This window comes from Dermacentor albipictus, chromosome 2 (assembly GCF_038994185.2).
Source record: "Dermacentor albipictus isolate Rhodes 1998 colony chromosome 2, USDA_Dalb.pri_finalv2, whole genome shotgun sequence".
Taxonomy (NCBI): domain Eukaryota; kingdom Metazoa; phylum Arthropoda; class Arachnida; order Ixodida; family Ixodidae; genus Dermacentor; species Dermacentor albipictus.
The window spans coordinates 78,866,840-78,938,928 of NC_091822.1; the positions used below are offsets into that span (position 1 = coordinate 78,866,840).

The 72,089-nt window shown below is 45.4% G+C and overlaps 1 protein-coding gene and 1 long non-coding RNA gene across 4 annotated transcripts; both read left to right on the forward strand.

Moving 5' to 3' along the window:
- Positions 1-19,075: 19,075 nt before the first annotated feature.
- On the forward strand, positions 19,076-43,377 carry LOC135918829 (uncharacterized). Its single transcript, XR_010569793.2, has 3 exons — positions 19,076-19,222; positions 29,273-29,322; positions 43,107-43,377. It is a non-coding gene; the product is annotated as an uncharacterized lncRNA (long non-coding RNA).
- Positions 43,378-45,476: 2,099 nt separating this feature from the next.
- LOC139055963 (uncharacterized) lies at positions 45,477-58,868 on the forward strand. Of its 3 annotated transcripts, none has more exons than XR_011512047.1 (5): positions 45,477-47,977; positions 48,888-48,993; positions 50,409-50,516; positions 52,900-53,012; positions 58,745-58,868. XR_011512047.1 is itself a non-coding variant. In XM_070533679.1 (5 exons), the coding sequence occupies exons 2-5, from the start codon at positions 48,890-48,892 to the stop codon at positions 58,803-58,805; spliced, it is 369 nt and encodes a 122-aa protein (XP_070389780.1). In that variant the 5' UTR covers positions 45,479-47,977; positions 48,888-48,889; the 3' UTR covers positions 58,806-58,868. The 3 variants fall into 3 exon arrangements, 1 of the variants encoding a protein (XP_070389780.1); XM_070533679.1 differs by having other exon boundaries at positions 45,479-47,977; positions 50,426-50,516; XR_011512048.1 differs by lacking the exon at positions 50,409-50,516 and having other exon boundaries at positions 45,478-47,977.
- The last annotated feature ends 13,221 nt before the right edge of the window (positions 58,869-72,089 follow it).

Here is a 72,089-nt window from a genome sequence, read left to right on the forward strand (position 1 = left end):
ATAAGTGGGACGACCGCGCCAAGCTCACCAATGTCATATTTTACTTGACTGACGTGGCCAACCTATGGTTCCGCAATCATGAAGCCGATTTTACCACCTGGTCGGCTTTCGCGGCGACTTTGGCTGAGGTCTTCGGCTGTCCCGCAGTTCGTCGGCTTCGTGCTGAGCAGCGCTTGCGTGGTCGAGCTCAACGCCAGGAAGAGACCTTCACCAGTTATATTGAAGACGTGCTCTCGCTCTGCATGCGCGTCAACTCATCCATGGATGAAGCAGACAAGATCAAGCACGTCATGAAAGGCATCGATGAGCATGCCTTTCAGATGCTCGTCGCGAAGAGTCCCCGCACTATTGCCGAGGTCATACAGCTTTGCCAGCAGTACGACGAGCTGCGCAAGCAGCGTGCATCAACACGCGCTGCTCAGCAGGACACTGCGGATCTCTCCCCGTTGGCCTTCGGTCGCGACGCTGCCGACATCTCTGACTTAATGCCGGAGATAAAGCAGTTCATCCGCCAGGAAGTCGCACGCCAACTCTCTGTGGCGAATGGCGCACCCGAGCCGTCGACAACCCTGGCTCCTGCGCTTCGTCACGTCATTCAGACGCAAGTTGCCGCGGCGCTGCCATCTGCCCCTCCTCCGCAGCCTGCAGCTGGACCGCCAACGTACGCTGACGTTGTCGCCCGGCCTTACACTCCTCCGGCTCCTGATTCATACCGGGCCACCGGCACCTACCATGTACCGCCGCCTCCTTCGCGTCCGCTATTCGTTCCTTACTCGGCTGCTGGACCCCTGTCGTCAACCCGTGGCGAACACCTGATAACCGGCCAATCTGTTATTCATGCCATTTTCCGGGCCACGTAGCACGATTCTGCCGCCGTCGCAGCACCCGTTTACCTGACAGTGGGGGTGCCTCAAGCTACAGGCCCGCTCGACTTCCGCGTCAGGACCACTCCAACCTTCCTCCGGACACCTCTTACAGTCGCGTCCCCTTCGATTCACGCCGGTCGCGTTCCCCACGTCGCCGATCCATTTCCCCGATGGTTCGCCGACCCAGCCCAGCCCGAGAGGAAAACTAGCAGTCGCAGTTCCAGAGGCAAGAACTACGTTTCCGTCTAACATTTCAAGGCCTCATTCTCCGCCGGCGAACGAAATTGAACTGTCCATAGACGGCGTCACCGTACACGCACTTATCGACACCGGAGCCGCCGTTTCTATTATTAGTGAGAAGCTCTGCCGCAATTTGAACAACGTGACCATTCCCCTTACCTCTCTTTCTCTGCGTACGGCAACCTCGCATCGCATTCAGCCTTCAGCGTCGTGCACAGCCCGGGTTGTCATTCAAAGCGTTCTGCATGTTATCGAATTTGTCGTCCTGCCTCGTTCCTCGCACGACGTTATTCTTGGTTGGAATTTCCTATCTGTGAATCAAGCTCTTATCGACTGCGCTCGTTGCGAACTTACGTTATCAGTGCCGTGTTTTGACCCTGACGACTATTCTTCTCCTAAAGTTGTTGCCGCCTCTGACATCGATATTGCACCTTTCTCCGCCGCTCTGATTCCTCTGTTCTGTAGCTCTGCTGCGAACTCATCTGTCCTTTTTACGCCGTCGACCACTTGCGCGCGCCGCCGGAACTTTCTGCTTCCGTTTGCTGTCATCACTTTTTGGGAAGGTTCTGCTGCCCTTTACGTGTGCAATCCATCCGCCTGCCCATCATCCCTACTCCGCGGCGAGTGCCTAGGTACAGCTGAAGCTTTCGATAGCATTCTCCCGGCCACCATGTTTGGTGATACGGCATCACTTCCGATTTGTGCCGTAACTCCTGCCGCCGCGACCGATGCCCCTGTGGACGTCTTCGCTCGTTCCGTCGACGCAGAACTCACACCTGCGCAGCACACCGAAATCATCAAGCTCCTCCAGCGTTTTCGTGACTCATTTGACATTGGCCAACCATCCTTGGGCCGGGCGTCCGCAGTCGTTCACCGTATCGACACCGGCCAACAAACACCACTGCGCCAGCGTCCGTATCGTGTGTCGGCCGCTGAACGCCGTGTCATCGACGAGCACGTTGACGACATGCTGGAGCGTGGCATCATCCAGCCCTCTAACAGTCCCTGGGCATCTCCGGTTGTCCTTGTTAAAAAGAAAGACGGCTCCATTCGGTTCTGCGTTGACTATCGCCGCCTTAACCGAATAACGCGCAAAGATGTATATCCTCTGCCACGCATCGACGATGCCTTGGACAGTCTGCAGGGAGCGGAATTATTTTCCTCGCTGGATCTACGCTCCGGGTATTCGCAAGTGCCCATGGCAGAGGCCGATCGCCAAAAGACAGCCTTTGTAACTCCTGATGCGCTATATGAATTCACCGTTGCGCTATATGAATTCAACGCGCCTGCCACTTTCGAGCGAATGATGGATAGCATTCTTCGAGGGCTGAAGTGGAAAACGTGCCTCTGTTATTTGGATGACATTGTGGTTTTTTCCACCGACTTTGCGACACACCTCAACCGCCTCGAGCAAGTCCTTGCGTGCCTTTCCACTGCAGGACTGCAACTAAATTTGAAGAAATGCCACTTCGGCGCTCGCACGCTTACTATTCTCGGTCATGTAGTTTCCAAAGACGGTATCCTCCCGGACCCCACGAAACTTAGCGCCGTAACCGAGTTCCCCAAACCAACCACCATGAAAGAGCTTCGCAGTGTCATCGGCTTGTGCTCATATTTCCGGCGCTTCATCCGTAACTTTGCCTCTATCATCGCCCCCTTGACGCAGCTTCTCACCGGCAGTTCTGACCTATCAGCCTGGTCCCCGGCATGCGACGACGCCTTCCAAGAACTGCGACGCGTTCTCACCTCTCCTCCAGTACTGCGACACTTCGATCCATCTGCACCAACTGAGATCCATACGGACGCTAGCGGTGTCGGGCTCGGCGCTGTTCTTGCACAACGCAAGGATGGCTTCGAAGAGTACGTCGTCGCGTATGCTAGCCGCACCCTTACCAAAGCCGAGGCGAACTACTCGGTTACTGAAAAGGAATGTCTGGCCATCGTTTGGGCAATCGGAAAATTTCGTCCTTATGTGTAGGGGCGTCCATTTGACATCGTGACCGACCATCATGCCCACTTCCAAGTGCCTTCAGTACAATCACCTAGAGCTAGTGCTGCTAGGCGAACACCACCCCCGTTGCAATATATATATATATATATATATATATATATATATATATATATATATATATATATATATATATATATATATATATATATATATATATATATATATATATAAACCACTGAATTCGCCACGAATTTTTCCGAAGAAACACCGGCCTCACCGGAACAGTACGCCAGCGTTTTTTTTTTTCTTGCGGAACATGAGGAACTGATCATATAAGAAACATCAAATACCACCGTAAATTTACCACAACATCGCGATTTTTCTTTTTCCTATTCTTACAGAACCAAATAATACTAAATTATCTTTTTCGATCCACTTCTACTTTGAACAGCTGTGTCGTATATTCTTTACAAATTTATTTATTTATTTGTTTGTTTGTTTATAAAATACCGTAAAACCTATTACATTTCAAGCTGGTGGCAACTATTAACTTTATGAGCCCAGTAACACAAAAAGGATATGCCGTCATTTCTGGGAATGGCCTGGTATTAACCGCACTGTATTTCAAATTATTCATAGCTTGCAAGCGCACTAATTGACAGCCTCCGGAAGCATGAAGCACAAAAGGTCACTCGGTGCGCCGATAATCAAGAGCTTGAGCCAGAATCTGAAGAAAGCTATGTGTTCTTGGCCTGTGCTCGTCTCGCCAGGCTTGCGCAGAGAATTCATTTTCCAGTGTGACGCAAGCAACCGTAGTCTAGGTGCAGTCCTTGTCCAACTTAGCGAACGCGGTAAAGAACATCCTGTGCTTTACCTCCGTCGAAAAGTGACACCGCGAGAAGAGGTTTAGCACCTCGGAAAAAGAGTGTTTCTGCACAGTATGGGCAAATCAAACGCTAGGATGCTATATTGAAGAAATGAAATTCACGGTCCAGCACGACCATGCCCTCTTGCATGGCTGAAGCAAATGTTGGGAAGAAAGGTGAGACTGCTGAGATGGAGCCTCATCTTGCAGGAATAAAACTTCGAGGTCAAGTATAGGACAGGGAGCCAGGATAAGAATGAAAGATGGTCTCAGCCTGGAATTTAGGCAACGAACTCAGGGTATTCTTTTAGGAACGTGTTTTATGCGTATCGCTATCGATGGTATTGAGATAGACACACTACAAGAATAGCGCGGGAAGGACGATCGACAAAGACTAAACAGGACAAGCGCTATAGCAAAGTGGAAAGTTGGGCTAGTTGGTGATCATCATACCTTGCTGGTGAAGAAGCGCACTGACACGGGCAAAGTGAAGACAAACAGGAAAAGACGGCACTATATATATATATATATATATATATATATATATATATATATATATATATATATATATATATATATATATATATATATATATATATATATATATATATATATATATATATATATAGTGCGAGTGCAGCGAGTGTCGTCTTTTCCTGTTTGTCTTCACTGTGTCCGTGTCAGTGCGCTGCTGCACCAGCAAGGTATGATAAGCGCTATAGCGCTTGTCCTCTCTAGTCTTCACCACTCGTCCTTGCCGCGCTATGCTTTCAGTGTAACTATGTATTACCAACCAGCCCAAGCCTACACTCTTCTGTTGAAATATAGACAACCTATTGCTGTCTTGCCGACAGCTTAGGACGACACAATATATATATATATATATATATATATATATATATATATATATATATATATATATATATATATATATATATATCAGATAGAAAGCAGTTCTGGGTCCGGGTAAATATTCACAGTGAAGTAGATGCGCGTATGAAGCGGTTTATTGACGTTTCGGCCGGGGGCTGGCCTGCACCAGAAGGCCGGATCCTGGCCGAAAGGTCAATAAACCGCTACATACGCGCTTCTACTTCACTCTCTCTCTCTCTCTCTCTCTCTATATATATATATATATATATATATATATATATATATATATATATACATATATACATATACAGAGAGAGAGAGAGAGAGGGGGTAGAACTTTGTAAAGCGATGCGGGTATCATAGCGGCCGGGAAGCCTGTCGATCGGGCACGCCGACCAGATTGTGTGTGTGCTTGGTATTCTCAGGGAAAGGGCCATAACGAAGTGACGGCTGGGACCTCCAGCTGCAGTGTGTCATCAGCCGTCACCTCTAGAACATTCCCTGAGGTCCAGACTGAACCTCGACACTTCGGGCAGCCTGACAGCTGGTCACCCTCAGGTCGAATCTATTGGTGGCGGAGGAGTCTGCTACACTTCAACGCGCCCAAGGGCATTAATTAGACGTTTACCACGAGGCGACCCCCCCCCCCCCCAGCCTTTTCACCATCTCCTATCCAGAAGTCAATGCAGCTTTGACGTTGACTGTTGACAGGTCAACAAAAGACCGCTCTACCGGAACCTGAGAACCTGAACTAATGATGAAAAGGGCCAACGTCGAATGCTACCCTGCTGCCTTGACCATGGATTCCCAGATTGCTAAATATGCGGCCGCACATTTAGCAACATGGGAGGCAGTGTTCTGCGGAACGGTGCGATATCATGGGCGGGATATTGCAACCGATTCGACAATTCTGATTGGCCGCTATGCAATCATCAGATTTCCTAGTCTAGTCGCCTATGGAAGACTACTTTATTAAAAGCGGATACCTTTTATGCAGTTAGTGGGGCTGACGTGTTCTGATGTGAACTCGGACGCTTGATATGCTCCTACATGGAGTGCGCTAACTTTACCGGGAGCAAGTGTGAATAATGTAAAATGAACCTTTTTTTCTTCATACCCACTGCAGCATGTGCTCGTCTGTGGGCTTGGTGGATTTCTGGTCCAAACGCTACCTCCATCCACAACAACCCTGAACGGACCCAAGCAGTGTAGGCAAGAAAAAAGGGCGCAACTACGCAGCAGGATAGGCAATACAAAGAACACATATTTCAAGCCAGGTTACTCAATGTGAATATTGGGCACATTTTTTATTCTGTGCCACTCGATTATTGTTCTACGAAAAAACTGAGTTCTTAAACCTATCGGTTCTTGCGAAGTAAAGTGTTAGGGAATGCGACTTGACATGTGTTAGTCTAGTTGCTAGTGGTGACAGGTACTCGTTAGGGTCAACAGCAAGCTTTTTAGACTGTAGGAGGGATCTGAGTTGAACTCGGTGACATTTTCTGCGTAAACAGAGGGGTTCTATAACGCTATTTTTCATTAGTGGGGAAGGGGAATCATACCGAGGGTACTTTGAATAAGTGAATCTGAAAGCTTTTCTGTGTATTTGTTCAATTTTGTTAATAGTGTCCTCGCTATAGGCCTCCCAAACAACAAATGCGTATTCAAGTGTAGGTCTGTTCACAATAATGTAACTCATCAGTTTTTGCCCCTTATCCCATCCCTCACTGCAGAGTAGCCAAGCGGACACTTAATCTGGTTAACCTCTCTGCCTTTCAACTCTTGATTTCCTGCCTTCCTTCCTTCGTTAATGTGGGGCGTTGTGTAGGTTGTGTCTTAGTAAGCATAGTTTTCGAAAGGCCGATGTGCATATGTTTTATCAATGGGCATGCTCCAAAATAGAGTACTAGTGACAGTAGCTGGTAGGTACTTGTGTCTGAAAAATTCTTGTGAGAGAGAAGAACCAAGAGTTTAAGTTTTAAGACGTGGTAGTTTTTGACGGATGGCACAAAAGACAGCTTCTTCCGCGTTAATAACTATTCCTGATATGTTGCGCGAACCGAGTATGTTGTTAAGGCAAGTGTTAAGCTCAACTTGGTCGGCGCTAGTACAGATATCTCGATGCCAAACACAGTCGTAAGCAAATAAACGTATGCTAGTACAGCAGTCTACGGTTGTTACAATATCGTTAATAAATAACAAGAACTGGGTGACTAGGAACATTCCCTCGAGATACTCCAGACGTCACTGGAAGACAGTTGGGTTGATGCCTATCCATTTCCACAAACTATTTTCTGTTACGTCTTCAGTGATTCTCGATATTAGTATTTCTGAGACGCCCAAATTTCTTACTTTAAATATTAAGTGGTCATGAGGTACAAGGTCGAGTGCTTTGCTAAAACCTAAAAAGATCATATATATCTAGCCACTGTTATCAAGAGAAGATGCTAGTGCTTGAACAATTGTCATTAACTTTTCTGAACACATGCTAGAATTTTTTCGGGGAGGAATGCTCCCCCAAGAATTCATTATTTTGCTTAGATACTACATGCTCCAATAGTTTACAACATAATGATAACATTGAAATTGAGCGGTTATTACTAAGAATTTGTCGATCCCTTTCTTTTGAAAACAGGAACTACTCGGACTGTCCTCCAGTCACCGGGACGTTTGCCAGTCGACAGAGACACATGAAAATTATAACAAGGTATTTAGCAATTGGCTCAGCGTAACACCACAGGAACACGTTTGGGAAATTGTCGGCGACGCAAGTCTTTTTGCTAAGTTGAGTAGAAGGATAAGCAGCCCAGCATAATATATAAAATAAAGTGGTGGCAAGAGGCATGAATCTTCAAATTGGCGCACATGTACTGGGGCTTTAAAACACGCTATGAAAATAATTATTAAAATGTAGAGGAATTTTTCTCGTATTTGTTATCATAATGCTGTGGACTACGACCTGCGAAACTTGTTTCTTTTTGCCTTTAATGTGTTTCTAGAATTTAGCCGGATCATGTTTATGCAGCTAGGCAGCATATATTGCAAACCATTCAAGCTCCGACATGACAAGCTAACTATTGGAAACAAAGCTTACACGTTTGACCGCAACGCCCAAAAGGTTGTCCCTCGTGCTTTAAATGCCTAGGCCCCAGCAATGCTAACTCCAAGAAAAATTGTTTTTCGTTTGTTTTTGCTAACATTAGAAGCATTTTTCCGAAGCTCGATGCCCTCAGTAATCTTGCCGACACAACAGAGTCTGACCTAATTGTTATTACTGAAACTTGGCTTAATTCTACAATAGAAGACTCTGAAATATTGCCATTTTTCCCTAATTTCAACATCTTCAGGCATGATCGAACTAGCAAACGTGGTGGCAGCGTATTCAGGACCTTCAATGTACTGAAATTAAGAAATCGCCCTGCCTAGAAATTCTCTTCGTCCTGTGTAATGCCTCTTACCCACGCACAATAATCGCCGTCTGATATCGCCCTCCCTGGTAATGATCCTGTGTTGCAGAATTCCACGAAACATTGCGTTCGGTAACTGAATTGCATCACCACTCTCCGATGTTACTGTTCGGTGATCTTAACTTCCCCGCCATAAACTGGACTAACCTAACATAAGCAACTTCACAACACAGTACCGAAAGCGATTTTGTTAACTCCTGCCTAACCTTTGGATTAACGCAACTTGTCACTGAACCTACACGTCAAAGTTTTATTTCATCTAACATACTCGACCTCATTCTTGCTTCTGATCCTGACAAAGTTTATGCAATGACGCATTTGCCTGGTCTTAGTGATCATTCTATTATCCATGCATCGTACGCATGTATGCGTGTAGGTATGCATGTAGGTTGTGTCAGCTTACACAGCCTACAAAGATAACCAAAGTGATCAAACTCTATGACAAAGGGAATTACTCGGCAATTAACTCGGAACTCGCACATTTTGCTGATTCATTCTACACCAGTTTTTTGATGCGTTCTGTCGAAACTAACTGGCTGCTTTTTAAAAACAAAATGCTCGATGTGTTCGCGAGATACGTACCCGTTATCACCCTAACCGAGAAACAGTCATCCCCATGGTTTAATATCACACTAAAGCGTCTTAACAATAAAAAGAAAAGGCTTTTTCGCTCGGCAACGATTTAACAACGCAGGCGCATGGAATAAGTATTACCTTGCAGAAAAAGAATTCGAAGCTCTAGCAAATAAAGAAAAACGCACTTTTTTTTCGCAAACGCTGCCGTCTATGTTAAGAAATCCAATAACCCCCCAAAATTCTGGAAGGTTATTAAACCTAATATCTCCCAGCCATTAGCTTGTTTGATGATCAAAACCATCGTATTCCCGATTGCGAAATTGCTGAACAATTTAACCGTACTTTTTCTTCCGTCTTCACAACTGAACCTGTTAACATATTACCTCGCTTCCCTCTTTCGGATCATGCAGTCATGCCTGATATTACCTTTTGTCCTTACGGCGTTGAGAAACTAATCGATTCAATAAAACTTACATCATCGTCAGGCGTAGATGAAATAAATGGTAAAATGCTGAAAAACACCAAAACAAATGTGAGCGCGATGTTATGTGCTATTTTTCAGCAATCATTATCATCAGGAGTGGTGCCGGAAGACTGGAGAGTAGGCAAGATTGTTCTAGTCCCCCCAAAAGGTCTTCCATCGTTGTGCTCTAGTTATCGCCCCATTTTACTCACCAGTGTTTGTTGCAAACTAATGGAGCATGTTATTTACTCTCGGATCGTGAACTTTTTGGTATCCAATAACCTCTTTCATCCAGCTTAACATGGCTTCCGTAAAAGTCTTTCATGTGACACCCAACTAGCTTTGTTTTTTCATTATCTAAGCTCTAACCTCGACTTGAACGTGCCTGTAAATGCTATTTTCTTAGACTTTGAAAAGGCATTTGACGAAATTCCACACCAACGGCTACTCCTAAAACTTCCCCGTCTCAAGATTAATCCATTTGTACTAGACTGGATACGTAGCTTCCTCACTAACCGACAACAGTTTGTATTTGCTAACACGCAGTCATCTAAAAGATATTTTGTCCTTTCGGGCGTACCACAAGACACAGTTCTCGGACCACTACTCTTTCTAAATTGCATTAATGATCTTCCTACTGAGATCTCTTCAAACATACGATTGTTCGCAGACGATTGTGTAGTTTATCGACGCATAACTAACACTTCAGACATTCATTTGTTTCAAGATGACCTAAAACGCATTGAATTATGGTGTAACAAATGGTTGATGTCTTTATACACTAAAAAAACCTCGCTAGTTTCTTTTTATCGCAGACAACATCACCAATCAGGGAAATACACCATATACGGCGCCAAAATCTCATCCGTAGACTCGTATACCTCGGCATAACCTTTTCAACTACCCTAAATTGGTCACATCATGTCATTAACTTAGCTAATGCCGCGAATCGAACCCTCGGTTTTCTCCGCCGGAATCTAAGACTTGCTCCCCCATCAGTAAAATTGTTAGCTTATGTTACATATGTCCGCCCTAAGTTAGAATATGCATGCTCTATCTGGGATCCTCATCAACATAACCTATCTAATACACTGGAATCAATTCAAAACCTGCAGCCCGGTTTATCTACTCTCAATATTGTTATCATGCAAGCGTGTCTGAACTAAAATCCCGTGCCGGTCTTACTAATCTAGAATGGCGACATCTTATTTCTAGACTGTGTCTTTTTCACAAATTCTATCATTCACCACTCCACATTTCAGCTATAATACCAGCTCATCGTCAGACCAGCCGCATTAACCACAGCAAAGCCATGTATCCTCCCCCGGCGCAGACTACCTCTCATCTACGATCATTTTTTGTGAAAACCGCCTGGGACTGGAACGGTCTGTCTGCCGACATCACGCACCACTCCGACACTCATCACTTCAAGGCTGCTCTCGAAGCACTGTTTTGTTAAAGCCCATCCCTCATGTAATACCCCATCTCCGGGGCCTTTGAGGTATCATAAATAAAAAAATAAAACAAAAAGTAGTAGTTCTTTGAGTCGCGCAGCACACGTGCGAGCCACTCCTGTACTTAGCTAGTAGAAGTCGAATGCACATGATTCTTCATTCATCGCTTGATTTTGCGTTTGTGTTGTATAATGCAGCGGGACAGCCACGGCGTTTGTTCGTGAATACTTTTCCGCTTATCCGAGACGAAATTACTAATGCAGTGTTGTCATATTTCCTTGAACCTGTTCCCAAGAAGGCAGACGTCAATTTCATTAAAATCATTTAGGCAGCTTTCCGAGTGCTTTATCATACACTCATCGACGAGGCGCGAGTAATCATTTGAGGAACGCAATGGGGGATCTTGGGGTGGCTGATAGCGGTAGTACTGGAAAGGATACATTGACAAGATTGGGGTTGGATAACCCTTGTTCTATAGATATATTATGGCAGGAAAATTTTCGGGAAGAAATACTACGTCCAGAATGGAGCAGCAGGTTCTTTGTCAGCGTGCTTATTCCGGTACAACTTGAATTAGGTTATAGGCAAGCATACTATCCAAAATAATACTAACACAACTGCTGTAGTTCGGCCAAGCCTCCAGGAGATCTTACGGGGCACTTGGGATGTTAAAGGTGCCAACAATTACAAAGTCACACCGTTGATAAGCAGTCACGTGGGCTGCAAATTCGTTCAAGAAGACAGGTAACGCGTCGGGAGGTCTGTACAAGAATGCAAAATGAATGTATGACCACAACAGGAGAGCTTCATGCATCGGAATTCAAGCTCTGTAATACCGCGCAGCAAAATGGCGTCATTTTTTTTTATTTTACTTGCGAAGGCGGCTACACCATCTCCACTAGTCGATCTCTCATTTTGAAACGCTTTGTACGAGGGAGGAAAAACAACATCATCACTTATTTTTTCGTTTAGCCAAGTCTCAGTTACAAGAGCGATGTGGGGGTCATGCTGCACCACGGAAATTTCTAACACTTTCGCCTTATTAAGAACGCTGCGAAAGTTAATGCTGGATATGCGTCGACATTTTTCATTGTATGATTTCTCATTCAGTACCACGGCTGTCGAGAGCACTGTGTATCAATCCTAAAACGTTCTCCCGCGTTCTCATCCAAATAAGAAAAGGTCCTTAGCTACTTTCATTGCATCATAAACCAACGTATTTTTTTTCTTGTTCCTTTTCATTCTACGCGCTTTGCCAGAGAAGCCTGTGTGTTTGTAGCGTAGATTGTGAGTGATAGTTTTGAATATAAGTGAAGGAGCCTTTGTTTCTTTGTTGAAGGAGCCAATGTTTCACATTGTTTAATATTGCGTTTTTCTCGTTGTGGTCTTGCGGGTAGACTATCATTGGTCACCTTTACCAACTCTATGAATCTGCCCTATAGAGTTACAAGTAATATTTAATTATTGGACTGATTCAGTTTCATCTGAAATTTCCGGAATGCCTTGAATGATTAAGTTCGATCGCCTATCTCTATCTTTAAGGTCTACCAACTTTCATCTTTAAAACTGCCCAACATAGCCCGTTCAATAGACCCGACGGACAAGTGAACCTGTCGTGCGCCGTATTGCCGAGATGGGAAGAACATTTCTAAAATAGTATCCTGAAGATCACGCTTTAATTTCTCGTTATTTGCTGCCTGTATTTTTAAAGCGGCAATTTCTAGCAGAATGGCGGATAGATTTTCCAGAATCGGCTCTAATATTTCCTTTTATATCGGCCCTGGATTGTGCTCTATATATCTACATCAAAGCAACTTGCACACATGGGGACATTTTTAAACAAGATCAAGAATATTTTGGGGGCATAGCAGAAGCACAAGAAAGCAGCTATCGGTACGACACGCCATGAAGTTGTATCTGGACTAAGCAGCGCAATGAAGAGCAGTGGCACGGCGGGATAGCCGAAAGTGAACGTGGAGGAGCCCGAACGGCGAGACTAGAAATGAAATAGACTTCATACTCTGCGCTAACCCTGGCATCATACAAGATGTGGACGTGCTCGGCAAGGTGCGCTGCAGTGACCACAGGATGGTAAGAACTCGAATTAGCCTGGACGTGAGGAGTGAACGAAAGAAACTGGTACATAAGAAGCCGATTAATGAGCTAGCGGTAAGAGGGAAAGTAGAGGAATTCCAGATCAAGCTACAGAACAGGTATTCGGCTTTAACTCAGGAAGAGGACCTTAGTGTTGAAGCAATGAACGACAATCTTATGGGCATCATTAAGGAGTGTGCAATGGAAGTCGGTGGTAACTCCGTTAGGCAGGATACCAGCAAACTATCGCAGGAGACGAAAGATCTGATCAAGAAACGCCAATGTATGAAAGCATCTAACCCTACAGCTAGAATAGAACTGGCAGAACTTTCGAAGTTAATCAACAAGCGTAAGACAGCTGACATAAGGAAGTGTAATATGGATAGAATTGAACATGCTCTCAGGAACGGAGGAAGCCTAAAAACAGTGAAGAAGAAACTAGGAATTGGCAAGAATCAGATGTATGCGTTAAGAGACAAAGCCGGCAATATAATTACTAATATGGATGAGATAGTTCAAGTGGCTCAGGAGTTCTATACAGATTTATGCAGTACCAGTGACACCCACGACGATAATGGAAGAGAAAATATTCTAGACGAATTCGAATTCCCAAAGGTAACACCGGAAGAAGTAAAGAAAGCCTTGGGAGATATGCAAAAGGGGAAGGCAGCTGCGGAGGATCAGGTAACAGCAGATTTGTTGAAGGATGGTGGTTGAAGTTGTTCTAGAGAAACTGGCCACCCTGTATACACAATGCCTCATGACCTTGAGCGTACCGGAATCTTGGAAGAAAGCTAACATAATCCTAATCCATAAAAAAGGGGAAGCCAAAGACTTGAAAAATTAGAGACCGATCAGCTTACTGTCCGTTGCCTACAAACTATTTACTAAGGTACTCGCAAATAGCATCAGGAGCACCTTAGACTTCTGTCAAGCAAAGGACCAGGCAGGATTCCGTAAAGGCTACTCAACAATAGATCATGTTCACACTATCAATCAGGTGATAGAGAAAGGTGCGGAATATAACCAACCCTTATATATAGCTTTCATTGATTACGAGAAAGCGTTTGATTCTGTCAAGCCTCAGCAGTCATGGAGGCATTACGGAATCAGGGTGTAGACGAGCCGTATGTAAAAATACTGAAAGATATCTATAGCGGCTCCACAGCCACCGTAGTCCTCCATAAAGCATGCAACAAAATCCCAATAAAGAAAGGCGTCAGGCAGGGAGATACGATACCTCCAATGCTATTCCCAGCGTGTTTACAGGAGGTATTCAGAGACCTGGATTGGGAAGAATTGGGGATAAAAGTTAATGGAGAATACCTTAGTAACTTGCGATTCGCTGATGATATTGCCTTGCTTAGTAACTCAGGGGACCAATTACAATGCATGCTCACTGACCTGGAGAGGCAAAGCAGAAGAGTGGGTCTAAAGATTAATCTGCAGAAAACTAAAGAAATGCTTAACAGTCTCGGAAGAGAACTGCAATTTACAATAGGCAGCGAGGCACTGGAAGTCGTAAGGGAATACATCTACTTAGGGCAGGTAGTGACGGCGGATCCGGATCATGAGACGGAAATAATCAGAAGAATAACAATGGGCTGGGGTGCATTTGGTAGGCATTCCCAAATCATGAACAGCAGGTTGCCATTATCCCTCAAGAGAAAAGTATATAATAGCTGTGTCTTACCAGTACTCACCTACGGGGCAGAAACCTGGAGGCTTACAAAAAGGGTTCTACTCAAATTGAGGACGACGCAACGAGCTATGGAAAGAAGAATGATAGGTGTAACGTTAAGGGATAAGAAAAGAGCAGATTGGGTGAGGGAACAAACGCGAGGTAATGACATCTTAGTTGAAATCAAGAAAAAGAAATGGGCATGGGCAGGACATGTAATGAGGAGGGAAGATAACCGATGGTCTTTAAGGGTTACGGAGTGGATCCCAAGGGAAGGGAAGCGTAGCAAGGGGTGGCAGAAAGTTAGGTGGGTGGATGAGATTAAGAAGTTTGCAGGCACGGCATGGCCACAATTAGTACATGACCGGGGTCGTTGGAGAAGTATGGGAGAGGCCTTTGCCCTGCAGTGGGCGTAACCAGGCTGATGTCGATGATGATGTACACCTTCGTCCACAAATACGTACGCTCCTGCATTGCCTACCAGCGACGCAAATGTGTCCCGCATCTATCCACCGTACCTCTCCAACCACTTCCTTGCCCATCTCAGCCATTCGACCGTGTCGGCATTGATATATACGGGCCTCTTCCATCTACTGGCTCTGGCAACCGATGGATTGCTGTCGCCGTAGATCATTTGACATGGTTTGCTCAAACCACCGCCTTGCCTGCCGCATAAGCAAATGACATCGCCTCGTTCATTCTAAACAACTTCCTTATTCGCCATGGCGCCCCTCGTGAACTGTTGAGCGATCGAGGCCACGGATTCCTCTCGGGCGTCCCGCAGTCACTCCTATCTGAATGCCACATTATTCACCGCACAACTACTGCTTATCATCTACAGACCAATGGCTTAACAGAACGATTCAACAGAACTCTTGGTGACATGCTATCAATGTATGTTGCATCTGACCACTTCAACTGGGATCTTGTACTTCCGTTCGTCACTTACGCATATAACACTGCCTCTCAAGCCACTACCGGATTCTCCCCATTCTTTCCGCTTTAGGGCCGCCATCCCTCCAGCACCTTTGCTGTTCTGTTCTCCCGTACCGGCCGGACCCTGCTGAACGCTCACCTGTTTATGTGATTGATCAGCACACCGATAAATGCCGACAACTGGCCCGTTCTTTGACGTTTGCTCAACAGTGCCGCCAAAAAGAGCGCCATGACCTCAATCCTCCCCCTCACCCTTTCCCCGTCGACTGACTCGTGTGGCTTTGGGTCCGGCCTGTTGCTGCTCCTGGCCTTTCTTTCAAGCTCCTCCCGGAGTACCACGGGCCCTACCGAGTGCTTGCACAAACATCGCCAGTGAACTACGTGGTCGAACCTGTATCGCCATCCTCCGATCTGCGTCGTCGGGGGGCGAGAGACTGTGCACAATGAGCGGCTGAAGCAGTATTACGATCCGCCTACCTCTTCCTAGGTCGCCAGGATGGCTACTCTTCAATTCCGGGGGTGATTGTGACGAAGAAGATCGGCAGGCTGAAAAGCCCCATTGCCATCGCGTGGCTCGTGCCCAGTTCAGTCACTGGCTGCGCCCTACCTGCTGTTGCCGCGTTGGTCGCTGCTGCTCTACGACCCGAATAAACCCCCTTTACTATATATATATATATATATATATATATATATATATATATATATATATATATATATATATATATATATATATATATATATATATATACACCACGTGACCGGCTTGCCACGCTTCCCACACCTAGTTTTTTTGACCTTGACACCCCTGATGAAAAGGCATTAAGGCAACGTTTCAGTGAGTGAGTACGACTTTATTGGAAAACAACGTATTGACGGGTGAGAGAGAGTGAGTGAAGCGTATTGTGGTTAGGCAGCCACAAGCCCCTGGGCCCGGGCGGCTTCTTCGGCTTTCTTGATTAACTTGCCCTGCACGCCAGGGTCGGAGCTGAGCAACGCGGCCTCCCACTTGCTTCGTTATTCGTGTGCTTCATTATTCGTGTGTTCTGCCTCTGTCACTATTTTGAAGCCTTTAGAAAATAGTGACAGACGCAGAACTTCGCACATTCACTGCTACTACCTGAAGTTGTTCTGATCGAGGAAATGTATATTTTTCTGCAACAAATATTTATTGTTTATGTAGTTGAAAATAATACTGTGGCTGTATATTTTTCGGGGTATATAGACCATGTAAAGTCAGGCATGTGTTCAACGCGTAAAGTGGTACCTCTATTGTAATGCTAAAGAACAAGACGAGTTCTACAGTTTCGTGACATAGGTAACTGGAATAATGTGCTTTTCACACCACGAAGAGGAGAGTTCTTTCGTACAGCAACAGCGCATGTTCACGAGCAACATGAAGCTGCTTCTTTTGTCCCATGTGCACAAAAGACATCACAGAAAGCTGTTCGGCATGGTGGGTTGAATGGCTCTTCACAGCTGCTGCCCTTCCTCCACCTCGGCAGAACCAGCCGATGCTCGACAAGAATCTAGGTGGAAATGTGCTCCGGGCGGCAGCCATACATCTCTCCTTCTGCACTGTGGATGTGTCTGCACTGCATTTGGTCAGTGTGCAGAGGGTCAGACAGACGGCATTTTACATTTAAGGGACAGGCTATTTCCCACATTCCGTCTAACGAATACATCTTTGGGGTCGTACGTACAACTCATTCAAACTAACTGAATGTGCTTCTTTAGAAAATGATAATAAGACGACCTCGTGTGCGCGTTTTCTGGATTACTGGTGAATTGTAAGCATAGTGCTTTTTTCTCGAGCAGGTGCAATTAATAATTTTAGTTGGCTCTAACTAAACCAAGAAATTTCAAACGTTGCTTGGAAATGACGTTTTCGAGCATTTGTTTAGAATACTTTTGGCAATACCGTACCTCAACCAAACATCCGAAAAGTCGCACACTCAAAGTCATAATGTCTTCGTGGCTTTCCAATATTTCTACGACATAAAAACAAGCTGACGTGTCGAGTTGAAAGAGGACACATGGGGAATATTGTGTAAAGCATGAAATTAGTAAGAAAACGAAGGTTCAGTGCATGGTATAGGTGCTAAATATGAGCGAAGAGTTCAAGTTTTATCACTAATTACAAATAATATGCCCTCCACTCTCAGAAAATATCAACACAGCGTGACATAGTCTTCTCTCTGAACATAGAAACATAGCTGATAACTTCTGTTTAAGGCTTTCTAGTGCTTGCTGTATAAATTAAAAACAAGGCGATGATAATTCACACGACATCCATTTTACGGCCACCATACGTAAGTCTCCTTATTTTCCCAGGATGTAATTTTGGTGGCAGGTATAGTTCGTCATTGACATCAGGCCAAATTATTCACCTCTCGTAAAACGCACTTATAATATTCTGACGCACTTGCATTCGTTTTTACAGTAAAAGTTATAATCAACGTACGCACATACAGTTGGGCATGCAAATTGCTCATGGGAGGCCTTCTCTTTCTGCTCAATATGAACAAGCTCGGCGACTCATTTCGCGGAGGACACAGCCGATGCCACGTATAAGGTATGAAAAAAGGGTGAAAACAATAGTTGAGAAATTATTAACAAAGCTCATAAACTATCCATAGACCTTCCCTAACATCACCTTTAGCACCTTTAGCCCCTATTTCGACCAAATCCGAACTCGATGACCCGTACTGTTCTGTTGGGTCACTGAAAAATAGCGGTTAACAGCCATATGATTAAGGAAATCAAGCCGCCCTGTGAAGGATAAATTACTAGTAAAAATATTCTACTCTTCTTCGTCCATCGGTCCCGATCATACAGTACTCGGGTATTCCATTTTTCAAACAACAAGGGGGCCTCAAGACATTTATTTTCAGCACATGTTTATACAGGAATGGCCTTCCACAGATTGTTCTCGCTATTAATTACATCACTGTTTTTAAAAGAGCTGCTACGAACCTGGTTTGCAGCTAACTACAGAACTGCTGCATCACTTTTGTTCTGGCATTTCTCTGTCATGAGAAATTGCTGCCCGCCTTCGCCTTGCTATAGTTTCTGATGTGGCATGAATAACTGTTTTAATGTTTGCACAAGTGCTTGTGTAACACCTTTTGAAAATCCTCCTGCATTGGTCTTAACTTGGGCCTGCAGTATTTTGTAAATAAGAAAATAACGTATAGCTGCTTGCCGGTGAGCCGTAAACAGTTTCTTTGTTTATGCGATACTATGAACTGTATGTTGAGCATTGCAAATTTTATTCGCATAGAAAGGTGACTGAAATTTCGCGCAAACCAAAAAAGTACTTTTTCTACGTATTCATGGGCTCTTTGCACTGTTTCGCAGCAACGAGTAAATCATATTGCAATTTCCTTTTATGTTTTTCTTACGAATAATGAATCTACTGCTATACTACGCGACAGAACCTAGGAATTGAAGCTTGGGGAATGCTTAGGGAGCACCAAAAAGCTTCCACAAAATGTCATGGAAAGTACGTTTGACCAACACGACTGTTGAGCACAATGCTGGCGCGATAGCTATATGCAATCTATTGTTTGGAGCGAGTCTATTGTACTCCTCCTGAGACGTAGACGGTAGTCCGCTTGCGTCAATTCAGGGCTCGTTTTTATTGCCACGAAGACTGGTTGCCACAGAATGTGCACTCACTTTTCTTCTCGACGCATGTGGCTGACTGCTGCGTGATGCAAGCATTGTTGCTTTTGGAATGCGTCACTTTGGTTTTCCGTGAGTATTCGGTTGTCACTTTTTTGTTGTGGGTAGACGCCTACAACCTTGTTAGTGATTAAACAAACTATTCAGACGAGCATACTTTTTCTCCGCACGATGCATGTCCGATGATGTTAATGCATTGCGTCGCGTTAAGAGAGAGCGCAGAAAGTGTGGTCCAGTTTATTTATTTTATTTATTCAAATACCCTAAAGGCCCAGCAGGCATTACATAGGGGGGGGAACAACAGTTAGTACAAAGCAACGCAGTACTACGATGTGTACAGAAGTCGCTTACCATTAACAGCATGCTAAATACAAAAACAAAATATAAAGATACATATCAACAATAATCAACAAACATTCAATTGTTACAGAGAGTAGCGTTATATATACATCCACATGTGTGAAGTGAGGAGAAGGGAAGAATGAAAGTTACAGCTCAAGGTGACATTTCAGGCTGGTTACAAACGCTTCGTAATCAATGACAGATGCAATGGTGCCAGGCAGAAGATTCCATTGACGGATGGCTAGGACGAGCGGCGAATGAAAGAAGAGGTTAGTGCCAGCAAAGATGGGTTCGACTTTGAGTTTGTGGTCAATGCGTGGGAATATGCGATGCGCTGGCGTGAGATGGGATATAGCAAAGGAAGAGTGGCTGTGATATAATTTGTGGAAAAAGGACAGTATGAAAAGCGTTCTACGTCTTTCGAGAGGAAGTAACTTGAGAGCTTTCTTTATTTCAGTGACGCTTGCCGTACGCGAGTAGTTCTTCGATACGAATCGAGAGGCTTTATTTTGAAGAGACTCTAATTTTGTTATTAAGTATGCTTGGTATGGGTTCCAGTTCAAAGAGGCGTAATCCAACTGCGAGCGCACTAATGTGGTGTATGCTAAATACTTAGTGTCTGCATTAGCTGAACGCAGATTTCGTCTGAGAAATCCCATTGTTTTAGAAGCCTTGTTAATGACCGCATCTATGTGAATGTTCCATGAAAGGTCGGATGCTAAATGGATCCCTAAATATTTTATGACCGGTACCGATTCTACGGTCATGCCGTTTAGAAAGTAATGGCAAAGTTCTGGGTCAGTTTTTGTGGAAAATGTCACGACTTTTGTTTTCGAGGTATTAATTTCCATTTGCCATTGTGTGCACCAATTGTTAATCTTGTCTAAGTCCGATTGTAGTGGAAGTGAATCAGAAGGTTCAATTATTTGCCTGTATATCACGCAATCATCTGCGAACAATCTGACCGTACAACTCAGGTTATTGCTTATGTCATTATTATAAACTAAGAATAAGATAGGTCCAAGTACAGACCCTTGTGGTACTCCAGATTTAACGTGGGAGAGGGTTGATGAATGACCATTAACAAAGACTGATTGGTAGCGATTGGCCAAAAAATTGTTAATCCAAAAAATAACCTTCGAATTAATGTTCAGATTGTCATGTTTTTTAATTAGACGTTTGTGTGAAACTTTGTCGAACGCTTTGGGGAAATCTACAAATACGGCGTCTATTTTAGAGTGAGCATGAACAGCGCGATGAAGGTCAGTAATTAATTCGAACAGTTCTGTTTCGCAAGATCGACCGTGGAGAAAGCCGTGCTGATTCGCAAAAAAGAAGTTATGCTTCGCCAGATAGCTTATGATGGCCGATGAGATTATGTGTTCTAGTAATTTGCAGCTGATGTTGGTTAGCGAAATTGGTCTGTAATTTGACGGGTTAGAGGCATCACCAGATTTGAAAACGGGTATGACACGCGCAATTTTCCAGTCGTTTGGGACACAGCGCGTATCTATAGATTGCTGAAAAATTGCGGCCAACATTGGGCATATTACAGGCTTTGCTATTTTTAGCAATTTAGGACATATTCCATCGGGGCCGGGTGCCGAGTTCATAGGGAGACGGTCTATGGCTGAATATACGCCTTCTGTCGTGACAGTTATGTCAGGCATAGTTTGGCACAGCGTTGGGAATTGTAGGTCAGTAGGTAAGGGGCCCTCATGAGTGAATACTGAGCAGAAACATTGGTTATATTCCTCTGCTAATTCAAGGGAAGTAAGAAGATTACCTTCTTTATTTATGGATACTGAGGAGTTTGAACTGTAATTTGGATTAACAACCCGCCAAAATTTTTTAGGATTGTTTTTTAACATGTGTGAAAGGTCACTGTTATAAAACTTGTCCTTCGCTGATTCAATTTCACTTTTGCACAGTTGCTCATGTGTGCGGTAGTTGTTCCAATCGTGTTCAGATGCTGTCAGTTTAGCTTTTGCGTACAACCGTTTCTTTTTGTTTATGCATCGTTTCACATGTCTTGTGAACCATGTGCTTTCTGTAGATGTGTTGATGGTGACCTTAGGCACGTGTTTATCTTTCAGCAGAGTTAGTTTATCTCGAATTAGGAACCAGTTCTCATTTGCATCCCGCATATTGAAAGAGTGGAAAACATCTGTACAGAATAATGATAGTTCATTAAGAAGAGCGTCAACATTTGCTCTGGTATAATCAAATATAATTTTTTCTGTTTTTCTGGTTTATTCCTGACTACAGTATAATCACACTGCAGTATCATGTGGTCACTGATGCCATCTAAAACATGTACAGATATCTTCTCCGGTTCCGTTGTCAGTGCAAGATCTAAAAGCGAATGACCACGCGTAGGTGTGGAAACAATTTGGTGCAGATTGAAAAGTGTTAACACATCCAGAAAATTATGGCATTCACGCTTTCTTGTGCCGTGGAGGGGCCTGCATGTTTTCCAATCAATATTCGGATAATTGAAGTCGCCAGCCAGGAATACTGGTGCGCGTGGAAATTTGTTCTGAATGAGAGTTAAAGATTCATTCAGGTGTTCAGGGAATTCCTCAGGTGAATCAGGTGGGCGATAACACACCCCAACGGCACAAGTTACAGACGGTGACAGACGTAATGCAATCCATAAAATTTCCAGGCACGATTCCGTATCAATAACAAACGCTTCCAAGCTTTTCCTTACAGCAATTATTACCCCACCACCGCGTGAAGTTACGCGGTCTTTCCTAAATAATAAAAACTGGCTGGACAAGGATAGTTCGGAATTATTAACATCGGGAGATAACCAAGTCTCTGATCCTAACACCAGGTCAGCTGAGCATGCTTCGACATAAGAACAGAAATGATCTTGCTTTGGAAGGAGGCTACGGAAATTTGTCACCAATATCGACAACGTTGAATTCATCCCTTTATTTTTTAGTCAGTTGTCCTGAGCGGTCGCAGAATATTTCAGAATAGCGAAAAAATATACGTTGGTAATCTGAAGGACGCATTCACTCATGGCATAAGCTTGTAACTTAAGTTGCCGAAGAAAAAAGCATTTATTTTCACGAATAGGAGACAGTGCACTGATAAGCTCGTGGAGGCAACTTCCGGTCACGCCATTACGTGTACTCGAAACTTTCATATACGAAATTCATATTGCGAAGCAATCTTACTTTTCACAGGACATCCTTTACATGGGGCCCTGTTACACCAGGCAAGCAGGCTATTGTAATAATAATCGTTTACCAGAGCCCGCGTGCTCACTTCAGGGATCAGTTGCAAGCCATTTGGCAGATCATTGCTAAGAATGCGGTTAGATTGCTGGGTGATTGCTGGGTTTTAATGGCGCAAGGGCATCTTTGGCCAAAGAGCGCCAATTCAAGAATGTGGTTAGAATAGAATATGTTTTTATTCAACATCAAAGTGTACATCATAGATACATTCGATCCGCGTAAGCCATGTGGCTTGTGTGCGTAACTAGGCAGCATCAAGAGAGGAGTACACTGATCCAGCGATATAAAACAGCGCTTGTATGCCTATACGCTGAATCCACTTATACAATGAATAAAAAATAAACGCATATAAAATGAAGAATACGTACAAAGAAGTGTAGCTGAACGCTGACAACAATAGCAAGAATCGGCTCGGCTGACAATAAAAGTTTGTGTCTAGATATCTGCAGATTGCACCGAAGTTCTCAAAAACGTTTCCCTGTTACACGGTGGTACATGGGCAGGTATAGTACGTAGCTTAATAAAATAAGAGGGAAAATAAAGAGAGCGAGTTCTGCCATAGCTTGTGAAAATCCGGGAAAGAACAAAACGTAATATTTTGATGAACATTATGATTTTTAAACGCAATATAAGTGTAGTGTCTTTTTAATAACATCGAGAATATATTGCTCGTCAACATCAGGCATGCTGAAAGAGCTCATAGTCACGTAATTTTCACCGTGACTTTGTTTGTCGTAAGATATATGTGCTGCAATTTTATGAAAGATAGGGTTCAAGGTTTTTAATTCGTAGGGAGAATTTATAAGCTGTTCACCCATATCGCATAACCAATTCACCGACACCTTTGTAAACCATGCATCTTACATACACTTATCATCTACAGATCGCAATGCATATATTTAGGCACAGACAGGCCTTAGACGCTTCGATATGTAGTCAACGTGTGCAACCCCAAGAAAAGTATCATCCAGATACCAATCGAGGTATTTTACACTTGAGGATGGCCTTAGCGTTGGCACGAACAAACATGGCAAGCACTATCGGGCAGAAAAAGAGTTCCAGATGCCATAATTGTCTGATATGGTTTGTGAAAGCGTGAAAAGTTTGCTGTAGATTTATTCATATATATTCCGTTCCTGACAAAGCAATCTAAAAGGCAATCAGTGTCTTGTTGTAGAAGGCGGATCCCTTAATTAAAGCTTCTACGCGGTAATGCAAATGCGGTATCATCAGCATAAAGAATACATTCTATATGAAAGGGAGCCTGGCTATATGTGTACAGGTTACATAATAATGGCGCCAATATTAACCTATTTCCCTTTGGCGCATTCCGTAAATAATATGTATTCATTCGCTGTACTCATTGCTGATTCTTACACAATTTACACTGTTAGGAAAATATTTGTCAGAAATGTTATGTAAAGGCATCTAACTACCGCTAAGTGACGCAGCGCACTGTCACTGAAGGACCAGCGCTATATGCTCGACCTCGCCGCTTAGCACGAGACCATCTGAAAATTGCAAAGCAAGAGTTTGAACACACGCTCGAGTTAGGCTTCGTTCGTCCTTTTGCTTGCCCTTGGCTATCTGCTATACACATGGTGCCCAAGCAAACGGGTGATCAGTGGCCGTGTGGCGATTACCGCGCCCTAAACAAAGCGACGATTCTTGATAGGTATCCTATACCGCACATCTACGATTTCACCACATCGCTTCATGGTCGCTGCATATTTAGCAAGCTGGATCTAGTAAAACCTGCAACCAGATTATTGTCGGGGCTTGCGATATTCCTAAAACCATAATTATTATCACTTTTGGCATGTTTTAATACGTGCGCATGCCATTCCGCCTACGTAATGCAACTCAAACATTTCAGCGATTCGTCGATCAAGTACTCCGTGGCCTGACTTGTTGCTTCGTCCATTTACTGCTAATAATCAATGAGACATATGGGAACGGAATATAGCTCTATACTGATGTTTCGATCTCATCTACCAGCTCTTCAGATGCTGTTGTCATTCTGGCTACAAAAATTACAATGAAATTCAAACTGTCACACATGACATCCGCTGCGGCAGAGCTTGCAGCCCGGCGTGCTGCCGTCAAATACCTCCTGCAAGAGACACCTCGGAAATGATTCATCTTTTGCGACTCTAATGCAGCACTTCAGAGTGTGCATTTTTCCCTATATCACAGGAATCGTGAGCCGCTGACATATAAAATAAGAGAAGACCACCATCAAGCTAACGCTAAAGGGCAGGCAATTGTATTTCGGTGGATATCTGGTCATATCGGCATTGCTGGTAGAACTCTCCAACGAAATCTCCCGGGGCGTCTATCTGGAAGCTCGACCACTTCCACTTCCCTCACCAATAACTGGCGCTGCAAGGAAGATTGATATCGAGGCTAAAGCTATCACACACAATTACTGACCTGCTCCCAACCTCCCGAAATGTCACCTTCGTAGACTTGATCCATGCCTAATGCGACAAGTGCCATCAATAGTTTCGCACTCTGAGGCGACAGTATTGCGCCGCGGGTGGCTCGGGGTGGCATTTACGAAGGCGCACTAGTTCCGCACTGAAATGGAGGATACACCCATATGCGACGCCTCTGAAACTATAGGAACCATTAACAGAACCTATGTCTCTGTCTCCACGGCGACGTCAAGCATGAAGCTCTCCAGACATCGTTGAACCAGATGGATTCTAGACCACTTTCGGAAATGAAGATCCATGGACCCTGGCCGTACGCGTCTATGGTACAGCAAGCCATGATTGCGTTATTGTACTACTTCAAGTCGACACTTCCTGGCGATTGCGTGTGGACTCGGTGGGGAACTTCAAAAGTGCGTGATTTCTTTTTCTTATGCTATCTTCGGCTGGTCGTTTCTGAGCGCTCTAGAGCGCTCTCGCGAGCGGCGCAGTCTTCGGCTGGTTGAAAGAGGGTGCGCGCCCTGCGTTCGGCTGGTTCTTCTCGATTGCTCTCCTCCACCTTGGAGCGCTCTGAGGCGCTCCGAGCCCTATCGTCGGAGCAGTCATCGAGACTGAAACGTCATCGCAGCGCCGCGACACTACTGTTGGCGACGGCCCACCGTAACCTTGGCAACCTAGGCCACTGCATGCTGACGTCTCGACGAACGCTCGTCCCGCCGGCACGTCCACCGGTTTTTCCAGCAGCGCCGGGAGCTTTGGATAGGCGAATCATCGGACGTAGGCAGTAGTCACGTGGTTTCGCATCGGCAATTTCCTCCTCCGAGAGTGAGTCGCACGTTCGGCTTGCGCGCTTGTCCTTTACCCTTGAGCTCGGGAAACGCGCGATCTACCCGACTCTGCTTCGGGGCATACAGGCGACCAGTCCAAGATACCATTAGTAGCCGTGCGCTGCCCCGCTCCTAAAGGAACCGAAAATAGCTGCGTGCCGATCGCTCTTGCACTGGCAACTCGAAGCTGCTGGCGAGCAAGCATTTATTTGCGTATAATAATAAAACTTCCGTGGCATTGTAACCTTATCGCGCCCTTTCGGCACATACACGACATTGCTGAGCCAACTGTTCTTTGCTCACGGTCGGTTTAAGCGTCAATTTTAGTCTTTCGTTCCATGTCGCCACAATTTTTGATCAGCTACCGCGAGCTAAGTAAGGGGAAGCGGACCAATCACCGACGGGGGCATCACCCTCCTCATCCGGTTATCAACTTCGATTGTGCTGGCTCGGCCCCACCGAAACCCTCTCCGCTTGAACATGCATCTCGCCTCGTGTCAGCCAGCTATATAAAAACTGCTCAATGTAGGCAATGGTATTCTCTTTGAAAGCACAAAAAAAAACGACCTCGTATAAACGAGAAGCAGGTTGGATTGGCTTTTTAAAAAACGCTGTGGGTTACCGCCCGATGCTTGCGTCGGTGGTTACCTAAATTTGGCGGGAAGTGATTGTAACATATACAAATTGAAATAACGTCACTCATCTGGCCCCGGCACTATCTGCAGCTACTCCAAAATTTAGAAGCGTGGCAAATGAAAGCCTCCTGTTTGAACTTCTAAATCTAGGAGAGACATTATTACAATTTGACTATAGAAAACCTAGCTATATTTGTTTCTTACATTAGAATTAGAACATAATAGGCTTCAAGCTATTGTCGACACGGAGCATTAAAACGAGTTGAGTTGCAGAAACTAAATAATAACCAAGGAAATTACGCTAAAGATATTCTCACGTTGTAGTCACGGTGAAGAAAGGAGAAAAACTTTGAATCACGAAGCGTCCGTTTTATTGCGCGAGCCTATGCCTGGAAAAAGCAGGCTACACTCATAACACAATGATAGCGGTTAACACAGTCGGTGATCGTCGAAATCTGATCTGTGGGGCAAGTGCGTCGCCTTTTATACATGAGTCATCTAAGGTTAAAGAAAAAATTGGAGGACGCTTAAGCTTCGCCTTCAAGAGTGGGACGCGACAGCGTTCCCGTCGACCCGCCAAGGGGTATAAGACAATGCGCTACGGCACAGCAATCACTTACGATGCGCCCCGCATCGGACTTAGCGCCCACCTATCACGCGGTGAACGTCGAGCAACGCAGCGTTCGGCGCGACAACGAAACGTGCGCCTGAGCGAACGAAACGAACCAAAGAACTCGGTGTCTCGGAGGGGAAACGATCTACGCCAGCCAAACGTCGTGATCGGCACGGGCAGAGAGATAGATAGTAATCTAAACCGGAAGCACGGCGAAGCGTCGTCAGGGGAGAGGGAGTCCCGCGACGCGCCTGGCAGCGGTCCCAATGCGCGCGCGGCGCGCCTCCTGTCGGGGCAGCGCCGTACATTGAGAGGAGGGGGTCTTCTGTGTTTGCCGCAAGATGGCTCTGCGTGTGCGGAAAGCGCAAAAGAAATGCGGCGGAAACGCACTTCGCAACTCGTGTAATTGTGACTTCTGTACGTTACATGTTCATAATTACCGATATACACCGCAGTATAACTTTCCACGGCTGGTTTCGAAGGCAACACCGCATTCACTAGAGGCGCGTTTGCACCGCTTGGAAGCATCGAACTCGTGGCTGAGTGGTAGCGTCTCTGTCTCACACTCCGGAGACCCGGGTTCGATTCCCACCGGGCCAATCTTGGAAGTTGCTTTTTATTTATGAAGCGCCTGCCGTGATTTATCGCTCACGGTCAACGCCGCCGACGCCGACACCCGACGCCGACGACACCGGCTTTTCTGCGACACGAGCTCCTTAACGCTATCGCGTTAATAACTGTTGGTGCCTGCGTGTCTCCAAGAAATGCTGCACCATTCGTGTATCGAATACTATCAGATTACACAAGGTTCGGTGACGACTGACAGCGGATAAAACCATCGATACCATTCGAGTAACTTCCGATACATGCAGGCGCGTTCTGTGCTGAGCGAACGTACAATCTTTGTTAGTCAGTGAAAAATCGGTCACCCGAGAAAAATAAACAAGTCCAGGTGTCCATAACGAGCTAAAATAAGAAACAATTAGTGCTGCCCTCATAAACATAAGATTTTGCATTAAGCTTAGCACAGCGGTAAGTCAACTACAAATCATTGTTTTTTAAAGATATTCGACCATTCTTTAACATACCTACAGTAAAAAAAACTACAGCAAGGGTTACTATCGGCTGCTGTTTCCAATCATATCGGTGGTTCGTCTGATAAAGAAACGGTAGGACACACAACGAGGTGTTTCAATGAACTGTCGGCCATGAAAGCATCTAAAAAAAAAGACTTCTGTCATTTACAGTGTCATATCCACAACGCCCATTTCATTCATCATCATCATAATCATATCATAAGCCTATATTCATGTCCAGTGAACAGCAACAGGACGCAAAGCTCTATCTTCCTTCTCACTTTTTTTCTTATTTTAACAGACTGGTAGCTTCCTTACAGCGGCAATCTGACGGATTAGACAGCGCATTGTTCCTACAGAAGACGCCCATCATGTTTACTTCATATTGCAGTGAGAAATGTACAGCACCAAATATGCAAATTACTACCTTGAATTATTGGAAAAGCTTGGAGCGCTATATACGCACATGACGGAGAAAAGAAACAGGCCACACGCGCATACCATACAGGCTGTTTCGAATTTATTGAACTGAATACCCAAACTTATATGCAATATGAATCTGAATTTTTTAACTTAGCGGTATATACAGTTCATTTTTAGCAAGAAATTTTGACAGCCTTGCTTTCTTACCTACTGAACACACAAGCAGCTTGAGTTTCTCAGCATTGTTTGCACCTGCAATGTTTGACTACCTGCTACAGAAGCACAGCTTATTGTGAAAAGGTCTCGCAAGCACAGAATGCGAAAGAGTGGGTCAACTTTATCATGAGTATTGAGACTACGGGTTAATTTTTCCAAACATTTTCACCGTAACTTAGCACAGGGCATATCGTCACTATCACAGCCGATATCAACACCTCCGTAAAAGTGGCCATGTATGCTTTGCATGTTTTTGATGCGTACGATGCAAAAGTTGTTACATTCTTTGTATTGGTTCATTTTTCAGTTTTCTTGACAAGCAAAAATGCGTTTCCAGCTGGCAGCCTGGCTTCTCCGGTATGTTCTGAAATATTGCGTTGTAGGATTTGTCAAACAAAAAACAATTACTAGGTACAACACCGCAAGGACGTCGTCTTGCTTAGATTTGCTACCATGTATGCATTGTTTTCTCTCTCCTTCAGCTCCACTATGTAGCTGAAGTCCAAAGACGTTTAAGAAGTCTAAAAACGTAATGTAGACGTAATCATAACATTAGGGCAAACAAGTATTGGTAAAGCACTAACCAAGCTCTAAAAGCCAGCTTGAAATTGTGGGTACCTAGTGAAGACTGGAAAATATGATTTCTTGTGCATAATGAAGAAAGCTTGTGAGCAAACTTTTAGAAACGATGGCATCAGCAAAAATTGATAATATTTTGTGGTACAAGCTTATACCCACGAATATTACATTCAGAAACCACTAAAAAACAAAGGTGTCAAAAAGTTCTAAACGCTGCTCTATGGGCGGAGTAGTTGCATGTCAAATAAACATAGCTTTTACGAGAGTACACGTAATCTACCAGGGGTAGCATAGATGTAATACTCCATTGTAGAGTACTGGCCACAAATAGTTTAGCTCTACTGTGCACGAGGAGCGTAGCTGTAGTAAAGCCTATTTCACTTTATTGCACCTAGAGGAACTGCTGTGGAGTTTTTGAAGCAGCTTAGAGGAACTACAGTGGTGCCCATTTTACTTTACTACGACTTTTTGAAGCAGCTTGTCCCATGGTTGTATAATGAAAGAAGAACTGCAAATCTGCTTCAGAAATTTCAAGAGGAGGAAGATGAAATTTTGAAGAATTGTAGTAATTTACGTAGGTAGATATGCTTATTCCATGTCCATCGCTAAAGGGCACGTGCACGTCCGAAGCCTAAAAGACCCTTATCCCCTGAGTAAAACGTTCACTTATATGGTGGTGCTTTTCACGCTTTTCACAAGCGGACATATATGCAATGACCGTGTATGAGAAGCACTGCCTCATAAGTACACCTATTTACCGTCATTTGTGACTCTAGATCCCTGCACTTGCTATACGAGATTTCGGGGCCAAAGTTTTACAAGTACGATGCTCTACAAAGATCATGAACCGGCAAACAGCATAGAGAAACAAGAAAACTCATAATTATTAGCCGTATCACCCAAAATGTAACAAGACATGAATAAAGGCTGGGACACAGACATAATGAAACACTTGCCCTTATTATTTGATGTGGGCTAAATTCTAAATTGAATTCAAAAAGCGTGCACGTACTGAACAACAAACGCCAAGAAATCTAGCGACGAACCACTGAAAATACTTGCAGGTAGCAAAAAATTGGCTTGAATCTTTTTGGGCTTCTCACAAGACAGCGGTTGGTTAAGTACACTACTAGCCAGGAACCTGCAAAAATTCAAACCGACAAATTATGCAGGGCAGAATGTTTATTTAGAATTGTTCAACCTAGAATTTGCTCTTGCTAAAATGTTCACTCCTAAATGTTCATGCTAGAATTTAGAGCGAACAATTAGGAGAACACATCTTAGCAAACCTTTATTTCGTGAAAAAAAAAAACGAGACATTCGGCGAATTGATACCTGAAATACTAACAGCCCTCTTCTCCTTCTTCTTCATCCCACCTTCCTGTTTATTGGCCATAAATATATCTACGTGCCGAATAAATTCATGGTGTACGCAGGTCAGCTCTCGTCCTGTGTCGTCTTTCTTGTACTGGCATTATTTTACTATTTTATTATTTCTTTAGCTATGTATTACTAGCAACTAGTTCGAGTTAAGAACCTTTTATTAAATAAAATCGAATTTTCTGGAATAAGAACAAGCGACCATAGTTAATGTATTAAATAAAGCGCCGAGAGTGCATGAAGCAATCCAACCCCCCCCCCCTTCTAAAAAAAATAATCGATTGCAGATTGCCTACGCCAAAGTACCAGCCTTAGCTTAGTCGAGACTTCGCTAAGATGGTATTAAATAATTCTGTGAATAGAAATCTTCAGTAAGTCCATTTGAGGGCCGCCAAAATAATGCTAAATGAGTTATACAGTTAGCTCATTAAGACTGTGTATCCACGCTAGCGGCAAACAGATTGTGGCGCCGCAGTGACCCCCGGAGACGCAAAGGGTCGACCGCGTGCGAGGTTTCAAAGCTCTTATGCTATACACCAAAGTAGATCACAGTTCTACTGGCGTGCCACATGACCGACCCACAAATTGCCGTCCTAAAGCTGCGAGATATCAGCAAGAGCGTTTCGCATGACCGGTCAGCTGCAGTGCATCGCAGGCACTGGGGATACAAATATCAGCTGCAGTATTTTTTACTCGAAAAGGGCTGGGTCTATCCTACATTTGTGAACACCATTGCCTAATGTGAAACGTTTAGCGCGAACGGCAGCAGCGATACAAGTTCAGCTGCAGTGCACGGCTCCTGAGGGTAAGTGGGATAGGTCATGCCCGGCTGCATCGCAACGGATGGCGCCGCAAACATTGGCATACAAATTTCTACTGCACCTGAAGTTGTTGCTAGTACACGCTAAAGCGGTCACAACGGAAACAATACCTGGCAGCTTGTGAGTGTCGGCGGATTTTTCCGCAGTGCTGCCAGCTGCGGCTCCGAAGCAAAAGCAGAAAAAACACCTAGCGGGAAATCATCGATCAGCCGATAACCTTATCCACGGACCAAGCGAAACCATCCAATAGCAGTCGGAGTTGCCGTCTCCTAGCGTGCTCGGACGTCAAGTCAGTGTCCCGCCTCACACCAGCATGATGAATTCCGTTGGAACTTACGACACGGGATAAATGGAAGGCATTGCTGAGAGTGACCGAAAACAACCGCATGCTCGAGCGTGAATCGTCGTCGCAAGAGAAATCGCCCAATCGTGTGGAGAGAAAGCGCAGGCCATGCTGACAAACTTCAGTCAAGAATTTAGGCACCTGAACAAGCGCACGAATATCGCATGCACGGTAGAAGTTACAGGAGTCAGCGATACGTTGGTCTTCTCAGATTCGGCTGAACCTAAAACGAATGCCGTGTCCTTGAACCAGCCTTCGATATTATACCAAGCCTTCGAAGGTATAAGCAACCAGGACCGCCTCTCGGCAACCAGGACCGTCAATACCAGGACCGCCTCTCGTCGTCATCATGAATTCGACTAATATCAATATCTAAGCATCAATTCGTAAGCGAAATATGCGCTCGACATCTCCACCAGAGACCTCACCGAGTTTCGTCATGAAAACGCCAAATATAAGGCCAAACGTCGACAAAATGCTGCTCAGCGACATCATTGAGCCGTCGAAAAGCCCGCCGGCGCCTCCTGTATTCTTGCTGAACAAGAAGGATGGAACCCTTACTTTTTGCGTTGATTACCGTCGCGCAAACGAAATCACGAAAACGGGCTGATATCCCCTCCCACCGATAGACGACGCGTGGACCGGCTGCACAATGCAAGGTATTTTTCGTCGATGGACAGCAACACGGACTACTTGCAAATCAAAACTGACGAGAGGGACAGAGACAAGGCTGTTTTCACCATATCAGATGGCTTCGCTGAATTCAAGGCCAAGTCATTTGGTCCTTGCTCGACAACCGCTGGTTTCCAGCGAGTATTCGGCACGGTATTGGCTCACTTGAAATGGCCGACCTGTTTATTCTGCCTTGATGAGGACGCAGTCTTTGCCTCATACTTCGAGGAACACCTTAAGCGCCCCGCCACAGTACTTGAGGCCACCAAGTTATCTGGGCTGACCCTGATGCCGAAGAAATGTCACTTCGCTTCCGAAGACCTTCTGTTCCTGGGCCACGTAATCATCATGTCATGAGTTTTTTTTTTTCTTATCAACAAAACACAGCTGCCATTGGCAACTCTCCGCAGCCCATCGACAAGAAGGTAGTGCGCATGTTTCTTGGTCTTTGTGGCTACTATAGGCAATTTGTTTAGATCTCTTGAACCACCGCGCTTCTTACTCTTCTCAAAAGCGGTCCATTGGAAGCAAATCGGTTGTCCGCAAGTCATATAAAGTACGGGTTCCGGGCGGCGAGAACATCGGTGGTGTCCTTCGCGATTGAAGGCCTTGGCGACAATCGCGATATGGCCTGCGGAACCACAGTTGTAGTACATGTGATGGCCGTGGTTCACAGCATCTTCGTCGGAACTGATGCTAGGCTGCTGGGGGCGGCGAGAGAGTTCGTTGTCATGTGGATTACGTGTCTCTGCTGCTCGCTGAAATCGCTTATATAAGTCATTAGTCACGTCGAGGTAGTAGGATCGGTGCGCTTTTTGTCGCGGCCTGACAGAAGTCACAGGGCCTCGGGGGTAAAAACGCGGCTGTTCTCGTTGTGAACGAGCATCATAAGTAGGACTTCTGTCTTAGAGACGTGGCTGCTGTCGGGGCGCGAGTTCATAATAGTCAGTGCCCGTCGCTGCAGGATACGGGGAAAGGATAGCACGTTCGGCTCGAAATCTGTTGGTAGGCGGAAGCTATGAGTGCCTGGGTGTGCCACTTGTGCGTGCAGGCTCAGCGATTCCAGAACTATTTTTCGAATCGTCGAAGCAAGATCCAGGGGCTAGTTGCTATCTACGCTTGCAACTGTCGTCACATTGGCTACCCTGCCAAACTTCGGCGTCGTGCGCCTCGTCTTCAGTTGCTCGAAAGTGCTACAGTGCCGGATAATGTCGGCGACGGAAGCCAGGGTGTCTTTTGTGATGAGGAAACCGTAAACATGTTCGGCAATTCCTTTTCGGATGTGGCCGTCTTCGTCTTCCTCATACACTCCAGAGTCCATCATCCTACACAGTTTTATTACTGCTTCAATGCAGGTCGTGCAGCTTTTGTCTGGCACTTGCGCTCGCTGCAGTAGCGTCTATTCTGCCCTTTTCCTTTTCGTCGAGGAGGAGCCGAATCACTCTCCGATTTTCGAAACAAATCTGCCCCGTGTTGTGAACGTTTCCTCGTGAATGTCGAGCCCCACCAACGCAGTGTCCATTAGGAAAAACACGACGTTCGAAAGCTGAGAAGAACTGTTTCACTTGTTAACGGCACCCACCCAGTAATAATGGATCAGCCATTCCTCAACTTCTTCGTCTGATCTTCAGGCGAAGGGATGCGCATCTCCCAGTTCTTGAACGGAACCGGTTGGCGCAGCGGTTGGAATGGGCCGTTGTTCTCCCAACCAAAATGCCATGGCGGTCATCGCAGTCGCGGGTTCCCAGTACCGGCTCGCCGCAGCCGCATCAATATTTACCACGCACCCCGAAGTAGGAGAAGAAACGGCCATCGCTTTGGCCTACGCGGCTACCAATGCACACTGCATCATCAGCGATTCAAAAACGGCCATTCTTAAATACACAAGAGAACTGATAGCACCGCAATCGCAGAAGATTCTCTCTGGCACTCCTCCCTCAAGGCAACGCCGCACGCCGATCGTCTGGGCCCCTGGTCACTCGGGTCTGGTTGGAAACGAAGCCGCCCACGATGCCGCCCGAGCTCTCGCACACCGGGCGCATCATCCTTCTCCTGCGTTTTCCGATCCCGACCAGCCCTCTGTTCTGCATCGCGGTCATGCGCGGGACCGAATGGTCACGTTCAGAGAAATTTTCCTGCACTAGCGCAGAGAGCGGTTACGCTACCCCCAGCACACAAAATGCTGAATAAGTCGCAATCCACCACTTGGCGACTCCTTCAGACACGAACTTTTCCGAACCCCGCGCTTTACAACCGCATGTGCCCCGATGCATACTCCCAACTCTGCAAAGCGTGTGAGGCCCGCGCTGACCTCGATGATATTATCTGGCAATGCCCCAAAGCTTCACCCACCAATACCTCCCACAGTAACACACGCCTCATAACTACGGCCGAGCAGTGGGAGACATTGCTACTTAGCTTGGACCCAGAGGAGCAGCTCTGGGCCATCCGGATGGCCGAAGACGCCGCCAGAACGCAAGCACTGGCTGCCGTCTGTGGAAGGGAGGGATTGAGGGTTAGTCTCCCGACCCCCGCCACCCCTGAACCCCATCAAGGATATAATAAAGTTTTATCTCTCTCTGCATCGTGAGACATATTCAACTCCGCTGAATTCGGTGGGAGTCCAGCAACGTGACGGCTCCGTCGAAGCACTTGTATTTCAGCCCCCATTTTGGGGTGTCCCTTACCCCGCACCTTCCACCACAACTGCTACGAAGAGCTGTGATGTAATGGTTTTATTTACAGGGGATAGACGATTATTGTAGCGTTATCGTAGTGCAGCCCTGCCTCCCAAACTCTTCGTTCTCCTCTTCTACTCTTCTTTCTTTTGTAGTTGACTTTCGGATCCGTTACAATATTGATACGGAACAGCCGCCACAGTGTGGCTGCACTGAGAAGGAAGAAGACGACGTTTGTGACCGTTTGATATAGCGTCGCCATTTTTGCCTCCCTTAGCTCCCCTGTAAATAAATTGTAAATAGCATTGGGCATCAGTTACACGTAACATTAATTTGGCGGAGCTGCGGGGTATCGATCCCAGTACCCGTCATAGAGCTTCGCAGCGGTCGCAACGGCGACAGTGCAACTTCGGCTCCAGCTGGCGGCACTTCATCTACGCAAGCGTCTCCATCTGCACCTCCGACCTACATTGCTGCTTCCCCCCCTCGGGATCCTGTTTTTTTCACTGGAGTTGGCAGTCCTGTTTGACTGGCTTCGCTTATACGAACGTGTCAGCACCAGTAACAGCACCAGTAATAAGCTCCACTGGTATGGTTGCAGACTCGCGAAAAGGAGATATCGAGCTGGGATCTCTTCGAGGAGAAGCTTCACGACCTTTTTGGCAATCCGTTCGGTCACCAAGTCAATACGAAGAAAGCCCTTGCCACATGTGTACAGACGTCGACCGAGTCCTACGTGTCGTAAATTCTCGACGTCTTCACACTTTGTGCCAAGGCTGATCCGAACATGTTTGAGGACGATAAAGTTAATCACGTTCTCAAAGGCATTGTTGACGATACCTTCAGTTTACTGCTGTTTACGAACGTCACCAGCATCGATACGATCCTCAAGGAGTGCCGCCGTCTCGAACTTGCTAAACGCCGCCAGGTATCCCAGCACATCATGCTACTTCCCAAAACAGCCGCTACCTCATCCTGTGACGTCTTCTTCCACCAGCCGTCGCGATGGGACAACTTGACACACATCATTCGTCGTGAGGTCAAAGCAGCACAACCGGTGGCCCCTCCATTCCCGTTACCGGATAATTCTCCGGTGACAATCTACTTGATCCAGGCCATCGTTCGTCAAGAGTTCTCCAACATCGGCCTGCAATACATTTGTTCCGTAGGCTCGGAACCTCCTTCTCCACGGACGTCTCCACCCCTCTCTTCTTATTCCTCTTATGGACAGCGAAACCCCTCCTATAGGCGAACCGTGGACGACAAGACGACGTGTTTTAACTGCTGACACATTAGACATGTCGCTCGCCACTGTCGCAACCGCTGGACGTCTCCGGCGCGCTATTTTCCTGATTACCACCCTCGTCCCTCTAGCGCGTCCTTTTTCTTCGCTCCTTCTATGCTCACCCCATCGTCTGACCCTGTGACACCTTTGACACAACCCCCTAGTCCTGCTCGCCTTCTGCCTCTCGCTGCCAATCACGTTCGTCCCCGTCACGCCGTGCTCCTTCTCCGACCTACTCGCAGCGCCCCTGATCGGAAAAGTAGACAGTGCAGCATCTGGAGGTGAAGCTGCAATGACGACATTGGCACGAAATCCTCGCTTCACCTTACCCACGAACAAAAATATTTTGGACGTTCTCGTCGACAATGTTCCTGTGTGCGCTTTGATTGACACCGGGGCGCATGTGTCCATTATGAATGCTGCTCTTCGCCCTAGGCTCAAGAAAGTTCTGACGCCTGCCCCGAACCGAGTTGTACAAGTCGCCGATGGAGAGACTCGCTATTTTTGGCATGTGCTCTGCCCCACTCACCATTGCTGAGAGACACACCGTCGTTCTCTTCACCGTCATCGAGCATCGCCCTCACAAACTCATTCTCTTTGGATTTTCTTGCCAGTCATTCTGCCCTCATTGACTGTTCGGCCGGCTCACTTCGCATTGACTGCCTCTTCTTGCCCACCCTGTGGACAAGCCGGCAAGCCATTTCACCTGCATGGATTTTATTCGCCTACCGCCTCATTCTGTGACACACACCGTCCTGTCCTCACCAGCTGTACCTGAGGACAATTTCTTGGTCGCACCAATTCCGGCCGTTATAATTACACATGATGTTACCATGCCATACACTGCGCTGAGGATTACTGGCAACCTCACCTGCCTTCTCCTTGTCCATTTCGCGCTAAACGCGCAAGTTCTGCCTCAGGGGATCTCATTGGCTATAATTAGCGCTTTAAAGATTGATGAGGTCCAACCATTCACAGTAGAAGATCGCTACAGCTCAGCCCATACCATGACTTCATTGCACCGTACTGATGTTGATATTGAGAAGATGGTTTCCTCTGACCTTACACCTGCTCAATCTGAAGCTCTTTGCCGCGTTCTTGAAAGCTATCGCAAAATGTTTGATTTTGACAATCTACCCTTAAGTCAAACGTCCGTCGTAACCCATCGCATAAATACTGGTGATGCGAACCCTGTTCACCGATGTCCATATCGGGTGTCTGCGTCGGAACGAGCTGTTATCCAACAGGAAGTAAAAAAGATGCTTTAAAAGGACATTATCGAGCCTTGCTGTAGTCCCTAGGCTTCTCCAGTCGTACGTGTCAAAAGAAGAATGGACCGTGGCACTTTTGTGTAGATTATCACCACCTGAAGAAAATCACAAAAAAGGACGTGTAACCTTTGCATGTCCTTTTTGACGCTCTAGACTGCTGTACGGTGCCACCTACTTTTCTTCTATGGAATTACGGTCCGGCTACTGCATGATATTCATCGACGACATGGACCGAGAGAACACTGCATTTGTAAAATATCACCACCTGAAGAAAATCACAAAAAAGGACGTGTACCCTTTGCATGTCCTTTTTGACGCTCTAGACTGCCTGTACGCTGCCACCTACTTTTCTTCTATCGAATTACGGTCCGGCTACTGCATGATATCCGTCGACGACAAAGACCGAGAGAAGACTGCATTTGTTACCCCTGATGGTATTTTTCAGTTCAAGGTGATGACTTTCGGTCTCTGAAACGCGCCCGCCACCTTCTAACGAATGATGGAGTCCCTTGCTTCAGGGGTTCAAGTGGTCCATCTGTTTGTGCTATCTGGACGGCGTCATCATTTATTCGACCACATTCCACACACCTCGAGACCATCTTACAGCTATTCTTGACGTGTTCCGCCACGCCGTCCTCCAGTTAAACTCGTCAAAATGTGACTTCACTCGCCGCCAAATCACCGTCCTTGGACACCTCCTGGATTCTAGAGGTGTGAGACCTGATCCGGACAATATTCGCGCCATTACTATACGAAACTTCTGGCTCCAAAGTCTACCAAGGACGTTCGCAGTTTTGTAGTGCTGTGCTCCTATTTCCCGCACTTTGTGAAGGATTTTGCGACCATTGCATGTTCCCTTACCGACTTCTTGAAGAAAGACGCCCCATTTTCTTGGCGTCCTGACCATGCCGCATCGTTTTCGCAGCTCACTACTCTCCTCACCACGCCTCCAATTCTGGCCCACTTTGACCCGTCTGCCTCAACGGAAGTTCGAACTGATCGCAGTGGTCACGGCATAGGAACAGTGTTAGTAGAAAGCCAGCGTGGACATGATGGCCTTATAGCCTATGCCAGCCGACTCCTATCAGCGGCCGAGCGCAATTTTTCAATCACAGAGCGCCAGTGCCTCGGTCTTGTGTGGGCTGTTGTGAAGTTTCGTCCATACTTGTACGGACGCTCATTCTGTGTCATCGCTGATCACCACGCTCTCTGCTGGCTATCCTCGCTCAAAGACCCCATGGGATGACTCGCTCGCTGGGCGTTATGCCTTCAAGAATGTACCTTCTCCCTGCTATATAAGACGGGACGCTTGCACCACGATGCCGATTGTTTGTCCCGCTACCCCATCGACGAACCGGCTGATACGGATGCCATCGCTTGCATTTTCTCTGTGTCGCAGTTGCTTTGAGTTCGCAACGCGCAACGCTGCGATCCTTCATTACAAACCCTCATCGACCGTCTGGAATCAACGACTGGCGACGCCTCTGTCCCGATGTTTCTCCTCAAGGAGGGGACATTATACCACCGCAATTTCAATACACATGGCCCTGACCTCCAGCTCGTCATTCCATCACACCTACGTTCGACTGTCCTCCACCAACTTCACCATACCCCCTTGGCTGAACAATTCGGCGTCTCGCGCACATACGACCGTGTACATACGACCGTCGATTCTTTTGACCTGGTCTCGCCCGCTCCATGCGGCGCTAAGTTACCGCTTGTGAACGCTGTCAGCGCCGGAAGAAGCCCTCCACATTTCCAGCTAGATGCCTCCAGCCGATCGACATCCCACCCGAACCCTTTTTCCGTGTTGGTCTAGACCTTCCTGGACCATTTCCTCTGTGGGGCTCCGGAAATAAATGGGTCGCCGTCGCTGCTGATTATACCAGAGCCCTTCTGACAAGTTGTGCTGCTGACTTTGTTGACTTTCTTCTCTATAATATCATTTTAGTGCATGGTGCTCCGCGCCAATTACTCACTGACTATGGCCGCAGCTTTCTCTCGGCAGTCGTTGAGGACATCCTCCGCTCATGCTCGACAAAGCACAAGTTCAGCACGTCCTACCAACCACAGACCAACTGCCTCACAGAGCGCCTCAACCGCACCATCACCGACATGCTTTCAAAGTACATTGCGACGGACCACCACGACTGGGATCTTCATTTATATGTGACGTTTGCGGATAATTCATCGCGTCACGAGACCGCTAGCTATTCACCAATTCCATCTCCTATATGACCGAGAAACCGCGTTGCCCTTGGAGACTGCTGCCCTCGCCCGCACGTTCAGCCACTGAATACGCCAGCGACGCGATCGCACACGCCGACCACGCGCGCCAGGTCGCCCGCATCCATCGCGAGGCCTCATTGGAGCATCTATGTTCGCCACCATCGTGACGTGCACTTTTCTCCGGGTTCTCTGGTGCTTCTATGGCCACCCATTCGACGTGTGGGCCTTTCCGAAAAGTTGCTGCCATGCTACACTGGTCCATACCATGTGGTGCGACAAGTAACCACTGTCTCGTATGAAATAATCCCCCCCAACCTCTCAGCATCATCGTCAGCTGCAAGTGCCATCGTTCACGTGGCGAGACTAAAGCCATACCGCGCACCTTTCATTGCGGATGCGTAGATTGAGCAACGGAACGGTGCTTCTACTGCTGGGAGTGATGATGCGGAACACCCGCCACAGTGTGGCTGCACTGAGGAGGAAGAAGACGACGTGTGTGCCCGGTTGATATAGCGGCAATTTGGGCCTCCGTTAGCTCCCCTGTAAATTAATTGTAAATAGCATTGGGCATCAGCTACACGTAACAATATGTCATCTCGTATATTCAATATACAGACCGATGCTATCATGTCTGCAACTTATGTGTAGGCGTACTTTAGGAATTTTCTGACGCATTTTACTTTTAGAAATTCAATTTGTTCCGTAGCTCCTATGAGCCAGGCGGAGGGCCTGCATGGTTAGGTGTCATCTTTCTCATACGGACCACGGCGCGACACCATGTGCTGATGCCGGATATACTGCCACATAGGGAACTTAATGCTGTCGTGTTAACATTCATCTCGCACATAAGGGAAAATGTCAGTAAAGCTTACTGTGAGAAACGTGGAGTAGGTCGAAAGCTGCGCCCGGCGCGATACTTCACCAAGAAGCCATGGCCGTGAACACACTGGAGCGTGTCATCCACCCGTGCTTCCATTCTTTCGTACCGGCGCAATGATCGCCCGACCCTATTGCTCCTCCTTTCTGAGCATGGAAATGTTAGTACAGTGTGAATATTATCAAGCACCCTCTACTGCCTTGGCTCAGCCCGTTGCTCGGTGGTTGGGTGCCTGATGACAGTAACAGATAAGACGAATATGAGAAGATGTTGCTGGCTGAAATGTTAGCACGGTGAAGTGCGGTGTAACTGCATCAAAGTGCATCAAAGATCGAAGCCATCGGCTGAGGGGAGGAGGTGTATTTCGCATACACACGCACAGCTGCTGTGCCGGTTCAGCCAGCTAAAATATAGCCTTCGAGATTCGTTTCTGCTCGATGACAGACACCTCCGGAGCGGTAGATTAGGGCGCCACTTATAGCCGAAACAAAGTCAAGTCGCAGATTTTCAGTAGCCCAAGTCGACGCCAAATGTTTTTTTTTTTGTGTAGCCCATTTTGCCTATATATAGCCAAATCTGGCAACAGTGTTTCCCGGCCGGAGCAGTCTTTCCCCCGCCTCCGCCATCAAAGCTACGCACAGAGGGGACGACTTCGATTCGTTCCCTCATTGCGCCTATCGCTTTTCTTTCACCCTCACAGAATCTCCCCGCTGCTACTTGCAGCTTTTGTTTCTTAAACTCTCTCAACGCGTCGGCGCGCTTTTTTGCAGGTCTGCATATAAACGTTGCCCTTGCTCATTGGCAGCATGCAGCCGTCAGCAGCTGCTGGGCGCGTTTTGCCAGGCATGCTTTCGCTTGAATGTACGCTTATATGCGGTGGTCTGGGATGAAGCGAGAACATATCGCTTATATGAAAGACGTTATGCCGGACTTGAGCAAGAGTGTACCTACTTAAATGCTGAATGCACCAGGAGTGAGCGAAATAATGATACGCAATAAATGTTGAAAACCTTCCGAGAAAAAAATATCCGGCTAAAGGGCAGCCAATCTAGATTGTGAAATATCCACTGAGGCAACAGCATCAATAAAGGGTCATATGTGGATCACATTCCGCGGTTTTGAACATGAAAGCTCAGAAAATCAGACATTTATCAACAGCACAATATACGTCAGCTTTTGTCGTTTTTTATCATGAAATGCTTTGCATTGTTCCAATCACCGAAAGAGATTTCAGTGAGTTGAATAAGCTTGGGATTATTGCATCCACGATGTTTCTCGTAACAATGTATACACTAAGTTTTTGAAGAACGCGTCACGTCCATTGACGATTCAATAAATCTCAATTGAAATCAAATACGCTTTGCGGATACTCACCTTGCGCATTTCTTCGAGCAATATGCGCCCTCTCGTGTTGTTATGCAGATTTCTACCAGCTTCGTTGCTGGTTTCCTTAAGCAAGTTGAGAATGCTTTTCACAGAAAGCGGATGTACACAGAATAAGACATAAGTATTGTCGTGTTAGCGATTATTTCATATTTAGCTCGGTGTGCGTTTCGTATACATGTCTTCTGCATTGCATCGGTCAAACTTTTTTCTGTACTTAAGCTCATTTCTACCAGCATTCTTCCTGGTGTACGAACACAAATTGATAAGGGAATTTTTTTCTAGGCAGCGGTTGCAAGCAAAATGAGACATACTAGCAGTGTTATAGAAATACAGATTCGCACTGCACTGAAGTATTTGATACAACACTGAACCTCAGAGATCTTCTGCTACATTTGTGCTGTACCACCAATCACCAGAGTAATATATAACAAAGATAATGGTACGCTCCGAATAAATTTATCTGTAGTCTATGTCAAAAAACTTTCTTGATTTTGTCGAACGGACACCGGTTCATAGAAGGGCTGGTCACTAGCGTGAATGCGATCGTTCAATAGGTTGGATAGATCGCATTCATTTAGTATTAAAAAAACAGTGATCCCCTCTTCTGCTCCTTGATGCAGGTCTATCTCAATGGAAGAGGCCTTGATCTCGGAGGAACTCTGCCGGGGATTCTTCCAAGAAGGCGGCAAACAGAGATTGAACGTTGGCTGACCATCGCTTTAAGGAGGGCAAATAGGTTTCTTACAAGAATAGGCTTCTCTCCTTTGAAGATTGAGGACGGAAGTGCATTCACGAACATGCGACTTACCTGGGGAGCAAATGGCTTTCGCACTGTGTCGGAGTAACGTACCCTGGCATTGGTAAAGACGTAATAAATACATGACACAACCTTGCCTTATTGTTTCGTTTGCTTTACTTAGACATACGCGTGTCTTCGCCCCTAAATTTGCGCTATCAATACACGGATTTTAACAGTCATTCCGAAAGTCCGAGAGATAACATTGTTTTTTTTATCTTCCTGTTTCTGGAAGCTTTAGGTTAAAGTGAACATATGCTTGACGGTTGCCGTTACAGAGTATGCAGACACAGCATTCTTGCGCTAGATGGCTTTATTACATAACTAAGGCGCTCCAACTATGACCCATTAAAAGTTTGAGGTATTTTGTCACATTTTATGGTCATGCATATTATTTTATAGACTTGCATGCTAAACAAGTCATGATGTAATCCTCTCCTCATATAATTCAAGACCTCGATCCTCTCAAGGACACACTACAGTTCGATAAGCAACTCAATCAGGCATTGAAGGTGTGTAAGACATGTTAGCTAGTTCACTGTGAATTCCACAGCTTCCTTTAATGTTTGCGCTAGCAAGCGCTAACATTGTGGCAAAACTGTATTTTTTTTAGGAAACACAGGTGAAAGAATTATCGACGTAAGACACCATCAGAATCATTTTCATTGCCGCGAAATGTGAGCGACGAGTGTTTCTTTAGACAGAAGAGAGTCAATATAATGCTGAAAAGCTTTTACGAACAGATACTCGAGCCACTATGATATAAATCTTATGAATTAGTTAGCCCTGTAATGGTATAACTGGATTTGGGCTTAGTAATGCTCAAGAAAGGATTTAGCCCAACAATTGAGAAGCAAAACACTACACAATATGACACACAGTAGTCATTCATTAGCGTCAGTAAGCTGGAAAAAGATGTGCATAACGTATAATCAATAATAACAATAACTTATGGATATTTAACTTCGCAAAGTAACGCTGTGGCTATAAGAGATACGGCAACAGAGGGCTCCAGATTACTTTTGAGCCCTTGGTTTCTCTACCGTGCACCTAATCTAAGTTACAAGAGCGCCTTTTTTTCATCAAGCAGTCAAAATGCAGCAGCCGCGGCCGGAAATTGAGGCTGTGACGTCCTTATCATGTGAAATACACAGTTTCGTATCCAGCAAAAAAACAAAGGACACGGATTGGCACATGACGTTTGCGGCACGCCTCGAAAGCCGTAGTCAGTTTCACGTGGGTCGAAATAAACACAATAAAAGTTAATATTAAGACTACTAATTGGCCTAGCTAGAATTTTGAATGCATGGTTATAGAAAATTCTGCGCTACACAAGCAAGCAAGAAAGAAAAGCGTGACACAGGCGCTGTCTCACAACTGAATAGGATCCCCCTATTGAAAAATTTGTGTGAGAAATAGAACGAGATGTATGCATGTCGCACAGATTTGACGAGAAATAGAACGAGATGGATGCATGTCGCACAGATTTGACGAGAAAAGAACGATATGAAATGCATATTGAACGAACTCGCAGAGAAAACGGGCGAGATCTGTGTGATGCGCTACGCAGACATTTACGAAGTGCACGAGATTTATGCGATGTGCGATATGAATGCATAGAGCTTGAGTGACATGTGTGCGATGAGTTGTGTAGACCTGACGAGATTATGTATGACGTGTGTGAGGTGGCATGTGATGTGTACGCACTGTAGTCGTATGAGCAACTTGATCTTTGAAGATGACTGAATTGTATAAAAAGTGTGTGCACTTAAGTCGTAGTGCATACAAAAGCTCATTAATGACAGTCAGATTTATGAGCTGTTCGTAGTAAATGCAAGAGTGTGATCAATGTGCTGTATGATCACATTGAATCATTCTGACACATATATACCAGCATAAACTACAGAGCAAATAAGACGTTCAGAGCTCAACTTCTGGAATTTCATCCCCATCAAAGCTGGTGTCGGTACTTTTGATGCAATGATTTTCACTTGGGGACATATTCTCAGATGAACACTTATGGCGATACTACTGCCTTTGCATGACGCATTCCTCGACCAGCCAGTAAGCACTGGATAGCACAATGATATTGTCAAAAGCTATCAGCAGAGTTTGAATCCCTAGTACAGAGAGTAGATCTGCCTAAGATTTTATTGCAATATAGGAGTCAGGTACCATAAAAGTTTCATACTAAAATGTTACATGTTTGTTTGTGCACGCAATAAAATAATCTGGCAATGTGATTATAGCACTTTGGAGATGCTTCAAACAAGGACGAGTTGGCAAAGTTTATTGCAAGCAGTTTGATCAGTGATAAATTATGTATGCACTTTGTCACATCCTAATAATATTGCTTGCATCAGATATATCAGTCAGAGGTAGTATAAGGGCGAACTTGAACCTGCATATTTTCCAAATAGCCAAGTGCGTCAATCACAATAGTGTCAAATACAAATCTGCTAAGAGCATGTTAGTGCCTGTTTATGTCCAATTGTAGAAGGCAAGCGTGCGATTGGCCATGCATGCCCACATATAAAAATAAAAAGCAGAACCACAAGACAGTATAAATAGGTTGGTGAACAGATAGCCAAAATAGCAGTCAAAATCCATCGCACTTTGTCACAAATAAATTAAAAATATTGTAATTAAATAACAATCTCTAAAAATGTCATGTGATCAATTGTGGTAATGATCACAGTTACTGCTGTGAAAAATTATTTGCACTAAGTGTTTCACAACTTGCTGAGAGGGCTTGACCTAGTAAAAAATCCTCATATGTGCACAGCAGTGGCAAAAAACGAGATGAGCGTCGCATCTTGGTGACCATTATCTCCCTACATACTACACAAAACTGAATTTGAAATTAAAGGAGAAATAACAAAGCAGTTCGTGTGCCAATGATGGTTAAGCGCACTGCAATGCCTTGCCATGCGTTGAAAGCTGACCTCCAAGCAACCAAAATGTAAGTGACCCTACATTGAAGCAGCGTCTCTAAATGACGAACGTGTATCGCATCCTGGCATTCGCAGACGCAGTCACCAAATGAAAAACACCTTTGCAAATCGCAATAACGACGAATGTCACACGCGTGCGCACACAGACAGAATGCGAGCAGTTTCCGAAAGCACTCGCGAAAGACTGTACGGACGTTCCTACGCGTTCCACGCATATCAGAAGCGCGCGCGCGCGCGCACACACATACACACATACACACGCACACACACGCACGCACAAAAGGCGAGCAGTTTCCGGAAGCACTCGACAAAGACGGCACGGACGTTTTTACAAAAAAGCAAATCCCACCGGCGTGGCACCATTTCCCGATGCACAAACAGCACCACTCATTAACAGTACACATCCGTAGAACGGCGCACAAGCCGGAACAAAGCGCACACCACTCGACGCCAAATCCGTCGTCGATTACGCCGCTGAGAAACGAACACCTTCTAACATTCACAAACCAAACGACGATGTGCTGCGAACTTCAAACAGATTTTACGGCCCTGTCCGGTTGATAGGGCTGCTCCACAGGCTGTCCTCACTGTTGAAAGCAATGTCAGCAAAGTTGTTGAAAAAGGCCGCCTAAAACACGCAAAAACATGGAAATAATACGCCTCTACTACCCACGCTACTCATGCGATCACAGTTACCGGAACCACAGACGGCGAAGTAAACAAACGACGTCATTTCCCTTCATTTCGGACCGAAGTAGTTTCTCAGTTGCGCGAGTCTTCCTTTCGAGCAGGGCGCGACTTGTTCCGGGGACTGTGAGGGCGCTGCGGTCGAGCTCTGCACCAAGTGAGCGGCGCTGCTCTGCTGACATGTGCACGTTACTTGCGGGTGTTTGCGCTTCTTGTGCTGTAGCCGATTTTATTTTCTCATTGCGTGTGCCTTGTAACTGTCCTCGGGCACGTGGCTGGCGGTCGAGGTCTTTTGCGTCCGGTCCAAGTTTTGCGCTCATGGAGACGCCAGTACCGGCGACGTGTGGGTCACCAAGCGTTAACATTGCGTGTGCACTTTGGTTTGTAGGCCCACCTTTTTTTCCATCTCACTTTCTTCGGACGTGCACTCTCAGGTATGGTGTCTGTAGAATATTATACTTCAGCTTAAACAACAACAGAAAGAAATAACGGCTGCTTTATTCAGCGAGCACCATGTAAATGCCGAGTGCCGCGACTAACAACCATAACTGTGCCAGGCTATAGCAGACGACGCTCGGATGCTTGGCGCGGAGGTCGATGGCAGTGCTGCGGTGGCGGGAACGGCAGCGGGCTGCATGGTGCGCATAGCCGAGGAATTGGGATACTTAAAGAGGACTATAGGCCATCGCTCCATAGGCGTTGTTGCGGCGGGCGGCCGATGTGGTGCTGATCGTTTGATCATATTTACGCGGTGCTTAGAGAACATGTGCTCCTTTTTTTTGTGTGAATTAACGATCACTAAGCCCTGGGGCCTGTGCAACGCTATTAGCTCGCTGTATGTTTCTTGCGGTGCGCCGTTGTTGATTATCGTAGTGCGGTCAATTCGCGCTTCTTTGTCTCGCCGCTCCCGCATCGGGTCACAGTGCACGGAAGAATGTGTTGATAGTTGTGCTGTCGCGTGCTGTAGTTCACCGCAATTCAACACTACGCTGGACGGACTGTTGGTGCAGTCGATGCGGCGTGAACGGACACAAAGGAGCGCTCGCCTCAGACGGTAAGTCCGGCGCCTTGCGCCTTCTTATGGTTCATGTAGTGTACAGTGCTCACGGAATGAAACGCGTCAATTTAGGGCTTAGTAATGCGCATATATTCGTTTTCACCGGCTGTAGTTCGTGTCACATCGACGTAATTTTGGTGCGTACACGTACATCGGAGTCCTCGTCACCTTTGGTCACCAAATTCCTTGCGACATGACATGGTCCTCTCGCGTACTTTGCACGTTTGCAAGGCTTTACTAAATGCTCCGTGTCGCGTTTCATTCCGTGAGCACTGTACCTTGTCATGCGCAGCAGAAGATGATTAGTACAGCTACAAGAACAATAACAGTGATTTCCTAATGTTCGTTCGATATCGGAGTGCACATTTAGCAAAAAGTTTCACGAAAATTACCCCGAGGTTAATGTTCTAAGTGCTTCATCTATTGTTTATTTTCTTTTTGTTATGAAGTATGCTAGCGCCGGGTCATCGCTTCGTCTGAACGGGCAAAAAAATTCAAGCAGGAAATGTCACTGCTTCTATACGTAATTTCTCAGCAAGAAATCGTATAGACAATTCTAGAAGTACGTTGATGTGTTGCGCAAATGTTTTCACAGCTAACGTTAACGCGCGACGGCATCCAAATGATCTGACTCGTGAGAAGATTTTAGCTTGGATGCAAACTTTGATGCTTATAGGTTGTCGCCAAGGCAACCTGTATTTCTTGTGTTTAGTGTTGTTTGTTTTCGTGCCTTTGACACGTTGAATAACCGCCTGTGATGTAAGAATGAAATATTTAATTTCTCTAAGCGGATGCAGCTTCATGTAGCTGGCTGTACGAGAGCTTTCCCCAATTTGACGCGATGTTGTCAAATCACAAGTTTGCAGTTTCAGCAGTGATTACAATAAACTGAACATTTATTGTTTAGGGATGTCACAATTTCCTGAGACGGAGGCATCTCTGCACCACATAGGCTGCGGCACTATGCAGCTTGAACAGCACGACAAAGCATCTGATCTGCCTGCTTTGACAAGGTACGTACTAAACGGTCACAGCCATTTATGTGTTCTAGGGTCTGTTCGTGTATTTGGCACCTGTCAACTTTTCTGAGTCTCTCATGCAATTTATAAATTCTTGCTATTCTACAATTTTACTAATGTTCCATTAAGTAATGAGAACGAAGTTTTATTAGTGAAGATGTTCTAAAGCTGCTGAGAAATGGGGTGGCATAGGATTGCGAAAATGCACGTAAAAAATAGTCCTGGCGCTTTGCTTTCTTAATTGCTAGCAATGAAAAATCCCTAATAAAATTAGCAAAGGGACACATGCTTTAGGTAAGTTCATTAAGATACGTTCCAGAAGCAGGCTAAGTTTGCAGCAACAAAAGCACTGAGAAAAACTCACTGATCTAAAAACATGTTAGTTTCTGCTTTTCCAAGTGTGCTGCTTGTGTACAGTGTGTCAAGGTAAATAATGGTTAATAATGTATGCATAGAAAAGTGTGGATGCTGAGAGAAAGCTTTAGGAAAGTGCGTGCTGTCTTTCCAACACAGGATTTCTGTCTAGAATTTTTGTAAAATATGAAGTGCACAGGCTGGCAAACAATGTTCAACACTTTTGCTTTAGATTTTAATGTAGCCAGTTCATTATGTGTCCCTAGTATAGCTTAGCGTCAAGCTTCAAGCTGATCTCTGATGTCACATCAGTTGCAGGATGCAATAACGTGGTATCACATACTGCTTGTTACGCATGTCAGTAAACCTGGTGCAGTTGTCACAGGTGAGAGTATAACTGAAAGCTGCGCATTCTTTGCCCTTCTGCACATGATGTGGGATAGAGTTTGAACTATGCTATAGTGGCACCATCTCCCTCACCTTCTCTTCCTCATTATTCTGTCAACTTGCAATAATATGCACAACTTCTAGAGGCTTGATTATGGTGTTGTCTGCTGAACTTGGCTGATGTGAATTTCAGTAGTTTGGGGTACCCTCAAAGCTATGCTGTACTTTTCATGCATTTTAAAATGGTCAGTTTGACATATGTGATTGGCTGTGGCATTCTGAGAGAAACAAGGCCTCTTGTGAATAATGCATATATGCATTATTAGCAGTTTCTAATACTCTTTCAAGAAGCAGCCTACAGGCTGCTCCCCGAAGAAGTGACCACCTTTGCTTACGCTACGTGGCAGTCTGGTCCAGTTTACTTAACCTGTCTGCCATCTATGCACGAAAACGAGGAGAGAAGCGAAAAAAGGGACCTTCGATTTATGTTTTTGCACAGATGGCTCATACATTGCACTTTTCTTATCTCGCATGCTTTGTTAACTCAAAGCTTTCTATGGGCGAATATCATTTCATTCCTATTTATACCTAATAAGAATTACTTAGTTCACAGTGTCACTTTTTATATTATACTTTTGTGAGACTAAGCTCACTTGTTTTAATGCAAGTGTGGCTGGGCCTGCAGAAAGAGTAAGCAGACTACTGTGTTGCTGATCTCCACGTCCGAGCTGGTCCCACAACATCCAGGCACCACTGTGCTTTGCTTCATTGACAAGGTAATATGATATAGACACCTTGCACCTCAGTATCAGTTTTGAGAAATATGCTAAGACACAAGGGTTGGCCTTGGTGATAAATACACTCGTGTTCTTTTTTTTAAGCGTTCTTCTTGCAGTGTTCCTCATGTACATGTTTTCAGAGGATGCTTAAATGCAAACTGCCATGGAACTTGTTTATGCCTTAAAGTAGCACTCTTTCACCAAGAAAAAAGCCTTATTTAATGCACAATTCATAAGAAAGGTGAGGAGGTGACAGGACATAACAGTCTAACAGCCATCCAATTTTACTGCTTGCAGAGCAATATAAAGTGAGAGGTGAAAGGGCAAGAACAGATAAATCCACAATGTATGTTGCTCACACAACTGCGAAAAGAAGCATGGCTACTATGACACTTGTTTTACAATGATAAATAAGCAGTCTTGCTATCTGATAATCCACTGGAGGGCGAGCCAACTCGCAGATTCTCTGTAACACATGTAAGGAAAGGCTCACAAATCTTGCCAGCCCTATGCTCGTAACACATTGCCACAGTTGCATAGTTTTCAAACAAAATAATGCAAGTGAGCTTTGCACCACCAAATGACCTGAGCATTCAGTTGACATGGTTGCAGATCCAGTCATTTATACATTGGCCTGTTTTGTTGACGTGGTGTCTACTGCACGACAGTGGTATTTAATATCCATCAACACCCCTGTGCTCGACGTACTCTTTCTTGCATGCTTTTTTTCACAGGTAGTGGAAGATTACTTGATTCCAGAACAATTTGGCTTGTTCTGCACATGATAGTGAACTTTCCAGTCTTATATTAAGCATGGAATTGGGTAGGAAGATGTGGTATTTTTTATAGTGCCCTGTTGCATTCAGATTGTGCAGAGGCTTCAAGCTTGTATTGACAAAAATTGGGATGAAGCCATAAGAGGAGAATTGTAAAAGTGTAACGAAAGCCTCCTGATAGATATGCTGAGTTGTGCTGCTGTGGACACTTATTGGTTATCCCTACTGGGTAACGCTGTTAAAGTTATGGATGCTTTGACACTGTAGGGCCTACAAGGTGGCTAGCATTACGGAACACATTAAAACAACTGTAGGGATGCATGTTGTGCTATTGTATCATAATTGGCCCACAAAGTGACCACCTTTGCTTACACTATGTGGCAATCTGGTCCAGTTTACTTAACCTGACTGCCATCTATGCATGAGGAGAAGGGACTAAAAAATGAAGGGACCTTTGATTAATGTTCTTGTACAGATGGCCCATACATTGCATTTTTCTTATCTTGCAGGCTTTGTTACTTAAAGCTTTCTACGGGCGAATATCAGCATTTCATACCTAATAAGTATTGCTTTGTTCACAGTGTCACTTTCTATATTTACCGTATTTACTCTCATAATGATCGCACTCACGTAATGATCGCAGCCCTGAATTTTGTCGTCCAAATTCGATTTTTTTTATTTCCTGTGTAATGATTGCACCCCTAACTTGCTGCAGCGATATGTCATGTGCCAAGTCTAGCTATTAATGATCGCGCTTACCATCTGTCGAATGCTACGCGAACAACTCTTCAAGATAAACCAAGTGGTCTGCACGCACCAAACATTTTTAAGCAGATGCTCGTTTTCATTCCTTTCATTACTTTCCGCACTTCCATGACAAAAAAGCTACAACCAAAATTGCCTTTATTATGTGTAGGCTTTGTAATGGTTGTGGTCAACAGCAACAAAAAAGATGCCTTTCGATTCTTCTCATCTGCACTCGTGGGCACGCAACAAATCACGAGCGGCAACAATAGCAGCCACGTTTACACTGATACGTTAGAAGTGTACCCTATCCATACGCCGACACTTGTAACACAGCTAAGATATTTGCCCACCCTTAGCACAAACGTGCTGTATTAGGATAGTAGTGAAGACAAATGCCGCAGTTTCTGCAGCATGCCCGCCGTGTCTTTCTATGTCACTGGCAGCTAAGCGTGCCCATCTGTTTCTGCCCCCTCATAGTGGACATGGCGACGTTATTGCCACAAACTTACCGATATTAACGATATTATTCATTACTGATATGGAAGAAACTTTCAATGCAAGTAATGTACTCGAGAGAAAAAAAATCGCGTTTGGCGCATTTGGTGTTTTCAGCTTGCTATGCTAGCCGCCACTTTTGTTTCGGTGTCCCGCACTACATACAGTGGCAGCCACTTATTTCTTGACCTATTGCCATCCCGCAGCAAACGCGGGATGAAAAAAATTCTTTTTGCGGGAAATTTAACCGGCATAATGATCACACACCTGAATTTGTGACCATTTTTTTTTACAAGAAAATGCGATCATTATGCGAGTAAATACAGTACTTTGTGGCACCAAGCTCACTTGTTTTATTGCAGGTGTGGCTGGGCCTGCAGAAAAGCTGTAAGGAGACTGCAGTGTTGCTGATCAGTGCTGATCTCCACGTCCGAGCTGGTCCCACAACATCCAGGCACCACTGTGCTTTCACAAGGTAATATATTGTGGACACCTTGCACCTCAGTACCAATTTTGAGTTTGACTTGATAAATATTTAAGAAGACACAAGGTTTGGCCTTGGGGATAAATACACTCGTGTTCTTTTTTTTGAAGTGCTCTTTCTGCAGTGTTCCTCATGTACATGTTTTCAGAGGATGGTTACACTCCTTAAATGCAAACTCCCTTGGAGCTTGTTTAGGCCTCAAACTAGAACTGTTTCACCAAGAAAAAATCCTCATTTAATGCACAATTCATAAGGAAGGTAAGGAGGTGACAGGCAGTGTCTAACTATCCAGTTTGACTGCTTGCCCAGCAATATCAAGCGAGAAGCGAAAGGGCAATGCTAACAGATAAATCGGCAATGCATGTTGCTTGCACAACTGCGAATGCGACACATGGCATGGCTACTATGAATGCTGATATGACGATAAAAATATTGTAGTTTTTACATTAGCCGGTAAGCTTATTAATATTTTGCACCAGCAAACAACCAGTTTGGTAGCTGTAGTTGTTGCACTGCTTCAGGAGTAAGATATTCTTTTTAATGAAAATTGAGTAGTGCTGCGGTTAGCGAAGCTATTTCTGCCTGTACAATAAATTAGGCATTTTTAAAGAGGCGGTATATAACAATTGTGTTGCTGTGCCACATAATTAGTAAAGTGAGGGGAGGTTTAAGTAAGCAAAAGAGGAAGATTAACCTTGTCGTACAAACAGATCCTTGTCTCAGCTGTCGTCACTGTGATGCAACGGCTCCCAGATAACTGGGGGGGGGGGGGGCTAAAATTAGCCTTAAAAAACTGACGCAATAATACAAAAAGCCATTGAAGAGTGTGGTTGCACCTATGTTTGACCAGTGCAGTATCGGGAGCAGGGCCAGACAGCAGCTGAAATGTTATGTAATAGAAGCTGGTCATATTGAGTGCTCTAACATGCTAACAAAAACTGTCATTTAGTTTCTATAGTGGTATTAAAGGTGCATTAATCTTTCCTATAAACAATTCTGCACTGGCATCTATGCAGTGTTTTCCATCTGCATATTCCGCAGTGCGGTAGCAAAAAGCTGTGAAATCTGTGTATTCACTTGCATGAGCTGGTTATGCTTCATGAATACTTTGTTTAGCGCAAAACGACACACACAAGACGACAGGACAAGGCGCTACTCTCAACTGACATCATTTTATTGCGTCACTCCTTTATAGACCGCTCAAACCAGAGGAACATGCGCAGTGAGCACAATGCGGTGAAGCCACCACCAACATCCGATCCAAAGAGCGCACTCATGTGACAGAATCCAAAAAACCAAATTCAGTGCTTTACTAGGTTAAGGAAGGCACACTAATGCACTGTGACTCCAGTGACTTAATGAAAAATGCTTCCGATAACTCTCGGGCGGTGGTGTCACGGCTCTTTTTCAAAATCGTGGTATCACGAAACATGGGTTTGCATTTGCATGTTTTACAATGCTGAGCCAAATGGGAACCTGTGCCTGTTGGTATGGATCGCTCATGTTCTCTAAGGCGCTCGTTAACACAGCGGCCTGGCTGCCCTACATACACTTTGCCACATGACAAGGGAATCTTATAAACGACACTGACGCTGCATTCTACAAACTTCACGTGGTTCTTTTCACAATCAGGTTTTTTACTTGTTTTAGAAATACGGCTGCACGACATTGACAGTTTCTGAGGAGCGGAAAACACTACCGGAATTTGGTATTTAGTGGCGACATTCTTTAGATTGTGAGCCACTCTGTGGCAATACGGCACAACTTCAGGCCTCTTCTTTTGTGTGATGCAGTTACTTTTGTGCCGCTTCCCTTTCAGTTTCTGAAGCAATACTTCCGAGACTGACGTCACCACCACACTTGGGTAACCAGCAGCCTGCAGCCTATTTAACTGTGCAATGAAACTCATGTTCGCAGAGTGATGACAAGATTGCATTAAGGAAGATTCTAAACACATCAAAGCAATGGCGCGTTTCACAGTCTTTGAGTGCGCAGACGCGTAAGGTAAAAGTTCCTTACGTGCGCGTGGCGAGTACATCTGACAGGCGTGGCCTGTTTGTAAGGATAGCTTCAAATCTAAAAACTGGAGTTTACCGTCCCTAGATAGCTCATGTGTGAAAGTTAAACCTTTGCCATTGTCATTGAAAAGTGTTAAAATATCAGCTACCGTCACGGAGCATTCGTTGTTAGTCTGTTTTATCACAACAAGAAAATCGTCAACATATCTAACAATTTGAACCGAGTCATTGTTTAAGGCACTCTTAAGAGCGCGGTCGACAAAAGATAAAAAAATATTACAAAGAGCAGGCGCCACACATGAACCAATACACACACCATTTTTGTGGATAAAAAGGTTATTTTCGAACAGGATAAAAGTTGCACTTAAATAAAATTCAAGAAGGGACATGAAACTTTCCGAAGATAACCCGGTGGCATTGCAAAAATCTACCTCGCCACTTTCTTCGATGCACATCATCACACTGCGAAATAGCTCATCATGCAGTATAGAATCGTAAAGATCTTCGACGTCAACAGAAAAAATGTTGGCTAATGAATGGTTGTCTTCCAGAAAGGAAACAACATCGAAAGAATCCTTTATGCCATAAGGATCGTCAATAGTTAAATGATTAAACTGTTTTTGCAAAAAGCGGCTAACCAAAACCTGCCAACAGTTGTTTTCACTGACTATTGTACGGAAAGGCACATCCAGTTTGTGCGTTTTTGCAGTGAAAAAACCTCTAAAGCAAGTAGCTTACATTGTTTTACATCTTTCACAATCTTGGTGAGGCCTATGACACAGACACACAAATATCAGGGCCCACTGATATTTGTCTCCTGATCCTGCTGTTCTGGTCAGTCACATAGCTTTTGCTGTGTGCCGTGCAAGGATGCTTACGTTCTGCATGAAGAATGGACATGTTCCTCAAGATGTGGCGAGTCTCTTCGGGAACGTCAGGCCTTCCGTCGGTCACGTGCGGCGAATGTGTCGGATTCTTCGTTCTGAAATTTGGGGGCAGGTACGCCTTCTGTACGACTGGTTGAGAGCTGTGTGCTACTCGCGCGATGCACCTATTGTGGCCTAGAAGAAGTTTCGTTTCTACAGACTTCTATCAACTTGGACTACAGAATTCTGGTGGACACAGCTGCTGCTACTCCTCCGGTCCAGACTACCGTGCAGAAAGGAAAAAACGCAACCGGTCACCGCTGGTTTCCAGGTACTCGGTGACGTCAGGCTTCCTGACGAAGTTGCTGCATTGCTAAAGAATGGGCCGAAGTACAGCACGGAACCAAGAATTCCTGCACATGAGCTACTGGCTTTGAACAGGCGCATCGCAAGGAAAGCAGAACTAGAGGACCAGGAGTGGTGCCTCCTCGATAGGGTGTACAACCTTCGTAGGACCGCCACTGGGAGCGCGCCACCTTCGACAGCTGTGATCAAAAGGACAGTATCTTTCTTTAGAGACAATGAACTGCGGCTGTTACTGAGTGACAAAGAGGGCGGGTTTGTGATAGCTCCGTCTGCTGTCTTCAACAAAAAAGCCATTGAGGCTGTCAACAAACACTTCATTCTGGCAAATGAGAAAGCTCAGAAGGTAAAACGCAAAGCCATTTCTTTGTTGGAAAATATAGGCCTCACCAAGCTTGTGAAAGATGGTAAACAATGTAAGGTACTTGCTTTAGATGTTTTTTTTTCACTGCAAGAACACACAAACCGGATGTGCCTTTCCGTACAATAGTCAGTGAAAACAACTATTGGCAGGTTTTGGTTAGCCGCTTTTTGCAAAAACAGTTGAAGCATTTAACTATTGATGATCCTTATGGCATAAAGGATTCTTTCGATGTTGTTTCCTTTCTGGAAGACAACCATTCAGTAGCCGACATTTTTTCTGTTGATGTCGAAGATCTTTACTATTCAATACCGCATGATGAGCTATTTCGCAGTGTGATGACGTGCATCGAAGAAAGTGGCGAGGTAGATTTTTGCAATGCCACCGGGTTGTCTTCAGAAGGTTTCTTGTCCCTTCTTGAATTTTATTTAAGTGCAACTTTTATCCTGTTCGAAAATAACCTTTTTATCCAGAAAAATGGTGTGTGTATTGGTTCATGTGTGGCGCCTGCTCTTTGTAATATTTTTTTATCTTTTGTCGACCGCACTCTTAAGAGTGCCTTAAACAATGACTCGGTTCAAATTTTTAGATATGTTGACGATTTTCTTGTTGTGATAAAACAGACCAACAACGAATGCTCCGTGACGGTAGCTGATATTTTAACACTTTTCAATGACAATGGCAAAGGTTTAACTTTCACACATGAGCTATCTAGGGACGGTAAACTCCAGTTTTTAGATTTGCAGCTATCCTTACAAACAGGCCACGCCTGTCGGATCTACTCGCCACGCGCACGTAAGGAACTTTTACCTTATGCGTCTGCGCACTCAAAGACTGTGAAACGCGCCATTGCTTTGATGTGTTTAGAATCTTCCTTAATGCAATCTTGTCATCACTCTACGAACATGAGTTTCATTGCACAGTTAAATAGGCTGCAGACTGCTGGTTACCCAAGTGTGGTGGTAACATCAGTCTCGGAAGTATTGCTTCAGAAACTGAAAGGGAAGAGGCCTGAAGTTGTGCCGTATTGCCACAGACTGGCTCACAATCTAAATAATGTCGCCACTAAATACCAAATTCCGGTAGTGTTTTCCGCTCCTCAGAAACTGTCAATGTTGTGCTGCCGTATTTCTAAAATAAGTAAAAAACCTGATTGTGAAAAGAACTATGTGAAGTTTGTAGAATGCAGCGTCGGTGTCGTTTATATAAGATTCCCTTGTCATGTGGCAAAGTGTATGTAGGGCAGTCAGGCCGCTGTGTTAACGAGCGCCTTAGAGAACATAAGCCATACATGATCCATAGCAACAGGCAAAGGTTCCCATTTGGCTCAGCATTGTAAAACGTCCAAATGCAAACCCATGTTTTCTGATACCACGATCTTGAAAAAGAGCCGTGACACCACCGCCCGAGAGTTATCGGAAGCATTTTTCATTAAGTCATTGGAGTCGCAGTGCAGTAGTGTGCTTTCCTTAACTTTGTACAGCGCTGAATTTGGTTTTTTGGATTCTGTCACATGAGTGCGCTCTTTGGATCGGATGTTGTTGGTGGCTGCACCGCATGGTGCTCACTGCGCATGTTCCTTTGGTTCGAGCGGTCTATAAAGGAGTGACGCAATAAAATGCTGTCAGTTCAGAGTAGCGCCTTGTCCTGTCGTCTTTCTTGTGTGTGTCGTTTCGCGCTAAACAAAGTATTCATGGATTCGCACCAACTAGCCCGCCAACGCATTGTGCTGGTTATACTTGTTCATTTAATGTAAAATACTTGTGGAAAAGTATTAGACTATTTCAGTGGTCTTGTATTGCAATTCTGCAGCCATTTCTATTCTTTGTGAAACACGAACATTTAACAGAGACGAGAACAAGACAATGCGAGGACGAGCACTTGCTTTCAACTGCTGTGGTTAATCTTGAAATATCAATTTACGTAGGTAGAAAACTCATGAGCCTCCGTGTTCTCTTTTTCCTGTTTCTCTGTGAGATGTTCACGCTTTACACACAATATCATGCAAGAACCAGCCAACTCAGTTATGCAGTGGAGCTACCTATTGTGCATGTCAGTTCAAATGGCTTGTTGTAATCTAACAGGGCCGGCTGCTTTGTTTACATTTTTGTGCAGATGCATACGAGCACTGTTTCAAAAACGCCGAACACTGTGGATACGGAGGCAAGGAGGCTGAAGGACCTGAACAAGCACCTGGCCACGATGCTTCGGAATACAAAATAAAGATGGTTTGTGTTAATTGTGGGCCTTAAAAAGTGTCCTCTTTGTCTCTGAGCTGGCACATCGGCCGACTCACGTGATCGAAATTAATCGCTGCAATGTTGGCAGAATGTGTTACTGTGTGGAACTTCACCAAAAATATTGCATGAACAAAAGAACTCATTCAACACAAATGCGAACACTTGTAGAATGCAGCTAAACAAGAATGGTGTCATTTTGCATAGCTGAATGAGAACATTTTCATGTAGCATACACAAACGAGAACGATATCGTTTCGCATTGCCGTGCGAGAACTATCTCGTCAAGCACAGCTATGCGAGAATAATCTCGTTTAATATACCCACACGAGAACGATCTCGCTCATTGACGATGTCCACTCGTACACATGTGATGTACGACGTCGTCGAGTCTACGGAGCAATAATAGCGTACAGAAGTTCTCGTGAAATTCTCATACATATTTTTTCAATAGGGCCCTGAATAAATACACATACAAAAGAAAGCAAAGAAAAGCAGAGCAAATACAGAAGCAAATCTGAATCAAACCACTACGCGGCATGTAAGGACAAAGTTTGCTTTTGTATGTGTATTCATTTGCATGTGTAAGTGTCTCGATCGGCTACTCACCCGGCGATTATGCGTGTATTCTAGGGCTTCATTCACGTTTGGAAAAACACTTTTATGTAGGACGTACTGAATAACAAAAAGCTGCATCAGGAGCTTTTCATGTGGCTCAACAATGTTATCAATGACACTTATAATATAGTTATAAAATTTGAAAATTCAAATAAATAATTAAGAGTAACTGGAAGAATACAAAAAAAATTATCTGAGTATCTCCAAGCGACGGCAACTTCGTTACCTTGGTTCTGTTGAGCAAGGTGGCATTTACATATCTTTAAATATTGGTGCGTAATCATTGGGATAGCCTTTACATAAATCGCACAGCCACCGAAATTGGGCCAAGCCAGATTCATTTGAAATCATAATCAATGGCAGAGAAAGGCATCAGCGCTTATACTCGGACTTACATAAATTAAAGAGAAAATATAGTCCCATTTCCCACCGAACGCGAGTTACGCGCAAGTGTATGGGTGCTATTCCCTTTTTGTTCATTGTGCGTAGAATGATTGCATTGTGACAAGCCGTCTAGCACATTCCTCAGGAGTCTCCTGGGCGCGGTAAGCCCGTGCCTTTTGCCGGTCTTGCTTAATTCATAATTCAATCATAATTTTTTACTCTCGCACCGCCATCGTCGTCACAGAATCATCGTCACACCACTGTCGTCATACTCTCGTCTTATCATCGTCATCACCTTAGAAATATCATTCCATTGTCATCATGCCATCTTCGTCATGCTGCCTTCATCGGTTCATCGTCATTATTGCTTCTTCCTCATGCCTTCGTGTTCACACTGTCGCCATTCAATTGCTATTACGCTGCCATTGCCATGTCTCCCCGTGATTTTGTCGCTGTGGTACATTCTTTGTCAAAACGTCATCGTCCTGTTATTGCTGTCGTTGTCAAGCTACTGTTGTCATACTTTCTCCCTGATACAGTCGTCGTCATCGCTGTTGTCGGTGTATCGTCGTCATCATTTCAGACTCCTCATTTAATGGGTGCCATGCCTTTGTCGAAAAACCGCCTTCTTTGCTCCATTGGCGCCATTCCTCCTTCGTCACTGCGTGGTCGCCACACAGTAGGCGTCATGCCGTCATGCTCAAGCCCAACCTTTGCATGCGAGTGTCACAGTGAAGTGGGCCGATACCGGACGCAGTGCATGTCGCACGTAGCTGAAGCCGCGGGAGTCTCAGAATAATCACTACACATTTTAAAAAGATGTATCTTGAGCAATACCGTTTATCAGTACATTGCGTGGATGATAATCGCATAACCATCGCTAGTCATCGTGAGGTGGGTTCTGCCGAATTTTTTCATGCACAACTACACCAAGGCCTACCAGGTGTCCTACGAACAATTCACCTACCATGTCCCCTGTGAAAACATGGACCCCAAGTGCTAGCAGATCTAAAGTATATGGCTCTGTGGACGTGCCACTAAAATATGGAAAATGCCTAATGCCAAATTGCAAAACCTAAATCGCTGGGCTTTACTAAGTTCTACGATAGTCGCCCAGCCGCTAACCCAGTGATGAGAACTCGCTAACTTAAATACAAACTATGTGCTACGTATTTTTGGAGAAGCCAACAATAGCTATGACGAATCCGGGCAAAATACGTTTGCAGTCATGGCGCCTGCCATAAGGCACTCAAGCTTTCCGAGGTAAGCCTAGTTTACAACCACAATTGCTGCGCCGCTCATTGTTTCTTTATGCCTGTATTGATTTTGTTTCACTAAGCCAATTATTTCTGATAACTTGTTTTTCTCACAATCGGCTAGGGTTTTTCTTCATAAACGCGAAGCCTGAGATACGTATTTTCGAAAAATAGTCTAAAATGCGGGCGCGGCGCGCCTCCTGTCGGGGCAGCGCCGTACATTGACAGGAGGGAGTCTTCTGTGTTTGCCGCAAGATGGCTCTGCGTGTGCGGAAAGCGCAGAAGAAATGCAGCGGAAATTCACTTCGCAACTCGTGTAATTGCGACTTCTGTACGTTACATGTTCATAATTACCGATATACACCGCATTATAACTTTCCACGGCTCGTTTCGAAGGCAACACCGCATTCACTAGAGGCGCGTTTGCACCGCTTGGAAGCATCGAACTCGTGGCTGAGTGGTAGCGTCTCCGTCTCACACTCCGGAGACCCTGGTTCGATTCCCACCGGGCCAATCTTGGAAGTTGCTTTTTATTTATGAAGCGCCTGCCGTGATTTATCGCTCACGGTCAACGCCGCAAACGCCGACGCCGACACCGACGCCGACGACACCGGCTTTTCTGCGACACGAGCTCCTTAACGCTATCGCGTTAATATTGCGATAACCATTATTCGACATTGCAACTGCACTTCCGCCTTCGGCGTCGCTGTCCCCCTGACTTTTCGCCTAAAGTCCAAGGGTGATAACAGCGACGCCGCGCGTCCTACGCAGTATGTGCGAGTGTCGGCGCGCAACGGGATCGCGGCGCAATCTCGGCCGCGTGCAGGAGACGAAAGCGCGCAGGAAGCGCGCCGTCTCCCGTCATGCGCTAAGCACTCAACGTTGCAATTCAACGAGGGCAGGACAAAGAAAGAGCGGGGGGCGGCATTCTACTGCAGCTGTGATTGCGCGCGTGCCGGCCGCGCCCGACCTCACCGCATCATGAGAGAGATCTGATAATGAATTCAAATGGCAGATTCGGAGTGGCCGGTGAACTCCGCGCCGTAGCACTACCCTATGGCATAGGGCAGCAGAATAAAATCTGCAATTGAAACACAGGCCCTCCAGCCAGAGCAATCGCCAGGGGGTGCTAGCGCACATCCGCTTTCGGAAGTTCTCAGCATTTCATCGCTTAGCGCCGTTTTCGGCATTTTGGGCTTGCACTCGCGCGCGTGATGTGTTCGAAGGTTCGCGATTCATTTTCGCCTCCTAATGGAAGTCGCACCGCCTGTAAGCCTGCTTGTCTCCTCGATGGTGGATCTGGCTCTCGTAGAAAGCACGCGTGTTCGTGCGATATTTCGCATTGGGTTCCGCTGCAGTCTGTGAGGTTCACGTAATGGGGACACGGATACTTTATCTCAATTTTTTGTCCCTATTCCGTAATGTGCTGAATAATAGTTTGCAACGCAGTATGACCAGGCAGTACAGTCACATTGCAATGACGACGTTGTCGGAGGGCTTTAGTTCCCTTGTGGGGCCTTCGTAAAGCGGCCGATGGCGCTGAGGTAGCTAGAGTTATTGGCAAACTTCATAATTCACAATCACCGCTTCTGCTCGCTCTCTTGCTTGCACATTGAGTTCAATGACAGCCACTGCGTGACCTGAATCTATAAAACAGTCTTCGCGACAGTCACATTCGACAGGTCGCGGCATGGGATCCCGATGGAGGTCAAATGCACGACCGCCTTGCTCTTGAGGTTAAGAAAAAGAACTCCAGGTGGTCAAGGTTATCCCGGCGCCCTGCACTACGGTGTGCCGTATATTCAGGTCGAGGTCTTGGCAACTAAAACCACATAATTATTTGTTTCCCTTCGTTCGATGTGTGCATTAAAACTCGTTTGTAGTAACAACGCTCTTGCAGAATCTATCTCCCCTTTATTTTAATTGCAAACTCATTCAGGAGGAAACCGGGCTATTAGCGAATGTTCATGACTAAGCTGCTTTGCTTAATATCTAGTGAAAATATTCAGAGTTCAGAAAAAAGTGGCTGTATTACTTGGACATGCTCTTAACGTTTAACCATTATTAAGCAATCATTTTTTTCGCGTTTCCCATGATTGTGCATTTCAGATTTTGCAAGCAGTACAGGCGTTCTCCAACACCTTGAAGCCAGGACTCTAAGCCAGGGAACCAGCTATCGCAGTATCAGCCCATTTGTCGGTAATGTTCACATAACATATCTAATTGTGGTTTGCTCTTTTTCAGGTCGAGCGTGCGAATGGACAGCGGGCGAAGCAAAGGTATTGCTAGATTATGAAAAGTATTTTCCCCAGGTTGGTTCCATGAAGAAATTAAATTACAAAAAGAAATATTTGCCCGCATAGCTGCAAAACTCCATCGAGCAATGGGGATAAAAAAGGACCGGAGAGCAATGCTGCAGTCATTACAAGACTATAGTTAGGCGCAAGACGTCTGTTAGAAGTGAAAATAATAAATCAGGAAATTCTCCCTGCGAGGTGCCATATGAGGAGGAGCTGGCAAAGATGAGCGCTCAGGCTGACAGCATCAAGCCGGAAGAGCTAAGGGGTGGCTACGGCTTCGTTTCAAGCAAAGTGTCTGTGTCTAACAGAAAAGGAAGTTGGTCAGGGGAGACAGATGAGAGACAGGCGAGATGCCAGATTGATGACAATTCGCAAAGCTCGCAGAGCACAGAGTACATCGACAGGGCACATGACTGACGCTGATTGATCGACCGATGGCGCTGAGGTATCTAGAGTTACTGGCAAACTTCATAATTTGCAATCACAGCTTCTGCTCGCTCGCTTACTTGCACGTCGAGTTCAATGACAGCAGACAAAGGACAAAATCCTCTCGTCTTTCTACTTCCAGAATGCAATAAATTAAATTTATTTTCTTTGAAGAAATGACGCAGCTTCAAGCGCAGAAGGATGCACAGAGAGCAGCATGGCACGAGGAGAAAAAAGCAGTAAGAGGAAAGCCAGAAAGTGGTCGAGTCAGCACAAGGAGAAAATGGCACTGCCAAGCCGTGCCCCTGGCTTTGCTTCGGAAGACGAGCGCTAAGTGTAAAAGAACATGAATAAATAGCCCGTTTGTACACATAAAAAGAAAACTGCTTTGATTAGTCAATCACTTTTTATTTGAGAGTCTGTGGCGGGGGTTCCCAAGAGAAAGGTTGCTGCAGACACATGACAGTGCCTTCACAAATTACGTGTTTTGTTCCTTGATGTTGGCTGTTTGAAACATATTTGTGTTACATGAAACCCAGTAAGCAAACATTCTTTGCAGTTCTTTTATTGTGCTCCAAACCTTCTTGCAAGCACTTTGTCGGGTTTCACCTCGCCGAGCCTACGCAGTGCTCCCTTTTCTTAAGTCTCTTCGCGACATTCACTGCTGTCTGTGCACTTTGACCATTCCACATCACTGCCAGACTCATGCTCAGTATCACAAAGCAGTATGTTACCCATGTTAATGCAGAGATTGTGCAGGATACAGCAGGCAACCATTAACTGATCCAACCGATGCATAGTGCGCAGCTCAAGGTACGTCGACTGACGGGAGCGTTCTTTAAGGATTACAAAAGAGTTTTCGATAAGCACACGTGTTGCTGAGAATTTCGCGTTGAAATCTCTCTCGGCCTTTGAGAACCCTCCAAAATCTCTGTAAGGGGCCAGCAGGTACGGTCGTGCAGGGCATGCTGCGTCCCTTAATAGGTTATATTTGTCTACGTGGCATAAGCCTGGGAGACCTTTAGCTAGGGAGGACAGGCGAAACACACGAGAGTCACGTGTCTGGCCCGAGCTTCCAGCGAGAACATCAGTAAAGCATCTTCTGTTATCACATATAGCCTGCAATGTAATGGAGAGAAAGTGGTGTCTCTTGCTGTAGGTAGAAGCGATCTTTCTTGCGGGGCACTGAATGGGGATGTAACACCCATCAGTACATCCAACAGCAGCTGGCACTCCTGACACCTGCAGAAAATAGGACCATCTATACCAGTTCATCATTCAATTTGCTAGCGTTAAAAAAAGTCAGGTGTGCATACTTACACAAAATCTGTGGACAGCTTCTCCAGGTCATCGCAAAAGTTCAGGACAGTTGGACCTAAGCTCAGCGGGTATTTTGTCACTCTCTGAAGTATCCTGTACACAGCAGTCTCAGCCATGTCAAACATATCTGCTACATCCCGCATACATGTATTGTTGGCTGCGTACCTGCGCAGTAAGGCAATCGGGCGACTTATTCTGCATTACTACTGGGCAAAAAGTGGAGAATACAGAAGTGTTTCACTGGTTTCTTGGCTGTACAAAAGAGCGATTACCACTAGAAACAAAGGCACAGGTTAGTGATTTCCTTTTGTATAGAGCCAGCATGAGGCATGACTCTTTTTATAGCACAGCGGAAACGAAGGAAGGACAAGCCACAGACGCACTGCGCAATAAACTGCGGCTCTTTGGTCCCGTCGCTTGTTCTGCGAACGCTTGCCTTGTCAGGCATGCACAAGCGCACATACGATAATCAATAGATACATGCACACTTTGGCAGCACGAATTCAAAGAGCGGGACCAAAGACAGTTCGCATACCAAATGATACACAAAATGCACGTCTCCGCAGACTGAGCGGGCGTGCCGCCGTGATTTCATGTCGGGCATATCGAAGATGCAGCCAAGCCCGCTATCATTTCGGTGGCAACACATCTAGACAGCCTGAAGAGAGAGAGATAAAACTTTATTGTGTCCTTGATGGGGTTAAGGGGTGGCGGGGGTCGGGAGACTAACCCCCAATCCCCCCCTTCCTCAGTCTCCGGAACTGCATTTCGTCAACAAAATTAAATGCTGTTAAAACGCGCACTCTAGAAAATATGCAGTTCTCTGTCTAAGAGTACTGGCGAACAACGTCGTCGAAGAAACGCGCCACTTTCGGGCTCTTGGTCGGCGGCCGAAGCATGATGTCGAAATCTTCCTTGTATACATTAGCTTCCGAAGGTTCTTCGTCGCTTGAGTCTCCGCTGATCGAGTTGTTACTTGAGCTAGATGAATAATAACTCTCCACAAGCAGTAAAAACACAAGATCACGATACGAAGCACTACTCATTGCTTCCGAGTGGCTGCGATTCGCAGTCACGGACGCGCGCGCCATAGGCGCACGTTCGCTGTAGAGGTGGCCTGACATCCCGCGACTTCTGGTCCATTCCGTCAATTTTTGCGGAGTAGAGAGCGCTGCTCCTTGTAGTGGATCTAGCGGCGGAGCTGCTTCGAATGCGCCAATGAAAGATACGGGAGGCACTATCAATCTCCCAATAAAATACACTTGCTCCACAAGGAGCAGAAAAACTACTATGGGAAGTGCACCGCATCGGCCATTGGAATTCACCATGAGTTGGGGGCAGACTAGAGATGCATCGGCGGCTCGTAGCTTTGTGCGTGCTGCGTGTTGCCAGCGCTCAGTTTTCTTCCAAGCGATAGACAGTATAAACGTCATTTCGCTTGCTCCTATTGCCGTGTTTCCTCACGCCAGCGTCATCACAGCAAGTTTCCGCGGTCATCTTGCCAAAAGTTTTCACGATTCAGAATGGAATATGTTTGGACATATTGGCAATTGATCGTAATGCAAGTAACACAGCGCACTAAGAACGAGGACAAGCCGGACAAAATCTAGACAGAACAAGTGCTAACTTTCAACAAAGCTTTTGTTGCGGAGCTTGAGAATATATATATATATATATATATATATATATATATATATCCGTCCCAATCCGCAGAGAACAGGAATGTACACTACCAGATGCAGACTATGCGCAGAATTTAAGCTCTTTTGTCGATAAAGTCACTAACGGCCACGTGGCGCAATAATCTGCTGCCCGTCTGGCTTCGGAAGCTTCTACAACTTCCCTGGTTAAGCTGTTGCGATGGCGATAGGCGGCAACAGTCTGATAAAAAGAGGACAGCAAGGTGGCTGCACGTCACATTTCCCTTTTTATTTTTTTACAATTGGCTGCCAGTTCACCGCCTGTAGCAATATCACCGACTTTTATGTTGTGTCCTTGCATACGCATATTCAAGCACTTGCGAGTCTGATTAAAGTAATGTCTTCCACAAGAGAGGGGAATATTGTAAACAACTCCCTCGTGATAAGTAAGGTAGGCACCTTTGTCCTTGATCGTACAGTCTGGTTAGCGCATTCTCCTTGGACAATCCAACTTGCACAAACACAAATGCTTATTTGGCGTCATGAAGAACACTTTGACGATTGAACGTTGCCCTACATTAAGATTGTGAGAAATTTTATGCAGGTAGGAAATCACAGCTACCTTATATTTGTATATTCTTTTTTCTTTCTCCTGTTTTCCGCTCTCCGTTCGCCACTGATGCACCTTTCAGCCTTCCCTCTGTAATGCAGGCCTTCAGCAACTTAGACTATAACGCACCTCGGATAGCCAGCCGCCTACACGCGTGCCACTATACCTTTGTATAGACTTTCTACCATAAAATGATCGCACAACTTGCAGTGAGCGCCAGACGAGAAAGAACGCACTATATTTCTTTTACAAGTTTAGAGCGTGCTGAGCTGTACGGTAAAGGGGGCTTAATGGCTCTCGGCCCATCGATTCAACACGCGTGACCATCTTTGAAAAGCGGCCGCAAATCTAAAAGCCTACTGCCATCCTGTTCGGGGAGTTGTTAGCTGAAAGTAAGTTGCCTGAAACATGCATTACAAGAGGTTTAAACCAGCGATACAATTTCTAGTCCCATGGATTGATAAATTCAACACCACACGATTGTTTTGAACAAGTGAGAGAATGCTGACCACAAGAATAGCACAATGTAGCACTTGTGATGCATAAAAAGCTGTACTTTTCAATGAACTTGTTGGAGCCCTCCGCTTTAACAAAAATAACTTGAAAGGTTTTGTGATACAAAAGGCTTAGCCCCATATCTGAAACGTTTCTCGGGTCGAGGCTCTGCTTCCGCTCCACCGGCTTGAGCACAGCACCGCCCTCGAATAATGAAGACGCTGTACTTCACAATAATTGCCGTAGATTATAATTATAGGAAGTGAAAATTTTTTACGAGAGGTGGCGCTAATATCGATTTTCTTGCATTGCAGGCATAGGTAGCGTTACAAGGCAGATGAGAAGACCTCAGGAGGAAGAGAAAAAAAAATCAAGGAGTTGTAAACGTAACAGGAAAGCATGCATACCATACCTGATTAACTGAAGCATGCTAGGTGTCTATTTGTCACAGCCCCGTTTCAACCGGCATACCAATAAATCAGCGTCATCATTTCATTGTCATCATTTCGTCGAGGTGTAGTGTTGATTGGAAGGACTTCCTAGACATGGGAGATAGCTTAACGTTCAATGGCTGGAACCCGCACTCTCCAATGGGGTGCACATAAGGAATACCAAAGCATTTTGGGGATACCACCAACCATTTTTCGCTAGTGAACCGGGCCTGTTTTGTAATGATGGACCGAATAATAGGTCTTAACTGTTAAAGGAACGCTTTCGTGGTCTCACTTCACTTATATTTTTTGAAGCGATTGTACAAACGTCGTCTTCAAGAGCTTCAATGGAAACTGTCGAATCAACGCGTAAAAGAAGTGACTTGTGAGTGGAAAAATTCTTTGTCACCTACAAGTGACGAACTGGCCTTGCATTTTGCCCGATGCTGTCAGTAAGGTTTAGAATTTTCGCTTAAGTAGGAAAATACTGTACAGCGTCTTGAAAAGCATACCAGTTCAATACCACAAAAGAGGCCACGGCAAAGGAGCGCGGAAGATACGTGCATGAGAACTTCCTTCAGTAAGAGCGTACGAACAATTTCTCTTGCCTGAGCCTCGAATTACGATCAGTTTTTCATGTTCAGTATTGTGAGAAAGTACTTCACCACGCCATTCCCACTGAGTACTGGGACCAGTTTTGTCAATTGTGGCTTTCGAATGCAGTTAATGTCGCCTGTAAGCACAGTGAATCCGTCACAGTGCAAGAACGGAGTCATACATTGAAAGAAAATAATTAGTTTGGTCAAGTCGTAGAAAACGTGAACGTTTAGAAAAATACATTCATAAAAATTAGAATAGAAAGCTCTTAGATAACAAAAGCATGCAGCGGATATTTGACATAGCAATATTGAAAAACATTCTTCAGTTCCTCAACAGCGAAAATTTCAAATCGGCTCTGGAGACCCTCGAAGCTTCAAATATTTCTTCCTCGACCGAACTCGTAATTTTAAGCTCGTGAAGATAAGTTGCTTGGGTGCCATGGCGGCTACACGGCCTTTTGTAACATTAATTCATGCTATCCGGTATACAGGTTGATGGAGAAGCAATCCTTGCAGGAGTACCAGAGCTACTGGTTCTTGAACTTCCTAGAACATTGCTGTGCACTGCGATAGCTGATGATGAAATGAATGTTCAGAAAGGCTTGCTATATCGCTTTCTCCTGTGGACACATACGTGTAGGAGCAACGGTGGTTTTTAAAGGTTTCGGCCGGGCAGGTCACCCACCAGCGACAACGGTTGCAGCACGCATAGACCATAACTCCTCATTTACGCTGGTCTTAGCAATGACTCTTCGTAGTGTGCTTAGCTTGCTTTAGGTCAACTGACAATTCACTTGCATGCGCTGCGAGCTGCTCCCTCCACTATGTACTTTTTGTGCTCTTTCATACTACTAGGCATATGTCTATTTATCGTCTGTTGATGAGTGACACAGTGATAAACTCCTGAACATTGATTATTGCAATGTCACCTATCCCATCTTGGACCACTCTGACGTCAATGATATTGTAACCACTTCAAATAATTCCAGATAAACCCATCTCACGATAACTGGTGATTAAATGCGGCTGGTGTTTATGGAATGTTGCGGCCAATCATACTGCTGATTACGTGGTTATCTAAAATCCGTAGTGGTCATTCACATAGTTCTGGTGCTTCGGCTTTATGCGCGTGCACTCTTCCCCGGTATCGGGCCACGTTTCACAGACACTCGTTCGCCACGGTCTGCCATGAACATGACGACATCATGACGTTGCAGTGGCAACAATAGAATGACGCGGAAATAATGATGCTAATGGAACGAACCAGGTGGTATAACGACGATGGCATGAAGAGAGTTCAAATGAAGAGCAGGTAACAACCACCGAATGCATCAGCTCGACGGTATGACAATGAATGCACGATGACGACTGTATGACAATGATGCAGTGACGACAATGGAAAGACAATGGTATGGGAGAAACGGGATAGCGACAATGGCGTGACCACAGTCGGGTAACGAAGCGGGAATAACGACGAGGGAATTCGTTCGTGAATGTGAGTTTGATGAAATTCTCGGAGTCGCGCACGTGCGATGCTGTCCTTCCGGTGAGTGGTGATATGATCTGATGCAAGTAAGTGGATAGTGATCGTAGTGGGGAACACGAAAAGTCTACGATTGGTCGTAAGGGGATTCCGGGTTTATGGAGTTTTGGCAAGCCGTAGAAAGCTGGGGCGGATCCGTTCCTACAGATTAATTTTAGGTAGAGATTTCGAGAATTTGGGTGGTTGCGGAATATTTCAATCAGCGTCTTGTTCAGCACCGACTGGGTTCTCGTAGTGGGGTCCTTCTTTAGTCTCTCGTAATCTTGGCTGTCAAGTAGGGCGGACGCCTTATCCTCGTAGTCCTTTATGTTCAAAACAACGGTTGAGTTCCCCTTGTCCGCCGGTAGGATCACTATGTTGTTATCTTCTTTCAGCGTTCTCACTGCTTTTATTTCGTCGGAAGTTAAGTTGCGTTCTCTTCTGCGGTTGTTATTGGACCTTATTATGCCGATTGCTTTCAGTCTGACCTGTTCCCGCACTTTGGGGTCTAGTTGCTGGATACCGCTCTCAAGGGCGGCGATCATCTTGGGGAGGGGTGGGTTATCTGTCGTAACATTGAATTTTTGACCTTTTGCGAGGATTGAAGTTTCTTCGCTTGTGAGCTTCCTTGATGATAAATTGATTACTGTGTGCTTGTTTAACACTCCTGTTTTCTCGTTTTCGTTGATTAGGGAAGAGAATTTCTTCTTCTGCGTTTGAATGTGTTTCATTCCCTCTGAGGACGCTACAGCCTTTGCAAACGATTCAATTGATGATAAGAGATGGGGTACCTGGTGTTCAAGTTGTCTTCTGGCGAAGAACGCGTCGACTTCTTTCTTCCGGATCACCATGTGGCACTCATGTATCCGTGCTGTCACCAATCTTTGCTGGGCCTTGTTGATGATGTCCCGGCCTTCTGGTGTGTTGATTGGTTGGCGTAGCTGGAGACTTCGTGGCACTACGTTTTTGTCCTTGCATTTCCGGGTGAAGTCTAGGTGTGTCTTGAAGGTGGATATTCCTTTCACTGCTTTTATATAGTTCTTTGCAAGTTGCACTGCCTCTAGCCCGAAGTCTGCACGTAAAGACTTGAAGCTAAACATTTCGACAGAATTGCCTGTCTGGTTGGGAAATTGATTAGAACTTTAGACTGACTCCAACCAAATAACTGAATTTTATTAGCCCGACGTTTCGGAGCCCATTCGGCTCCTTCTTCAGGGGGTTGTTCTTCGGGGGGTGGCGGTGTGCCGCTTTTAAAGCATCTTTTTTGAAGAAAGGTCGGGGGAACACGGGGGGGGGGGAACACGGGAGGTCGGGAGACACTTCACAGACGGAAAGGTGGGGGTGAACAAAAGGAAAGGGGGGGGGGGTGTGTTGTTGAGCGCTTCCATGGTGCTGGGATGACCCGTGCTGGGGGGAGTGCTCGCGAGGGTGCCCTTGATGGAAGGCGGGGGGGGGGAGGTTACAAGGTCGCGCCGACGTTCTGTGTTGGTGAAACACGCGGGAGTCTATCTGGCTGTGCGTCCTTTTCTTCTTTTCGTCAGGTCGCCAAGGCCATGGACATACACCGAGGGTAGGTTGCCCTTCGCACGGTTTATGTTATTCCCCGTATTCTGAATGTGCCA

Excerpts from the sequence above, each read along its gene's own strand:
- LOC139055963 (XM_070533679.1), top strand. The coding sequence starts at position 48,890 with ATGTCACAATTTCCTGAGACGGAGGCATCTCTGCACCACATAGGCTGC. Across the intron at positions 50,517-52,899 it reads TGCTTTGCTTCATTGACAAG|GTGTGGCTGGGCCTGCAGAA; the intron begins GTAATATGATAT and ends GTTTTATTGCAG. Across the intron at positions 53,013-58,744 it reads CACCACTGTGCTTTCACAAG|ATGCATACGAGCACTGTTTC; the intron begins GTAATATATTGT and ends ATTTTTGTGCAG.